Source organism: Squalius cephalus, assembly GCF_949319135.1.
Source record: "Squalius cephalus genome assembly, chromosome: 1".
In the NCBI taxonomy this organism is placed as follows: Eukaryota; Metazoa; Chordata; class Actinopteri; order Cypriniformes; family Leuciscidae; genus Squalius; species Squalius cephalus.
Window position 1 is genome coordinate 8,540,350 of NC_137122.1, and position 72,089 is coordinate 8,612,438.

The 72,089-nt window shown below is 39.3% G+C and overlaps 2 protein-coding genes across 3 annotated transcripts; both read left to right on the forward strand.

Moving 5' to 3' along the window:
- Positions 1-19,876: 19,876 nt before the first annotated feature.
- Positions 19,877-27,376, forward strand: LOC307163829 (uncharacterized protein). Its single transcript, XM_079880069.1, has 3 exons — positions 19,877-20,594; positions 26,848-26,942; positions 27,220-27,376. Exons 1-2 carry the CDS (start codon positions 19,957-19,959, stop codon positions 26,894-26,896), a joined length of 687 nt encoding a protein of 228 aa, XP_079736195.1. The 5' UTR covers positions 19,877-19,956; the 3' UTR covers positions 26,897-26,942; positions 27,220-27,376.
- Positions 27,377-34,302: 6,926 nt separating this feature from the next.
- Positions 34,303-52,776, forward strand: LOC307162828 (uncharacterized protein). Of its 2 annotated transcripts, none has more exons than XM_079878497.1 (5): positions 34,303-34,554; positions 35,536-35,758; positions 37,419-38,730; positions 51,797-51,893; positions 52,171-52,529. In XM_079878497.1, exons 2-4 carry the CDS (start codon positions 35,701-35,703, stop codon positions 51,864-51,866), a joined length of 1,440 nt encoding a protein of 479 aa, XP_079734623.1. In that variant the 5' UTR covers positions 34,303-34,554; positions 35,536-35,700; the 3' UTR covers positions 51,867-51,893; positions 52,171-52,529. The 2 variants fall into 2 exon arrangements, with proteins under 2 accessions (XP_079734623.1, XP_079734624.1); XM_079878498.1 differs by having other exon boundaries at positions 34,314-34,554; positions 51,800-51,893; positions 52,171-52,776.
- Positions 52,777-72,089: the final 19,313 nt, after the last annotated feature.

The following is a 72,089-nucleotide window of genomic DNA, read 5'->3' on the forward strand; positions in this document are numbered from 1 at the left end:
AGTCACTCATCAGCTCTGAAATCACATGAGAGGATCCACACTGGAGAAAAACCTTACAAGTGTTCACACTGCGACAGGAGATTCAGTCAGTCATCAGCTCTGAAATCACATGAGAGGCTCCACACTGGAGAAAAACCTTACAAGTGTTCACACTGCGACAAGAGATTCAGTCAGTCATCAAATCTGAAAACACATGAGAGGATCCACAGCAGAGAGAAGCCGCACACGTGTGATCAGTGTGGAAAGAGTTTCTCTGTTAAAACTCACCTGAAGCGACACATGAAGATCCATTCAGTGGAGAAACCGCTTAAACACAGTCAGAGATCACAGAAGTAGTTTATTTTCATGTGCTGAGCAACAAAGTATATTCTGTGTAAGTTAGACACTGTAGCACAAAGCAGATGGTCAGCTCAGCCATTTGATTAAATTACTGGATCCTAATTTGCAAAAATATCTCTTTTCTTCTTGGACTAGGACACAAAGCTAATGGTGTCTGCCACTTGATTAAATTACTGGATTCTGATTCACAAACACAGCGCTTTTGGTCCTGGGTAAACAAAGAAGCGTCCTTTTGGACTGCTCAGCTGAGGCATGTGACCAGCAAAGGCGCCTCTCTGGCTGAGACCCTCTTGGGATCTCCTCGGGGTCCCCAATGGCATTAGCCTGACTTCGTCAGACTTCGTACTTCCGCTCTATTTCATTTCGCTCCTGTACTCAGTCTGAGATAGCGACCTATCTCTCAGTTTTCCTCCGGCCTGAAAACAGCCGGGCCAATCAACGAACAGAGGGCGAGCTGAGAGCCGTGACGTATAGATGCTGATTGTACCGTGGATGCGTAGATTTACTTCACATAATCTGCAAAAGTCGTTCACAGCCATGTTCACTCCGGTATTTTGCTCGATGGTTTTGTTTTCGCATTTTGGTTCAGGCATGTAAAAGGGCGTGAGTTTAGCTCCTTCAAAACACGGGGCAACTGGGCAGTTCTACGCCAGAGAGAGGTCCACTTCTTCACTACAAACTCCAACCGGAGGTTTTCTTTTGTTTTCTTTTTCTTTTATCTACCTCAGTTTGATACTTTGTCCTTCGTTCAGTGTATTCACGAACGAAACGAATTTAAGACTAATCATTTTTCGTACGTGCTGCCGCTGAGTTATCGCATCATCTACCTCCGCCCGGAAGAAACTTCGGACACGCGGCCTACGCATCATTTCAGACCAGCCGCACGAAAGGGGCCATATCAAAGCAAGTACAGTCTTAATATCGCAATCTGAAAAGAAAATGCTGTTTTAAGGTTGTCTAGAACTCTTTAAAAGCCTTTGGGTCTCATTTGAAGCAACTGTTTGAACAACCCGGTCTCACCCCAAAACGTCATGTACTGACGGGTCTTGACCATACGGCAACATACGACGAAAAGGGTACCCCTAAAACGTCCATATGAGACGAAGACATAAGCGCACCAGCAGCGCTTCCTAGCGGTACCCTAACGCATACCTAAACCTACCCATAACCCGAATCGTCACATATGGACGTTTTAGGGGTACCCTTTTCGTCGTATGTTGCCGTTTGGTCCAGACCCGTCAGTACGTGACGTTTTGGGGTGAGACTGTGTTAGTCCTTGAACTGTTTGGTCCTTAGAAGAACATTCTCTCCCTCTCTCTTAGGGATGTCCCGATACCACTTTTTCACTTCCAATACGATACCGATGCCGCAGCTTTGGCTATTTGCTGATACCGATATCAATCCGATATTTTTATTATATTCTTGAACTAATACTACTAATAATAAAATATATGGAAGCACTTTGCTCAATCAGCCACATTAAAACATTCACTCAAATGGAGAACAAATACTTCTCCAGTATATAGTCCACAGCAATAGTTGATAATGAAAGACTGCCGCCCTTTATTCAAGATATGAGATATGTTTGGTAATTGTACCTGAATGAATTTAAAATGAATTTGCTATATTTCAGATCAAATTAACAGCATTTCCAGCATTGCAATCTCGACATCGCAGCCTGTTCATTTTGCTGCGTTCACACCAAACGTGAATAGAGCGTCAAATTCGCGTCTATCGCATCTAGTTCGATGCTTGAACAGTTTGAATCCATTCTTGCATCCAAAGCGAATAGGATGCACCGCGCGTGTATAATGATAAAAGCGAGCGTTTGAAGCGAAATAGACGCTAAGGCTAAGGCAGGGCTACAGATTAGGTGTTCCTAAAGAACCCGTGCACCGAACCGTGACGCACGTACCGAACGTACGTTCAATACGAATACATATACCGTTCCACCCCTAATAGGTATCGATCATGGGTATCGGATAATTTTTTTTCTCCCCTCCGATATCCGATCTAGCGTTCTGGGCTAGTATCGGCACGATACCAATGCCGTAATTCGGATCGGGACATCCCTACTCTCTCTCTCTCTCTCTGTCTGTCTCCAATATTTCGTATTGCAATCATTTTGTGTTGTTCGTTTTGCTATCCATATTTACTCCTGCGTGATTTAAGTAGTCTATGTAATCCTTAGTTTGTTTTAATAAACTCCATAATCCTTTGGGTTGAATCTGTCTCATTTTTCCATAACTTGAAGTCCCTGGAAATAATGGTTTTAGCTACAAAGCTCTACTTGATAAAGTTCGCTGGACGGACAGATGATAACTGAATTTGAATTACATGAAAACTTGCCCTGATAATTGATATGATTTTACCGACCATTTATGAATAGTTACTACGAGCAATCGTGTTAATTATTCAAGGTGAGGTTTAGCCTATTCCCTATTTGGGATAATTTAATTTGTGTATACATGCGATATATATATATTCATCATCTTATGAATTTGAGTTAGTAATTCCCTAAACAAAGTCATTGTCGCTACAACACACATCACTCTATAGCCAAATCTCCCCTCTCCACCTTTAGCCGGTGTGTGGTGAGCACAGGACTATGGAATGATATTCCGGACATTATTCAAAAGAAATTGCAAATTGTTTTTGCAATTGCGTTTTCAAATTGTAGACGCATAAAATGTAACATAATCCAAACGCAAATGCAAATCGCTACAAATCGCTGCGAAAAGCGTTTGCATTTTCGTTTAAGCGAACGCACAGTGACTGCCAAATTTAAAATGGAAAAGCAAAGTCCGTTTGCAACTGTGTTTCCCATATCTAACGAGTCTTGACCCTGTCATATTTAAATAGCAATTTCAATTACCACGTCTGCTTTTTCACTGTCTCAGCATCGCGTATGTAGCCAGCCAAAACACAAATGCAATCGCAATTCCCTTAGTATTTCCATTTCCGATGCCTTACACGGAAACCTGTCAATCAGTGTCAAGGGTGGGATTTTGCTATGGGGCGTGTTCGTGAGTTGGGACGTGACGTCACTCACAGTCGACGGTCAAGAGGCGATGCAGCAAGTTGACTCTTACTCAGAAGCCATTTCGTTTTGGATAAGTTAAATGAGTTCGTGGCCTTGACCAACAGCAACATCAGTAATGTTGTCTTCGCCAACCTCAGTGAAGTAGCTAACAGGCTTTTTGTGAAGGACAGGACAACTAAAGGACCTGTGCGTACTTTACTGGACATACCACAAGAGATGAGTGTCGGTGCTAGGTCTCACCCCTTCAAATAAGTGCTCTCAATTTGCCAAATTCAATAAAAATGCTGTCTGTTGCTGTTAAACCTGTGGATGTGTGTGTGTGAGAATGTATATATACATTGTCAGAAAAGTAAACAAAACAATGAATACATCATCGCAATTACCAAGTCCATCTCATCTGGCATGTTATTAGAATTATTGATAATGTTTTAGAACTCATCTCTGTTTATATGACACATTAGCTACAGTTTCTGTTTTCATAGACGTTAAATGTAGGTTTTCAATCCTTCATGTTAATCTTCTATGAACAATGTAGATTAATGTAGAATAAACCAATGTATATTTTAGTCAGAATTATTGCTCTTCATCAACTTGAGGTCCTGGAGCTCGTTCTGTAAAGTTGAACAGAGACTCACTCGCTCTCGGGACAAGCATTGAAGGAAAACAATGGAAATACACACATGACTTTCTTACATTTACTGATAAAGATATAACCATTAAATATAAGAATGTGCCTCAAAAGTCATTGAAATTACAATCATTTATTTCAATCTCTGCATTTAATAAACTACTAGTGAGTGTTTTTATCACAGCTTGTAAATGTTTTAAATGAATGTGTATGTGTGAGGTTTGTAATGTATGATTGTATTTCTGTCAAGCTGTTGGTGAAAATAAGAGCTTGTTCTTCAGTGATTTGCCTGGTTAAATAAAGGTTAATAAGTTACACAAAGGGAATACCACATCAGAGTAAACATCACATGCATCTGAACAATGTGTTAAACTTTATGCTTAAGTTTATTTGAAGCGCTGAATATGAATCATTTTCATGTTTAGGAAACCTTGGCTTGTCGTTTCAGCACTAGGTGATTTATGTTAGTTTTGTTTGTTGTGTTGTTGTGGCTTCGACAAAACCTGATAATCTTAAGTTACATGATCACGGTCACTATATTTTTCAACATGTGATTAGCCTTAGTACTTAGTTCAGAGTCTGAAATATTGATTATTCCTCTCATCATGATTGTTAGAAATGAAACTTGTGTGTTTTCAGCAGAACTGCCAGAAAGCATCTGGAAGGAGAGGACGGAGAGAGCGCCAGTGATCCAGAACCTGCAGAATGAAAACATCATGATACTGAAGAACAAAGAGGTTGGTGTTTATTCTTGATTCCTCATTCATTCTTCATGATGAATAACATGCTGATGCTCACCAGATTTACATTGTTTCATGACCAAACTAGTGATTTATAACACAAATCATCTTCATGACATTAAAATAGATCATAATCGTGCACAGCCGTTGTCCACCAGATTTGATGAGATTAAAATGACTATTGAACTCATCAGTGATCTTGACTTTGAGCTTCACTTTTCATTTCACGTTTGTCTCTGATTTGAAATCTCACATGATTTAATGTTTCTTTTAGACCTGATGGACGCGAACGAGAAAGGAAAAATGTGTGTAAATGTAAATCAAGTCTGAAGAATCTCATGAGGATCCGCAGCGGAGAGAAACTTTACATGTGATCAATGCAGGAAGAGTTTCACTCGGGTTTCACGTTCATGTTCAGGAGCTGAAGAAGAGGCTGTAACACTTTCAACAGAGACATGAATGTGATATTAATTTGAACTCATTCATTGTTTTTCAGAGATCTGTCTTATTAGTTTTAATTTTTATTATTTTTTGTACTTCAAGTTATGATTGATTAAACTCATTATAATTTTATCAACAGCTTGTTGTTTTTGTCCAGTTTTATTTTCTGCTGATTCTTCTTGCTTCAGGAATAATTCCATAATTTTCAGTTCTGAAAGCCAAGTATTACGTTTGCTTCAGGGGCTTCCCAGCAAACACAGACCGTTCCCCTAACGTTAGTTTTTGGTTCCTGTCTTTTTATTGTTTTGGGAACTAAATAATAATGTTCTAGGAATGCTCTTTTTATTTTTTTGCAACAATAATATAATGTTCCCAGAAGGTTGCAGGATAGTTAGTTTTAACAACATTGACATTTTTAATATTAACATAGAAATAGTTACCAACTATAGAACGTTCCCCCAATGGTTATTGTTTATATAAATATGTAAACTAACTTTACAATTAAAACGCTACAGATATTTATGTATAATGACCTGTACAGAGCTCTGAAACTAGTTTATGCAGCATTTAATAACATTTAGCAATTAGTTTGATTTAATTAGACTGAAAAGCACAGAAATCATAAATTCTTGGGTTTGTTTATATCTTCATTTACTGCACCGCTGCTCTGCACACACTTCTCCAACACGCGTTGTTGTACACAGTGCAGTGTTTCGGGGATCTACATCAGAACGCTGCCTCGTTATTGGCCAGTTCTGCGTCAGGATCACACGCATTGGCCGACGCTGGTCATGTGAGCAGCACAACGAATGCCGAGTCTGCGTTCTGATGTAGAACAACTTAAACAGCATTGGAGAATGACAGGGAAGAGAAGAAGTTGATGAATAAAGTTATTTTGTTTTTTTTTAGCGCACTAAATGTATTCTAGTCGCTTCATTAACCGCAGTCTGTACGTTTTGCCTCTTTGTCTCCGTCTCTGTTTGAAATCTGCAATTGCAGTTATTTGCGTAATTATCTTTACGAGTGTTGTGCATCAGCACGGATGAATAATGTCTGTGGATTGATGTGGACAGAGTGATGGTCATCCAGGTAAAGAACCCATTGAGAATGGCATGTCAACTCTGTAGGAATTGTAATAATGGCAGTACAAAATGCCTCTCTTTCTCGTCATGACCCCAGTCCATATGTGTCCGCTTGATGTTCGATGTTGGCACTCTGCCACTCACTTCATGCCAGTCGCTCGCTCCCAGACTCACAGATAACAGTGGCCTGAGCTCCTGTATGGTGGGACTAAATTCTTTACAGAAAGTAGTTAGCGCCTCAGCAAATTTCTCACCTGAGTCACTTGGTTTTTCGGGCCATGGCTCGATTTATTTGTTTTTCAGCCCACGGTCTGGTTCCGGTGACGAGACTCTTATCTCATTGCTAAATTTTTTTTTACTGCCCTATACGCTTGTTCCCTTTGCATTCCTTTTCTCTCTCTCCGCTCTGCCTCCCCAACCAGCAATCCTTTTTTTCTTACAATCCACACACACACGTCTCACACAACACCCCTTTTGTTCACTCCCTTCTTCCACCGACTCTTGCACCGCTGTCAGCCTAGTGACACTTAAGGTTCCCTCCTCCTCTTCTGATTGGCTAAGAGAACATTAAGTCTAAACAATAATTCATTTTGATAGATAAGTGGGTATATCGTCGTTAATCAGAATAGTTGTCGCCCAATTCCAAGATTTAAGTCCGTGGTGATCTTCCAGGGTCCGAGAAAGACGTCTTCAAGTCTATATGTTGTATATCACAGAGTTCAAAACCTGCAATGAATATCAAACGCACACACACAACACTGATGAACAACAGTTCTCTTCAAGGCTGAAGAAGGCCTGAGCTCATTATCAGAAGAGCAGTCCACCGGAGCAAGCTGATAAGACATTTCACTCCTCAGAAAGCAGGAACGATAATATCCCCCTTTACTCCCTAGTGAAATGCACATGAGGATGTTCACTTAATGAAAAGCAGATGCAATGGTGTAGAAATTGACCCTCAAACTTATACAAGTCAACTAAGACAGATATATAGAGCAACACATGGGTACAGAGTCTCTCTCGGCGCTCTCTGAATCCCAAGAGAATCATCATCAAAAGGCCCCTTGCATGTGAACACGACCCACGGGCACACATTGATTCTCAGAATAGCAAGATAGAAAGTCAGAATTGCGTGAAATAAAGTTGCAATTGTGTGAAATAAAGTGAGAATTGCAAGATGTAAACTCGCAATTGTGAGATAAAAAGTAGCAATTATCTTTTAAAATGTTTTATTCTGTGGTGGAAACAAGCTTCCATATGACAACATTAAAACATGGATGTAAATTATTTCGTGCAAATTCTATAGCATTCTGACCACTGTAATATTACTTCAGAAAACTGTTCATTAACAATAACGGAAAACATACCCGTGATGTCCGTTAGCAAATAATGCAGTTATAATCCAAGTGTTAATATCCTGCATTTTATAGTAATATTGCCTGAAAACATCAATCCAGAGTGTCAGTCGTTTTCGGCGTGCTCCTGAAGAGCGCTGGGTTTCAAAATGCACATCAGGATTGGTTAGAAAAGAAAAGGCGGTGCTTAAAAGACAAGGGAACACATCGTAGGATCAGCAGGATGACAGACATAAAACAAAACCAAACCAGACAAACAACATCACAACACAGCTACGCAAACACTATTCAGAAGTGTCAGTGATCTTAATGTTTAGTTAAAGACCGTTGTTATTAACCCTTCTTTCTTTTTCTTTTTTTCAAACTCAATTAGATTAAGTATTTCAGAATAATAGGCCTAAGCATGGTGTGGTTGAGAGTGAGGCAGCCAATTGTAATTTCTCAAATGCATTTTGTCATTTGTTTGCTCTACTTTTTCATAATCTTTTTGTTTTGTGAGAGCTCTACCTAATCTTGGATCCATGGCCAATAACGTTTCCATCTCATTATCCCAGTTTTGACATCATTTCCTAATTTTGGACCATTTGGAGTTATTTTTCCTTCTCCAATCTATCTCTAGAAAATGATCAAAACAAGATGGGAGTGACCAGTATCTTTGTTTTGTAAACAAAAATAATAATTCTTTGACATTTTGTGTCTATTTTTTTCTTTGCCAGAGAATAATTCTATCATGCTTTTAGCCCCATAGTTGTTGAAAATAATAGCCCTCACTATATCAAATCCAGCCTCAGTTTGAACTATTTGGTGAGTTGAGCTCCCACTATTTTCTTTTTCTTATAGGCCTGGACTTGTACCTAAAGCAGAGAGGGTTAGTTTAGCAGAGAATATAAGTAATTGCTATGAGTGAATAATCAAGAAGAATAAAGTTAATATAATAATTGACCAAATTTGAAGCAGTCTCTAGAGTGATGATTGAAGTAGCCACACCTGTTCTTCTGCTTTTAGATCAGTGTGTTCTGTCGCTCTGCATGTTTTGTCAGCCTTGTTGTCACTCAAAGGTCGTTGCAGAGTGGAGAACAGGCTCTGTTGTTTCTCTGCCTCTTCTTAGTTTGGGCTTTTGATCGATCCTGCCACAGTTTTGCATCTCAGAATTTCCTCTTTGTCCTCAGGAAAAGTCTCAAGTGAAAGGTAAGACCTTTTCCAGCATTAAATCAGAATTTCTGAGTCTTTTTGAACTTCAGGAGGGGAGCCGAGAACCCCTCACCCGCTTCTCTCTTCTTCTTTCTGCATTCGCCTCTTTGCCCTCTTGTTGCTTCCATTCGTCCGGGTCACAGAAGCCATCTGAAATTTGAACACTCAGAGATCTGCATGAAACAAATTGAACTTTTACTATGAGCTCTTTATCTACATTCCATTTTTTAACCATCGTTTTATTAGTTATTTTATATAAAAAAAATCTCACTGGTTGACCACAGAAGTTCCCCCATTCTATGTTAGTAAAGCAAGTTCTTCGTTGCAAGAAAAAGCAAACTAGTTCTGTTTTTCTATATCAGAAATGATATAACTGATGATCTGAGAATAATACAATTAAATAATGTTCCCTATCATAAAATCAGACTTCAATCTTTCTTCTATTTTTGCATGCTGTTCAAAATCATCTAGAAAGGTGAATAAAATGTTCCTCAACAAACATCAAGGAATTACTCTTATTATTTATTCTCAATCAACAAATCCCATTTACTACAATTCTAAGATTTATGTAAAATAATTATGAAACTTGGTCACTCAGTCTTGCTAAATTCAGCGCACTGCATCAGTTATTTTCTCTTAACACAAACGTATTGATCTGCAATGGAATCATTTATCCACTCTGTCTTCAGGGATAACGAGATACAAATTGTAGACGTCTTCAGATATAATATATAATATATTAAGCATGTGCAATCTTACTTGTATTCATCTATTAATATATATATTATTACATTTATTGATTAAATATATGTCTTATTATTTTAACTTTTTTATACTACAGTATTCTATATGGATAATATCTTGAAACAATTGTTTTCCCTTAGTTATTTTTTTTAATACACACCATTTCATATCCCTTCATTCACAGGTCATACACACATTCTCGGTCCCTTCAAGCAACCAGGGTCACTTATTTTCAACCACAGTCACAGGATCCCACACACACACACACACACACACACCCACCCACACACACACACACACACACACACACACTATTCTGTACTCCCTGTCAGATCTGAACAATACATTAAAATCTCAGAGGTCACTTATTTTCAACCACAGGCACAGTCACAGGACCCCCCCCCCCACACACACACACACACTATGTACTCCCTCTCAGATCAATACATTAAAATCTTCACTCCTCAACACAGTGACACTTTTAACTATCCTATTCCATAGACCTCTGTGATTCACTTCCTCAACACAACAGTTTTTAAAGAGTAATATAAAGTGATGTGTTTATTTCAAAGTGAATTTTTTTTTTTTTTTCAGATTACATGATTTGTCAGTGTATTTTACAGTTCTTTAAAGTAGATAATGCAGAATAGGTGTTCATATTTCACTCTCTTAGTGTTCATGTTGTAACTCTGTGTTGGTGTTGCGAGAGGCAACACCCTTGAAAGTGTCGAACTAACACTTTGAGGGTTGTTCCCATATTTACACATTTGAAGTGTTGAAATTACTGTAAAACTTCAAATAATAGCCGAGTCCCAAATAGACGCCTGTCTCTTTTACACGCCTGGTGTGGCTACAGGTTTGGATAAATAAAGGCCGGTCTCAAATAGAGGCCTGGTCTGTTTTTTTAGTTTCGGGTTGTATTTAATCTTCTAAAACCCGTCAGATCGTCTGTTTAAGCCGGTTCTATGGAGCAGATTGCGCACGCAAGAGAGCCCTGCGCATTTGGGCGGAGCTGTTAGCGCAAGCAAGGCAGGCAGAGAGAGTTAGCGCCGCGCCTATGACAACTCGAGGTATTGCACATCGGCCAGCAATGGCCAGCAATATTGTTATGTTTAAGGATATTATGGAATTAAGATCATGTCTGTACTATGTTATGATTGTACTGTACAATTAAATACAATCATTTCTTAGTCTGCAGTCTGAACGCTTTACCTCAGAGCGTCCGTTAAAGGAGAACTGCGGTCAATTTTAACATTGAGCAAATTTTTTTTGTCAATTTGGAGTGCTGAGAACAATGACAAAAATCGGTGTGCCTACACCGTGTTATCCTCTTTTTAAAATTTGCACCCTGTTGATTTCAATGGGGCAAAATGGATAAAAATGATGTTATTTAAGCCAGCGTAAATACCTGTATTTACATCCTGTTTTCAGTTGAAGTCCAAAGTAGTCGATTGTCGAGTTCACACGCATAGTTTTAGTTACCTATGATCACGCGCGTGAACTCGGCAATCGACTACTTTGGACTTCAACTGAAAACAGGAAGTAAATACAGGTATGTGCGCTGGCTGAATTAACATCACTTTATATCTTTCACATCTACTGCAGTCAGAGTCACCCGTGATCACTCTGAAGGAATCACTCACATGACCTGTGCACTTGTAATGACACATCAAGGATGTTAAGAGGCTTAAAGCTGGTTTAAATATTGCCCCATTGAAGTCAACAGGGTGCAAATTTTAAAAAGAGGATAACACGGTGAAGGCAACACCGATTTTTGTCGTTGTTCTCTGTATTGACAGCACTCCAAATTGACAAAAAAAAAAAAAAAAAAGAGCTCAATGTTAAAATTGACCGGAGTTCTCCTTTAAGTGAATTAATTGAGAATATCAACTGAAAATCGGGGAACATCAGCAATTTTCATTCAACCAGCTGATTTCTGTAAATGAATGTAAAACTAAATGTATATTGCAGCACAGGGGGAAGTCTCAACACTACATTAAAGGCCTGTCTCATATAGACGCCTGTCTCAAATACAAGCCGGTGCAGTTCGGCGATTTGGGAAAATAAAAGCCCGGGCTATTATTTGAAGTTTTACGGTAAGTACATTGGTGTTGATTTCTGGATTTCAAATTTACTGTGTAGTGATTAATATAATTATTATAAGATCAAACTATATATTTAGATTAATTTGGACATTATGCTGCTGTAATCTGTAGTGGTTGAGGAAGATGAGTGTCATTGTTTTGTGTTATTGATGTTTTATCCATGTCATAGTTTGAGAAATTACAGTATTGTCTTTCAATAGAGCAGTTTAACAGGCTTTTATCATGTATCCTGACTCAAATAATGTGTTTCTAACAGCAAACACTCAGAATAAAGTGAGATGATCTGCTGATGATCCTGAATGGCTTGTTGAATGAGTGTTGATAGTCTGAGGCTCATCAATATTAACAGATCTGCTGAAAACACTCTTTATTTCATGACAATAGTTCCTGTTCTCTTTCATAGGTTCACTCAATGCTGCAGATAGCGCAGTGGGATATTCTCTGAATGTGCCGATTGTCTGAAGCCCTATAGAATCACGCCAATTCATTGGCTGATGGCGTCCGCGCAATCTGGCTCCGCCCCGACGCTCTTACGTCGCATCATTACATATTCGCGCGTGCCATCTGCTCCTCAGATTTCTCTGCCTTCAGAACGAAGCGGTCACGTTTGCCCCTCGCTCGTGATTTTTCTGAGCTCGAAATAGGCCTACTTCTGGATTATTCTCGGCGCTTCTGCGACTGTTCAAGCGGAACTCTGTTTCTCCTTACGGTGAAGTTGCCATGGAATACCGATGCTGTACTCCGCCATGTGCTCGTTACATCGCTATCGACGACCCTCACAGTAAGTGTGTCAAATGTTTGGGTTTTCCACATGCGCGCGAGGCAGTCATAGGATCGTCTAAATGCAAATTCTGCGAAAATGTTGTTGCTCAAAACCCTCAAATCGCGGCTCGCGGTTTTTGAGAGGGAATCATTCATCTCCCCCTGTCGCGCTCCCGAGGCCTCTCGAGGATCCGCGACTTGGGGTTCGGATGTAGAGCTTGAGGATGTGAAGTTCGAGCAGACGAGCCCCGCTCTTTCTCTCCCTCCCTCCCCTCGGCATGCATGAGGCAAGCCAGTCGAATTTTCGCACGATTATTTGCGCCCCAGCCCGGGAGCACGCGACGCGGTTTCTTTCGGGTCGGAGGATGTACTTTTTACCGAGGCTTCCGACTCCGAGGATTTCGGGCCTACTCTCGCCGATGAGGTTATCCCGCCGAGAGGCCAGGAAGCGCGGCCTACTGCGGCCTACGCAGAGCTCGTTGACGTACTTTTGCGCGCTATGGAGAAGCTCGCTATTGATTGGCCCGAAGAGCCCCGCGAATCTCAGTCGTCAAAACTCGACGAGAGGCTTCTCAGTGGCCCTAGTTCTAGGCCTCAACGGAGAAAGCTGCCATTTTTCAGTGATCTGCATCACGAGATTTCCAGATCCTGGAAGCAGCCTTTCTCTGCGCGCCTCACTAATGCGGCAGCTGCTGATTTCACCAACCTAGTAGGTTCTGTGGAACAGGGTTATTCCGGCGATTGAGGAGACTTTAGCCGACCATCTTGCTCCGTCGTCTGCGCCGTCTTGGGAGTCACGCCCCCTCCTCCCCTCTAAAGCATGTAGGACTACTTCCTCTCTCATTGGAAAATCCTACATGGCGGCTGGGCAGGCAGGCATGACCCTGCACACTATGGCCATTCTTCTTAATCTCACGGAGATCCGTGACAAGGAGAAGGTTTTCCTCTTGGACGCCCCCATTTCTCAAACAGGGTTGTTTGGTGAGGCGGTCAACACGGTGATTGAGAAATTCCGCTCCTCCAAATCCCAATCGGCCGCGTTCAGACAGTTCATGCCCAGGAGGGCTAGGGAACCTTCTGCTCCCTCCCCTGTTCGACCCAGAGAACGTCCCTCTCATAGACCGGAGTTCTCTTCCAGGAGGAGCGAACCGGTGCATCCCCCACCTACCTCGGTTTGGGGAGCCCGCGGTCGCCCCTTTCCCCGTCAATGGCCTCACAAGCGCCTCCAGTTGAAGCGGTCCGACAAACCGACCGCTCCGGCGGCCCAGAGCCGTTCCTGACTCTCCGGTCGGAAAAAGGAGAGCTCCTCTGCTTCCTCAAGGTTGGGACAGACCGCGCAAGCGTTTCTGCCCACCTCCCAGCTCTCCTTTCCTTGCCCTGTCACCTTCGCCAAGTGCAGGCCATTTTTCACCATCTCTACTCAGCCCGGCGCGGGAGGAAGGAGACGCTTTTTGCTTTCTCCCCTCACCCCCGACACTCTCTTTAACTGCCGGTCGCATCCTCGGAGGCACTTTCCGTTTTCCTCCGGAGCAGGCGGTCCTGGTCACCATGACCCCAACATCGATGCCTCCCTTCACGTGCCAGGACGCCAAGGTCTCTCCTGCACAGTCAACTTCTCTAACCCACGGACGTCAACACGGCACCCTCACTCAGGTATGTCGTCTGCATTAAAACATCCCTCTTCCTCTTTCACATTTCTTTCAGGAATGGGAGTGCTTACCAGGGGTATCGTCTTGGGTTCTTCGCACAGTTCGGTTCGGCTACACTCTTCAGTTTTGCCGCAATCTTTCCTACTGTAGTAGACAGCCCCACTCAGGCTTCTGTACTTCAGCAGGAAATTTCATCCCTCCTTCTCAAAGGAGCAATAGAGGAGGTTCCTTCAGGGGAAACCGAGCGGGGCTTTTACAGCCGTTATTTCCTGGTCCCGAAGAAGGGCGGCGGTTTGCGTCCCATACTGGACCTCCGCCGACTGAACTTCGCCCTTTACAAAGGGAAATTCAAGATGTTGACGCTGAAAGCTATCATATCTCAGATTCGGCCAGGGGATTGGTTTGTGACAGTAGACCTAAAGGATGCTTACTTTCACATCCAGGTTGTACGGCGACACAGGCAGTTCCTCAGGTTCGCCTTTGGAGAAAGAGCGTTCCAGTACAGGGTCCTTCCCTTCGGCCTTGCTCTGGCCCTGAGGACATTCACGAAGTGTATGGATGCAGCTCTGGCCCCATTGCGGCTCCAGGGCATCCGTATTCTAAATTACCTGGACGATTGGCTCATTTTAGCCCAGTTCAGGGAGCTAGTGACCCACCACAGAGACATCGTCCTGAGTCATATCCAGTCTCTCGGTTTGAGGTTGAACTCGGAGAAGAGTGTTCTTGCTCCGGCTCAAAGCACCGTTTTCTTGGGGGTGAACATGGATTCCATTCTCATGCAGGCCCGCTTGGCTCCTGCACGGATTTCCAGTCTGACGACATGCTTGGCCCGTTTTTCGCTAGGCCATCATGTGTCTGTGGGCACTTGCCGCAGGATGCTGGGCCTAATGGCCGCGGCCACCTCCGTGCTCACGCTGGGCCTGCTCCACATGAGACCCTTCATGTGGTGGATGAAGCTCTCAGGGGTTCGGCCCTCCGGGCCAACCCTTCGCCTACTGAAGGAATCGCGCAGTTGCTTTCGAGCCCTGTCAGTTTGGCGGGACCCTCTTTTTCTTCGGAAAGGGGTCAGCATGGGTGCGGTATTTCGTCGCCACATGATTACGATGATGCCTCTCTCACCGGCTGGGGAGCAGTTTTCGAGGGCAGACCAGCGTGTGGGGTCTGGACTGGCTAGACTCTCTCTTGGCACATAAACTGCCTGGAGTTAAGAGCCGTTTTTCTGGCTCTGCATCATTTTCTCCCTCTTCTGGAGGGACACCATGTAATTGTCAGAACAGACAAAATGGCAGTGGTGTCTCATGTGAACCGGCAGGGGGGTTCTCGGTCACGCACCCTAGACAGGCATGCGCGTCACCTTCTCCTGTGGTCTCAGAGCAGATTCCTATCTCTAAGAGCGGTTCATGTCCCAGGGGTTCTGAACCTCGCAGCAGATTTTCTGTCGAGGCAGAAACTCAGATTGGGAGAATGGATGTTGAACCGCCAGACGGTGGCCCTGATCTGGGAGGTTTTCGGAGAAGCAGAAGTGGACCTCTTTGCATCTCAAGAGTCGTCCCAATGCACGCTTTGGTTCTCCCTGAGTCCCCCGGCTCCATTAGGGATAGATGCGTTCGCTCACCCTTGGCCAATGCAGAAACTCTATGCCTTCCCGCCCATCAAACTGATCCAAGCGGTCTTGGCCAGAGTGAGAGAGAGCGGAGTCCGCCTCCTCCTGGTAGCTCTGTTCTGGCCGTCTCAGCCATGGTTTTCGGAGCTAATTCCTCTGCTGGAATCTTCCCCCTGGAAGATCCCGGTCAGGGAAGACCTGCTGTCCCAGCTGCAGGGAGGGATATGGCATCCTCGCCCATGTGGAAGCTGTATGTTTGGCCGATCAGAGGCCGTTAGCATTAAGTTCTAATCTCCCAACTGACGTTCAGGAGACCATTGCGAGTGCTAGAGCCCCTTCTACAAGGAGGCTATATTCTTCCAAATGGAAGGTTTTTGAGACATGGTGCTTAGCACATGATAGGAGCCCAGTTAACTGCCCTGTTGGTTCAGTACTGGAGTTCCTGCAGGAGAAGTTTGCTTCTGGAGCAGCTGCTACCACTCTCAGAGTTTATGTCGCAGCTATTGCAGCACATAGGGAATCGGACAAGATTCACCTGGGGAAACTAAGGTTAGTTTCGGCCTTCATGCGTGGGGTTAAGCGCCTGAAACCGGCTCGCTCCCCTAGAGTTCCCTCATGGGACCTTTCTGTTGTCCTGGAGGGTTTGACGAAGACCCCCTTTGATCCCTTGGAGTCAGCTCCGGAGCGGATTCTGACTCTCAAGGTTTCTCTTTTGTTGGCTTTGTCCTCATTAAAGCGGGTAGGAGACTTACAAGCTCTTTCTATTAGCGAGTCTTGCTTGGACTTTGCTCCTGGCTTGGTCAAGGTTTCCTTGAGGCCGAGACCAGGGTATGTCCCCAAAGTTCTTTCCACAACTTTCCGCTCGCAGGTGGTTAACCTTAACGCTTTCCACCCTCCTCCATTTTCTTCTGAGGAAGATAGGAAACTTAACTTGCTCTGCCCATTTCGTTCTCTTAAGATATATGTAGACCGCTCAGGTGGTTGGAGGAAATCTAACCAGATTCTGGTTTGCTTCGGTGCTGGCCACCGTGGGCTTGCTGCATCAAAGCAGAGGATTTCTCACTGGGTCACAGAAGCTATCTCGTTGGCTTACGAGGTGTGTGGCTTGCCTTCACCTCTTAGCATTAGAGCACATTCCACCAGAAGTGTGGCATCTTCTCAAGCTCTTTCTAGAGGAGCACTTTTGGAGGACATTTGTGTTGCGGCAGGCTGGTCCTCTCCGCACACTTTTGTAAGGTTCTATAATTTGGATCTTGACATGACCCCGGTTTCCCAGGTTCTTTCTGTTTGAACTCATCTTGGTCGTTGTCTCATTTATGTACCAATCATGGTAAGTGCTCTGGCTTGGCGAGTTTGGTAGTCCGTTCCCACTGCGCTATCCGCAGCGTTGAGTGAACCTATGAAAGAGAACGTCTCTGGTTACTTACGTAACCTATGTTCTCTGAATAGGGAACGAGACGCTGCGTTAGCTGCCAAGCTCCTCGCGCTGTTGACAGTTTTCTTTTCGGCAGAGAAATCTGAGGAGCAGATGGCGCACGCGAATATGTAATGATGCGATGTAAGAGCGTCGGGGCGGAGCCAGATTGCGCGGGCGCCATCAGCCAATGAATTGGCGTGATTCTATAGGGCTTCAGACAATCGGCACATTCAGAGAATATCCCACTGCGCTATCCGCAGCGTCTCGTTTTCTATTCAGAGAACATAGGTTACGTAAGTAACCAGAGACGTTTTCACCTCATTTATGATGTCTTCAGATCTCCTGTAAATGGACACTTAAAGCTCATTTCATTGGTGTCAACAGACTGAGGGTATTTGATCGTTACTATATGTTGCCTATGTTTATTTCTGTTGTGGTAGAAATTGTATATGTTCTGTGTGTTTGCATTTTCTTATATTCATAGAAACTTAGAAAACATGATGGTAATAAAATGCACGGGATTGCGTGTGAAGTCCCATGATTCTCTGCTACATGAATATAACAGTGAATTGTTATTAACCCTAATGCATGTTTGATAAATAATGTAACAACAATGTGTTCGTTATAACTGAGACATGTTTTCATTTATCCTAGAGAAATAACCTTGGGGTGAGTCAGGACAATAATGAAGGAAGGATGCCCTCCTCTCGCGGTCATTTGATACATGTTTGTCTCTTATTCAGTAATATAAAATTGTTTGCCACCACACTGTTTATGCTTTCAACTGTTTTTCTTACCATTATTTATATTTTGGGAAAATTGACATTATTATATTCTGTAGTCCATGAACATAAAACAAACTCAGTAACTTATATATTTTTGATTTTGGCAGATCAACTCACACTACAATTCATCATCAGTGAAGCTCCTCCCACTGTAATTCATCATCAGTGAAGCTCCTCCCACAGCGGTCACATCATCCGTGAAGCTCCTCCCACTGTAATTCCCCAATAAATGCTGTAAATTCCCATCAGCTACAAGTGAAGACGAGCATCAGAGCATCAGGAAGAGCTGAAATCTGCAAAGACTGAGTTTATTAAAGAGGACAGTGAGAACATGAGTGATCCAGAACCCTGCAGAATGAAACACACTGAAGATCCTGAAGAACAAAGAGGTTGGTTTTTATTCTTCATTCATTCATTTAGGGCTGGGCGATATGGAGCAAAAAATATATCTCGATATACGATATATATCTCGATATCTTTACAGGAAAAATAACCCCCAAAAACTACTGCAAAAACAAATATGCCAAATACCACAAAGTATTTTTTTATTGAAGTGCAAATAGGTAGGCAGTTCATGGAACAAAGTGCTTCTGCGACATTAAAAAAACAAAAATAATAATTTAACTGTAAAATAAAGGAATAAATAATACATATTGCACTATTTTTAATAAACCTGCATATAAATATCATTACTAATTTTGGCAAATAAATTTGGGGAAGATTGATGGCCGGTCAGGCACATCAATCTTCCCCAAATTTATTTGCCAAAATTAAACTCGGGGGACTTGGTTGAATGAGACAACACGCGAAGGAGGCGGAGGTGGGCACAGCACAGAGAAGGCAAACAAACAAATTGGTGAAATCAGAATTTAATTACAAACAATATATCGATATATACGATATGTCAAAATCCATATCGTGTTTAAAAAATATCTCGATATATTTTAAATGTCAAGATATTGCCCACCCCTACATTCATTCATGTTAGAAACATTCAAGCACTTCATCACTTTTAGATAAACAGTTTAACTATGAAATGGTACAGAATGTTCTGGGTTTTTCTTCAACAAATGGTCAGTAAAGGGAGGTTTGAGAAAATTTTATATTGATTATCAACGTACTATTTTAACTGATAAATAATCAATTTATCAAATTATCATAATATTTAAAACAGTTGTCTACTTTCTACTATTACTTTAGGGCTCACTTTCATGCCCTTTCAATTTATATTTCTTTCAATGAATTATTTTTGATGTAGTGAATTTTATTTAATTCATTTTTCTTTGATTTCAGACCTGATGGAAGAGAGCGAGATGAGTGAAGAACTGAGTGAAGTGGAGGAGGAACATCATGTCAAACCTGGAGAAAAACCTCTGAGTCGCTCAAAGACTAAAAAGACATTTTTAAAGAAAAGAAGAGCTAAGAAATCTTTCACCTGCACTCAGTGTGGAAACAGTTTCGCACGCAAATATGGTCTTGAGCGCCACTTGAGAATTCACACAGGAGAGAAACCGTTCTCGTGTGATCAGTGTGGAAAGAGATTCTCAAACACATATCATCTTAATGTTCACATGAGAATCCACACTGGAGAGAAGCCGTTTAAGTGTGATCAGTGTGGGAAAGATTTCATTCAATCTTCATCCCTTAATGTTCACATGAGGATCCACACCGGAGAGAAGCCGTTCTCATGTGATCAATGCGGCAAAACATTTCTTAGGGCATCAGAGCTGAAGAGACACCTGACAGTTCATACGAAGGAGAAGCCGCATTCATGTTCTGTGTGTGGAAAGAGTTTTTCACGGCGTCAATCTTTACATAAACATGAGAAAATTCACACTGGTGTGAGAGAGTACATGTGCTTTGAGTGTGAGAAGACTTTTACTGAAGCGAACAGTTTAAAACTGCACCAGAGAATTCACACTGGAGAAAAACATTACAAGTGTTCACACTGTGACAAGAGATTTAGTCGATCAACAGATCTGAAATCACATGAGATGATCCACACTGGAGAGAAACCGCATACGTGTGATCAGTGTGGACAGAGTTTTGCTCTTAAAAGTCCACTGAAGCTACACATGATGATCCACACTGGAGAGAAACCGTTTAATTGTGATAAATGTGGGAAAGATTTCAGACGATCATCATCCCTTAAAGAACACATGAGGATCCACACCGGAGAGAAGCCGTTCTCATGTGATCAATGCGGCAAAACATTTATCTGTGTATCAGACCTGAAGAAACACCTGACAGTTCATACGAAGGAGAAGCCGCATTCATGTTCTGTGTGTGGAAAGAGTTTTTCACTGCGGCAATATTTACATAAACATGAGAAAACTCACACTGGTGTGAGAGAGTACATGTGCTTTGAGTGTGAGAAGACTTTTATTACAGCGAACAGTTTAAAAAAGCACCAGAGAATTCACACTGAAGAAAAACCTTACATGTGTTCACACTGTGACAAGAGATTCATTGAATCATCATCTCTGAAAACACATGAGAGGATCCACACTGGAGAAAAACCTTACAAGTGTTCACACTGTGACAAGAGATTCAGTGTGTCATCAAATCTGAAAACACATGAGAGGATCCACAGCAGAGAGAAGCCGCACACGTGTGATCAGTGTGGGAAGAGTTTCTCTTTTCAAACTCACCTGAAGCGACACATGAAGATCCATGCAGTGGAGAAACCACATCACTGCAGTCTGAGATCACGGTAAGTAGTTTATGTTCATGTGCTGAGCAACAAAGTCTCTTCTGTGTAAGTTAGACACACATCACCCTATAGCCAAATCTCTCCTCTCCACCTATAGCCTGTGTGTGTGTGGTGAGCACAGGACACTTTATTGATTGATTGATATCTATTGACTTTCGCTCTCTGACAGTAGGTGGCGCTCATGTAAATGGAAATTCATTATAATCCATTATAAAGCTTGGAAGAGCCAGGACATTTTTTTTAATATAACTGAAAGTATTTGTCTAAAAGAAGAATGTCACACACACCTAGATTGACTTGAGAGTGAGTAAATCATGGGCACTGACTTGGAAACCAGGAGAAACATTGTGCCATGAACGAACAAGTTCATGAAGTTTGAAGTAATATGGCTTTTAAGTCCACAAATCACCAATATTCCCTGTGGATTTAATGTAGTAATGCTCAGTGTAACCATGGTATTGTGGCAGAAATAGTCAAATGTTTTTACATTAATCATTTAAGGGTTCATACATTCTTTTGAGAGTAAAATTCAAGCACTAATCAAGGACTTTCAAGCCATTCACACTTTTTCCAGCTCTACATTTTTTTAAATATTATTCAGTTTTAATGTTATTTTTAATATGATGACCAAAACCATGATTTGTTCATCCTTAAAAGATTGTTAAACTAAACACTGATTGTTAAACCATTTGTAAAACTAAATGTTTCAAAGTGTAGGAAAACAGTAGACCGAAGGTTTAAAACTACAGTTATACTTAAAGGAGAACTCTGGTCAATTTTAACATTGAGCTCGTTTTTGTGTAAATTTGGATTGCTGTCAATACAGAGAACAACGACAAAAATCGGTGTTGCCTACACCGTGTTATCCTCTTTTTAAAATTTGCACCCTGTTGACTTCAATGGGGCAAGTCTTAAACCTGCTTTTAGCCTCTTAACATCCTTGATGTGTCATTACAAGTGCACAGGTCATGTGAGTGATTCCTTCAGAGTGAACACGGGTGAGTCTGACTGCAGTAGATGTGAAAGATATGAATAAAAGTGATGTTAATTCAGCCAGCGCACATACCTGTATTTACTTCCTGTTTTTGGTTGAAGTCCAAAGTAGTCGATTGTCGAGTTCATGCGCAAAGGTTTAGTTACCTATTATCACGCTCGTGAACTCGACAATCGACTACTGTGGACTTCGACCAAAAACAGGATGTAAATACAGGAATGAGCGCTGGCTGAATTAACATCACTTGTATTCATATCTTTCACATCTACTGCAGTCAGATTCACTCGTGTTCACTCTGAAGGAATCACTCACATTAGCTGTGCACTTGTAATGACACATCAAGGATGTTAAGAGGCTAAAAGCAGGTTTAAAACTTGCCCCATTGAAGTCAACAGGGTGCAAATTATAAAAAGAGGATAACACGGTGTAGGCAACACCGATTTTTGTCGTTGTTTTCTGTACTGACAGCACTCCAAATTTACAAAGAAATGAGCTCAATGTTAAAATTGACCGGAGTTCTCCTTTAAGAGTAAAGAGAATGGAATATTCGCGGGAATATATATATATATATATATATATATATATATATATATATATATATATATATATATATATATTAGGGGTGGCTCGATACCACTTTTTTATGTCCGATACCGATACCGATACCACACAATTGAGTATCTGTCGATACCGATACCGATACAATACCATATATTTTTTTCTTAATTAAGCTGTTAATAACACATTTGTCAGGAGGATGCACTGTGCTTAACCTAGCCATCTAAAAAGCATCATGCTCAAACAGTGCAATAAATGTTCTACTTTCCTAAAGGAAGAAATAAGTAGCCCACAACATGACTCAGTTGTGCAATACTGCTGCTTAAATTTTATTAAAACAATTTTTAAACAGAACTTGTAGCAGCATTTTTAATTATTTAGCACCATTCAATTGATGAAATTTAAAGTGCAACTGTGCAAATAAAACAAAAATTATAATTCCAGTGCCAAAAACTGGATGTAACACAAAACTCTTATATAGTCATAATAATAGGGCTGTACCCGACTATTTGAATATTCGCTCGGTAGGTTGGTATTCGATTTGAGAATTTGACATTCGAATATTCGGGTTTTTTTTTTTTTTGCACACCTGGCATCCCCCTCGAAATGGTTCTCATTCGCGCTTGAATATGTTCAACACTATAAAATCTGACGAAATATAGATAGACACACGAGACACGTTCAGAATGAATAAACTTTTAATAAACTACAGAACAACGCGAGTGGGAAGCGGCGCGCCTCACGCTGGCAGGGCTTATATGCTCCGAGAACTATTTTACAACTATTTTATAAAGCCTAGCCATTTTTAATAGGATGGACAGTTGAAGGAACCCAACCTCGTTATTAGATGCTTCTTGGCCAGTTGGCCTACTAAAGTGTTCCTGCAACGGGAGTATTCTCTGGCTAGAGCGCAGAACAGCGGAGTTTGTAAGGACAGAAGTGCATGCCTGCGAGCTTGTATTTTGGGTTAAGCTGCGTTGCTTTGACATTGTGGAAAATAGAATAATAGAAACAAAATGTATTAAGCTTTTTACCCCTTATTATCAATCTAAATTAATCTCGTTTTTAATTTAACTTAATTTCGTTTTTCTTTATTTAAATTCGTTTTTTTCTTTAATTAAATTTTGTTTTTCTTTATTTAAATTTCGTTTTTTACTTTATTTAAATTTCGTTTTTTATGAATTTAAATCTACCCTTTACTGTGTCAGTAATTTGTTAGTCAGAAAAAATATTAGACTACCTTATTAAGTATTGCTTAAGTTAACAGACCTGTGTGTGTGTGTGTTACGTGCGAGTGTATTTACTTTGTGTTGTTCATGGGGAAGATGCGTTTTATATCACTATTGCAGTAATCCGTTCTCGGAGCATAAGCCGTGCCCGCGTGAGGCGCGCCGCTTCCTGCTCGCGCTGTGTAGTTTATTAATTATGAACGTATCGCGTCTTATTTGAAATAACTCCACACAGCTGACATGATAACTTAATTGCTGAGAGGGCTTACCTCACTCACCTCTAGCTACCGTTCACGTGATGCCAGTGTTGCCAAGTCCGCGGTCTCTCCCACCCCGAAACGCGATTGGCTATTTTTAAGAAGCAATTGGACGGGATTTGTATGTGAAAATCTGGTAACCCTGCGTGACGCGTGTTGCTCATCTCTCTTTACGGCATGTCTCTCAGGTGTTGTTAAGCATTTGTATGACAATTTAGGACTAAGGGACGCGATCGTATCGGATCGGGTTATACTCCCGCGATTCATGCAATATCCGATCCAGTGATTTTGGCCAGTATCGGACTAATACCGATACCGAATATCGGATCGGCGCACCCCTAATATATATATATATTAGTGTTGCACGATTAATCGTATCGCAATCGCGATGTGAAGCCTACGTGATTATATGACGCAAAATGCTGCGATTTTATATTAAAGCTACACTGTGTGATTTTTACCCCCATCTAGCGGTGAAATTGTATATGACTACCCAATGAATTTTAGTTTCTGTTCCTCTCAATTCCGAGGGCGTTTTTACTCCTACGGTGGCCGTATTATTCCAAGATTAACATGGCTTCCAGTTATCACTTCGTCCATGACAATAATAAACAATACGTCTAAAATGAATAAAACTACAGGACAGATGTCAGGAGGTAAACGTCACCCTTGGAATCGGCTATCCCAGCATAATCAGATTAGGCTAACGTTACAATGTGTACAAAGTAAAAGCAATTAAAAATAACTAAAACGTTCAGTGTCCTTTTTTATATATAGCTTAAAAAATTGCGCCTTTAAAACTATTCATTACCTGTGATCCGTCGCAGCACAGATTTATGTTACAAGGTAAACAATACTTTTTCACCATTGACGCGAGGATGAAGTTATACTAGAGGTCGTTCTGGCGTTATGCACAACCATGCTATTGGTTAGACAAGCAACTATAAAACTTCGAATTTACACAAATGAATTACAACAGGCTGAATTACCTGTCGAGAAGAAAGCAGGCAACCTCGGCGTCCGTTTTAAAATCTTTTCTCCTCATGAGCTCTTTCCATCTGGGAAAAGTTACTCCAATATTGACTATGGTCTTGCTGATTTGTCTGTCGCGTTGACGTTTTAATTCTCTCTTTCAAATGTGAGTACGCACGCACACACACACACACACCACACTATCTTTCAAATCTGCCGGCACTCGCGAGCTCGCGAGTAATCTCCCCCTCGCATTCGTCACGGTGTCACTGAGTGAAAAACGCAAAAGGCGAAGCTTGAATTTACAGGTATGTCCCTCTTTGGCTAATGTAGTTTCAAGATGGAGGGGCAACATGGCGACCGGCATACGAACCCCTCACCCGTATGTACTTTCAATGGCAGATTATAAACTTAAGAGAATACTTTATTACTTGAAAGAAGTAAATATACATTAATGAGCACATATATTTTTGAAAGAACTAAGTGTTTTTTGCTAAGAATCAACTAAAAAAGTTACACAGTGTAGCTTTAAATAAACAAATTAGCACTGTTAACGCAATTAACGCAGCATCTGTTCATTTTTGGCATTCTTTGGCTAGTGTTACATGATCCTGCTCTCTTATTCATGCAAATGCTTTTAAACCATTCATGCGCGATAAGACAAAAAAGAACGCGCTGTCAGTGAATGTCCTCCTGATACACACTCACACACATGATCCACAGATAGACGCGCGCCAGAATGAAGTTCCCTTTCGCGGTAGAACGAACACACATGTAGGCTATGCCAAAATGAACGCGCTGCCTGTGAATGTCCTGATGTGATACACAGAAAGACTTGCGCTAATATTGTGTGTGCGCACAAAACAGCACGCCAGAATACAGTTCTCTTTCGAGCTTGAACGAACAATAACACACACAATTATGCCAATATGTCTTTTTGGCGAGTATCTTCATAACATAAGAGTAGTCTTATGATGAACGTGAAGAGTTGTGACTCGTGAGAGAATGAGGCGCGTATGAGATCCACGTCTCTGTCAACAGCGGCTGGTCTTAAAGGGACAGTACACAGTAGCCACTAATTATATCTGTCACTAAAGTTAATCAAAGAACAAAGGGAACAGAGAAAAACACTTGCTCTTGACTAAATAACTTTTTTCTTTAGGCAGATGATCTGTGTTTCGCATATCGCAATCGCAATATTTACCTCTATTATCGCAATATGACATTTTTCCCCAAATCGTGCAGCCCTAATATATATATATATATATATATATTCCAGTGAATATTCCATTCTCTTTACTCTTAAGTATAACACATAAATATTTTTTATATACATTGTCAGAAAAGTAAACAAAACAATGAAAACATCTTCGCAATTGCCAAGTCCATCTCATCTGGCATGTTATTAGAATTATTGATAATGTTTTAGAACTCATATCTGTTTATATGACACATTAGCTACAGTTTCTGTTTTCATAGACATTAAATGTAGGTTTTAAATCCTTCATGTTAATCTTCTATGAACAATGTAGATTAATGTACAATAAACCAATGTGTATTTTAGTCAGAATTATTGCTCTTCATCAACTTGAGGTCCTGGAGCTCGTTCTGTAAAGTTGAACAGAGACTCGCTCGCTCTCGGGACAAGCATTGAAGGAAAACAATGGAAATACACACATGACTTTCTTACATTTACTGATAAAGATATAACTATTAAATATAAGAAAGTCATTGAAAATTACAATCATTTATTTCAATCTCTGCATTTAATAAACTACCAGGGATTGTTTTTATCACAGCTTGTAAATGTTTTAAATGAATGTGTATGTGTGTGTTTTGTAATGTATGATTTTTTTCTGTCAAGCTGTTACCGTGTTACCGTGTTATAAAAAACAAGAGCTTGTTCTTCAGTGATTTGCCTGGTTAAATAAAGGTTAATAAGTTACACAAAGGGAATACCACATCAGAGTAAACATCACATGCATCTGAACGACGTGTTAAACTGTATGCTTAAGAGTTTATTTGAAGTGCTGAATATGAAGCATTTTCATGTTTAGGAAAACTTGGCTCGTATTGTTTCAGCACTAGGTGATTTATGTTAGTTTTGTTTGTTGTGTTGTTGTGGCTTCGACAAAAACTGATAATCTTAAGTTACATGATCACGGTCACTTAGTTCAGAGTCTGAAATATTGATTATTCCTCTCTAATCATGTCTGTAAGAAATGAAACTTGTTTGTTTTTAGCAGAACTGCCAGAAAGCATCTGGAAGGAGAGGACAGAGAGATCCAGTGATCCAGAACCTGCAGAATGAAACATCAAGAGACTGAAGAACAAAGAGGTTGGTGTTTATTCTTGATTCCTCATTCATTCTTCTTGATGAATAACATGCTGATGCTCACCAGATTTACATTGTTTCATGACCAAACTAGTGACTTAAAACACAAATCATCTTCATGACATTAAAATAGATCATAATCGTGCACAGCCGTTGTTGACCAGATTTGATGGGATTAAAATGACTATTGAACTCATCAGTGATCTTGACTTTGAGCTTCACTTTTCATTTCACGTTTGTCTCTCATTTGAAATCTCACATGATTTAATGTTTCTTTTAGACCTGATGGACGCGAACGAGAAAGGAAAAATAAGTGTAAATGTAAATCAAGTCTGAAGATTCACATGAGGATCCGCAGCGGAGAGAAACTTTACATGTGATCAATGCGGGAAGAGTTTCACTCGGGTTTCACTTTCATGTTCAGGAGCTGAAGAAGAGGCCGTAACACTTTCAACAGAGACATGAATGTGATATTAATTTGAACTCATTCATTTTTTTTCAGAGATCTGTCTTATTAGTTTTAATTTTTATTATTTTTTGTACTTCAAGTTATGATTGATTAAACTCATTATAATTTTATCAACAGCTTGTTGTTTTTGTCCAGTTTTATTGTCTGCTGATTCTTCTTGCTTCAGGAATAATTCCATAATTTTCAGTTCTGAAAGCCAAGTATTACGTTTGCTTCAGGGGCTTCACAGCAAACACAGAACGTTCCCCTAACATTAGTTTTTGGTTCCTGTCTTTTTATTGTTTTGGGAACTAAATAATATAATTCTAGGAATGCTCTTTTTATTAATTTTTTTGCAACAATAATATAAAGTTCCCAGAAGGTTGCAGGATAGTTATTTTTAACAACATTGACATTTTTAATATTAACATAGAAATAGTTACCAACTATAGAACGTTCCCCAATGGTTATTATTTATAAAAATATGTAAACTAACTTTCCAATTAAAACGCTGCAGATGTTTTTGGATAATGACCTGTACAGAGCTCTGAAACTAGTTTATGCAGCATTTAATAAAATTTAGCAATTAGTTAAATCCAAGCGCATTATATTGTGAATGTGAAAAGCAGAAATAATACATTCTTGGGTTTGTTTATATCTTCATTTACTGCACCTCTGCACACGCTTCTCCAACACGTGTTGTACACAGTGCAGTGTTTCCGGGATCTACGTCAGAACGCTGCCTCGTTATTGGCCAGCTACATGTTTGAATTCCGTCTCCGTCTCGTCTCTGACACGCTCCTCAGGGTGGTCCTGGTTCAGGGGTGGGCGCAGTCCGGCTTGGCCCATCCCGCCCTGTGACACATGCGTCAGGATCACTCGATCACACTAAAAAATATTATAGCAGAGAATGTCTAATATGGCGAGAAGTTTCACTCTCAGTACACTTCCGGCTTCTGAACTGGTTGCAGTTCCTCTCTGATTCCATATGAGGGCGCTCACAGGACGAGTGCAGAATGAATGGAGGTCTATGGCGCTATACCAATAAAAATCCACTTTTCTCAGGATATAATTTTTTGTCTAGTAATTTGAATGTTGTATTCGAAAGGAGATGCAAATAAATTACACATTTCTGGGTGTTAGATTTTTTTGAGTCACTTATTTGCTTTAAAAAGTCTTTTAAAGTGTCAATGACGTCATACACATGTACGACCAGAGATACTGCTTCACGGCAATCCTTCACTCACTCTGGTGCGTTCGCGCTCTGCACTTTCTTTTCACTCGAAGCATCGACAACACAGCTGACACAGGTAAACACACGTGCTAGAAGAGTTTTTGTTTTGTTTGTTTCTGGTCCCGCTGCGGATGACACGATGCCATCAAGCGGTATCTCTGGTCGTAATCAGTCCTTCACTGACCAATCAGCGTTCATTAGCAGAATGCTAGCGTGTTATGGGCAACAACAACTCAGCCTGTAAGAAATCGAAAGGACATAAGTACTCGTTCATTCAACTTTCGACCTAAAACCCACGTTGAACTTGCAAAATCTACAATCAGATCTGAGATTTCTCAACGGCAATCGGGTGAAAGAGACAAATATAGCCTAGCCCTAGACTCCCATTCATTCTGCACTCATGACGATCGCCCCCAGTGGAACTCTGGTGGATCTACAACCACAATTCGGTACAATAGAGCTTAATAGGGAGTGGGCAGGCTCTCCATAGACGGGCTCTGATTATAGTTTCTTCATAAACCGCAGTCTGTAAGTTTCGCCTCTTTGTCGCCATCTCCGTTTGAAATCTGCTATTGCAGTTATATGTGGAATTATCTTTATATGCGTTGTGCATCAGCACGGCTCCTGAGCACAGATATATAATATCTTGAAGTGTATGTGTGAGCTGTCAGTCAATGCACCAGTGTGGACATTCACTGTACTTCAGAATTACAGATACGACCTTCAGGAATTATTTCCAAAATAAGGAAAATGTCATCTGAACAAGTAACATGTCAGCCACTTTTGTTCTGATCAACTGATGATTAAATCTTACGAATTTAAAGTTAGCTCAGATCACGTCAAACCATGTAAATTATTATTGTTATACTTTGTTCTCAAATTGTTAATGTTATCAACACTATGTGACTATATATATTTAAGGCTATAAATGATCTGCCACCTGCAGCAACCTCACACGCAAAATAGCCTACTAGCCGGGACTCCTTCTTTATGTGTACAGACTTGACGTAATGACGCAGAGACGAACCGCGGCAAGCTCGTATTTCCCGTGGAAACCTACCAGTACCATTTAAATTAGAACCCATTAAAAGCTTACCGCTGTGAATCAGGCTACGGTAAGGAGATGACAATGTTGAAGAGGTGGGTCTAAAAGACAATTTTCATCTGAGATTCAGACCCAGACAACAACCTAGTGCTACCAGATGTGGGCCGGATCACTCAGTCACTCACACACTAACTCAAACACCTTTTCAGTGTTTTCAAGGATGCGGAGTGGGTGGGCCGTGTCATCCACGGCAGTAGGGGGTGATACTGCGAACACAGAGACAAACCTCGGTTGGTATGAGGTTTGCCTTGAGCCAGGCTGAGGAAGCTGTAAGTTTCATTGTGACACTAATGGCGCTTTTCCATTACCAGTACCAGCTCAACTCGACTCGGCTCGCTTTTTGCTCCGTTTTCCATTGCAGATAGATACCTGGTCGTCATTTTTGTTGTTGTTTTTGCTGTTTTTCATTCAGGATACTTGTCTGGCGTGTGCAATGATGACGAAGTGAATAGAGTGCACCTCTGCAGAAAGACCCCTCCAGAAAAAGTTTCCAACTAACATATATACACACTTCCTTGTACCAAATATGGTAATGCATTCTGTAGATTATTTTGAGGAATATTTTGTACCATGTGACTTTATTGAAATAGCATTCTCTGTTGCATCAGCCTTCCTTTAAGCCCCCAAAAGTCAGACCAAAGTCACTCGCAGAGTAAATAATAGTGTACAAATGCAGCTAAATTACTTATTTTCTAAATAATATAATCCTAACTATAATGATTCTCCTTTTGATAATGACATAGCACTGGTCCAGCTCTCCTCTTCTGTGACTTTCTCTGATTACATTAAGCCTGTGTGTCTGGCGGCGACTGGTAGTGTGTTTTCTGCAGGTACAGAGAGCTGGGGCACTGGATGGAGAAAAGCTACAGTCTGAAGGTGAGTGAACATTCTTGAATCCTTGCTGTAAAAAATAGCCAAATTCTGACAGTAACATACCATTTTCCATTAAAACTGTGATACACCATAGAAAACAATGCAATCTGGGTAATATTTAATTTTCAAGAAAATAGCAGGAATATACTCATGTACGGCAAATATGTGAAGCAAATATACAGCGTTCACACTCAGAGGCTGTGTTTCAAATCACACCCTATACCCTAATTCAATATTTCCTACATTAGTTCACTTATGTAGTCCACTTGAATGAAAAAAGTAAGTGAATTTAGAGAATAGGGACCTATACTGCAGCCAGCCACCAGGGGGCGATCAAAACATCTTAGCCTTATTATCCAGGACGTGTGTCGGACTAGAAATAGTCCTCAGATGCCATATCCGTAATTTATAGCAAAACATCTAGCATTAATTCGATCTCAAACAGATTCATTAAAAGTAGTTATTACTCCACCACGTGCATGACATCATTAACCAACGTAGTTGAACGACCACTTTGCATAGATTACAGTAAAGAACTACACAATTAACAGTGAATTATATTGCCAGTATTTACCATTAGTTTATTAATTGCAGCACATGGCTGTAATTTTTGCACTCATTCTGGAGAGAGAGTGGAAAAGGGTGATGGGTTTACCAGGGTCTACCCACTCTCAGTACCCATTCCTAGTCTGAGAACACACGAGGGCATGATCCATGATGCAGAACTGGCCTCTGTAAATAACCCAGTCAATGGTGTTAAAGGACCAAGGCTTTTGACCACATTACAGTGTTTTAACATGGCAGAAAGTTTTGTTCCAGACTATTTACATAGTGTACTTCTTGGAGTAGTGCGCCAAATAACAGGCTTGTGGTTTGACAACAAAGTGCCAGAAGTAAACGTCAAAAATCCAAGTGTCTTGAAAGAGATAGACAAACGTTTGAAACCAGTCCGGCCACCTAGCGAGATAACCCGTCTGCCACGATCTGTAAAAGAACGGCAAAAATGGAAAGGAAGTGAGTGGAGAACATTTCTTCTAATCTCTCCGTTTGTACTGATGGGTTTAATCCCAACACAGTATTTCCACCACTGGATGCTACTAGCCTTTGCCGTTTATCTGCTAACTAGTTCACATATTTCACATGTGAACATCGACAAGGCTCACATGGCTCTTTGTGAGTTTATACACCGAGTCTCTGTATGGAAAGCAAGAAGTGTCTTACCCAGCAAACACAGAACGTTGGCGCAACGTAGCCAACCTTCTAACAACGTTTTAACAACATAACCAAAAGGTTCCTATAACTACGTTGTGTGGTGCAGGTTGTTACAGCGTTGTCACAACGTTGACATTGAACCACCGTTCAGGGCCATTGCTTACGGTACGTTCAGAACTACGGTACGTTCCCCCATCTATGTAAAGCGCTTTGAGGTCTCAGAAAAAGCGTTATATAAATGTAACAAATTATTCACACGGGGCGTCAGCGTCAACGCTTGACGGAAGGCGTGGCTGAAGTTTGGCACTGACGCCATGGTCATAGCAGCGTCAGCCAATGAAATTTAAAATGTATCCTCAGTTTGCTGCTCTTGAACAGGATGAACGTGATTGGCTGCCGCCTGGCTACTGTATTTGCATAGAGCGATCCTATTGGCTGACGATTCCGTCTGCGGCGCTTCACTGGCGTTGCTCGCGGCAGAAGTTGAAAAATTCTCAACTTCTGCCGCGAGCAACGCCAGTGAAGCACCGCCGACGGATCCACAATTCTTTTCGGCAACGTTTGACGTCACCCATTCAAAGTCAATGGGAAGCGTTGACGCTGACGCCCCGTGTGAACGTACCGTAAAGGTTGTGCCTAGGGTGTCTGGACAACCACTGGACTACATAATGTACTCGTCACTGCCCTGAAGCGCGAAAATCAGCCTTTTAAATTCCAACCACCTGTTGGGCTCATTAGTTCTCGTTCATCATCGAGCAAGGATACGTGAGTATTGTGTTTAGCCTACAACTTTAATTTCTAATGTGATTAATGTAGCATCGCTCGCACTGTTTAGTTTTTCGTTTGATCTTTCCGCTATTTAGTCTCATTCGTTTCTTTGCTCCTCTGGATTTGTGGATGTTTCCCGGTGACACCTGCTTTCGGCTACTGTCTGCCATACAGACCCGGTTTTGTTCATTAAATGTTCTGATCTGCCTTTGCTTTTTATGTTTTATTTATTATACTTAAAATAAATTTGTATATTCGTTTATTTCGTTTTTTTTTCTTTTTTCACAAATGTATGACTTTTGGAAGTGCAATTTGATTATATGCAGTTTTACTAAAGTTGAATTAACGAAACCTTCTGTCATTTTTACTCTTCAAAGTGTAGGCTACACTTGCAGGTGTTGATAGCCCCATTAAATAATAATATAGATAAAAAATATAAACGATAAAAAGTATATAATTATCTAACTAAATGCACCATATAAAAATATTGTAAGAACGTCGTCTCTCAGTTGCTGAATGTCGCGCAACAACGTTGCTACAGCCCTGTCACGTCTTACATTTCTACGTTGCTACAATGTTGCGAGCACGTAGACAGCGACGTTGCCATAGCAGAAATGCAACGTGCCAGAGACGTTGCCACAACGTAAATGTGTTTGTTGGGTTACAACATTCATCTCCTCACCCACTTAGCTGAGAGTGTCAGAAGACATGGACCTTTGTCATTAACATCAACATTCGTCTTTGAAGAACATAATGGTAGACTGCTTAAACTTTTCAATGGAACACAATGTTGTTAATAAATTATTTTTTTTTCTATTAAATTTAGTAAAACTGCATTGTGTATGCTTACCCATCTATTAATTAGAATAACTCAATATAAATGTACTATATTTCTTGTATTAACTGCATGTTTTAATCTCAGAATGTGACAAATGAAATGTATATGTGTATAAAACATCCAAAATGCAATACAATTAAACATGAATTGAAAATCATGTGTACTCGCTTAATTACAATAATTAATAACGAGATTAACAAATAATCATAATCAGATTTATTGTGACAATATCTCAATGTAAAATGTAAGGAAGAGAAAATTTATGCTTTGGGAAAATATTTTTTATCGTTGAATCCTTAGTACAAATATAATAAAAAATATTGTGTATGTTTACCCATGAATTTTGAAAACTCCATATAAACGTACACAAACCATTTGCATATTTTATGCGTTGGCTATATCCTAATTTGTGTGTTGTGGCTGATGTATTGATTTTATTTGAAAAATGTAATTGTCAGCAAGTGTCCACAAAGTCACCAAGTCTCATGCCATTTAGATTAAGACAACTTTTATTATAGTAGGCCTATTATTATTATTATTATTATTTAAGATAGAAGGGTTAATTTTGCATAGCAGTGGTCCATAGCTTTTGCTTGCTGTACAGTAGTAGCCTACTGTTACCACAGCTGCAGTAATGTAGTATGAGTGTTAGGTTTATACATGCATTTCAGTACTTCATTATGTTGGAAAACTACAGTTGTACTTCATTTGACTGCAGATGTACTAACATGTAGCCTACTGTAGTTTTACTGCTGTCGTACTTCAATGTACTGCAGTTGTACTGTCATTATTACTGTAAATCTATGGCTGTGCTTAACTATACTGCAGTTGTTTTTTGTAAGGGTTCACTCTCCAGTCCAGCGGGCGGCGGTAAGTCATGCGTTTGTTTTCAAGATGAGTTTACAGCTTGATCTCTGGTGTTATACATCGTGCTACTGGCTTCATACAAACTTGTAATGTACTTTTAGACCAGAAAGATTTTGAATCGGGTGAATACATGCCTGTCATATTCCCATCCGAGCAGGAATATGTGGAGTTGCTGTAACTGAACTGAGAAGATCGTGTTGTTAAAAGAGGAGACTGAGGAGGACTCAAGTGAACCAGAACCCTGGAGAATAAAACACAAGGAACAAGCAGGTTGGTGTAGGGGACAAAAACTGCACTCAACTAAAAGTACATGTACTTATAGAAATATTTACTCAAAGTAAAAGTAATAATCTTAATAGTTACTTGAGTAAGTGTAAAAAAGTATCCAATGAAAAAACTACTCAAGTAGCGAGTTAAGCCTCTTGAGTGCCATCTGAAATTTTCTTCTAAAACAAGCATTTTTATCAGTAGTTTAGCATTAGCATTGTCTTTCAGTAGAGTTTTTTTACAGGCTTTTGTCATGTATCCTGACTCAAATAATATGTTTCTAACAGCAAACACTCAGAATAAAGTGAGATGATCTGCTGATGATCCTGAATGGCTTGTTGAATGAGTGTTGATAGTCTGAGGCTCATCAATATTAACAGATCTGCTGAAAACACTCTTTATTTCATGACAATAGTTCCTGTTTTCACCTCATTTATTATGCTGATGTCTTCAGATCTCCTGTAAATTGACACTTAAAGCTCATTTCATTGGTGTCAACAGACTGAGGGTATATGATGTTTATTATATAACCTAAACCTATGTTTATTTCTGTTGTGGTAGAAATTGTATATGTTCTGTGTGTTTGCATTTTCTTATATACATAGAAACTTAGAAAACATGATGGTAATAAAATGCACAGGGATTGCATGTGAAGTCCCATGATTCTCTGCTACATGGATATAACAGTGAACTGTGTAACAATGTGTTATCTATAACTGAGACATAGCCTATCTTCATTTAGCCTAGACAAATAACCTTGGGGGAGTCAGGACAGTAATGAAGGAAGGATGCCCTCCTCTCGTGGTCATTTGATACATGTTTGTCTCTCATTCAGTAATAGAAAATTGCTTGCCACCACACTGTTTATGCTTTCAACTGTTTTTCTTACCATTATTTACATTTGGGAGAATTGACATTATTATATTCTGTAATCAATGAACATAAAACAAACTCAGTAACTTATATATTTTTTTATTTTGGTAGATCAACTCCTCCCACATCAGTCACATGGTCAGTGAAGCTCCTCCCACATCAATTCTCCAATAAATGCTGTAAATTCCCATCAGCTACAAGTGAAGACGAGCATCAGAGCATTAGGAAGAGCTGAAATCTGCAAAGACTGAGTTTATTAAAGAGGACAGTGAGAACATGAGTGATCCAGAACCCTGCAGAATGAAACACACTGAAGATCCTGAAGAACAAAGAGGTTGGTGTTTATTCTTCATTCATTCATTCATGATGCTGAAGAACGTTCATCTTAGAAATAATCACTTTTAGATATGCAGTTAAACTGTGAAATGGCTGCAAAAGTTTCTGTTTTTTTTTTTTTAACAAATGGTCAGTAACAGGATGTTTCATATTGATTGTCAACATCAGGTCAAACTAAATTTAAATATTTTAACAGTTGCATTTTATATATATTTTATATATGGTTTACAATTTGTAACAATGTTACTAGAATTTTGACCTGAATTTTGTGTGTATTTTTACATAACTTGTATACTGTGGTAGATGTTTTCCCTATTTCGCACCTGACCTAAGTCTACCTGGGTCTCGTCTACAATCAACGTCCCCAAACGTCTTCAGTCAACGTTAGTTTCTATGGGTCGCGACTACAGTCGACGTCCCCTATCTCTATCTTGTTCCCCTAACTAACTTTCTGCGCAGTGTAAAAGTTTATAAGATTAATACCGTTCCAAATTATCCTACATCCTATCCAGGATATATGGATAATCCCGCGGTAACTAAAGAGCCTAACCTTTAGTCGTACTTTTAAGAGTTAGGTGATCAGTCTCTACGAATTCGTATTTTATTATAAAGATAATAAGGATTATAAATATAATAAATGTCCCCTTCGTAGTTTAAGTCTACCTTTTTAGGTACTCTTCAACCGTGTTCGCTATACAACAATAACCCTGTTGTAAGCTAGGCTATTAATCAATCAGACAGTGCATACTGATTATTCACATATCAGAAATCATGCTCACCCTCTGTAGGTTTTCCCCCGGTTGGGATCCTTCTGATCCAGGGAAGAAAAGTGAAAACGTACTCAAGAATTCCAAGTTCCAGTCAGATGATTGTAATAAATGTTTAACAATATTTATTAAAAGAATCAAAATGAAAAGAATACTTGTTACAGAATATAATAGAGTACTTAGCTAACAGAGTAATATTAGCTAGGCTTTAACTTCTTGCATCCGGGAACTGCTGGCGTCCCGGACTGGAGATTGCAAGGATGAGCCATGAGTCTTGTCCAATTCTCTTCTTTTATATCCCGAATTGAGGTGCCTTCATCATATTTACTGTAAGGCACACATGATTTGAATCACATGTACAACTGCTGATCCCAGCTAGTGTAGTCTATTTCTGTACCCTGACTGTCCAGTCAGTGGCGGTTCCTCCGAAGATACAATAGTTCCTTTGTATGTGTGGACAACGACCCTTGTCACTGCTCTCTCATGTGACTTGAGAGAGGCAGAGATGGACAATGAACTCTTTATTTGCAACATTATTTTTAGACTGTCATATGCTTTAGCAACCCAGAGAGTGCATCTGCAGCTACAGGTTTCTTATTGTGACCCTTTCTGCGTTGACGTCGAGTTTGAGGTGTAGTTGAAGTGAATGAAATGTCGCTCACAGGTGGAGCTTAGTCACCTGGCATTACAGCAGCAATAATAACCGACACACTTCAGACAGTGTCTTTTAAATGCTTTAATCACGGCCGGGAGAGTACTCGACCAGTTCTCAGAGAATCTCCCCCAAGAAGAAGCTTTAATCACGGCCGGAGGATCTCAGACAAATTTCAGAGAGAATCCCACCAGAAAACTTTAGAAAATTTGAAAATTAGAGTTTTTCTTTAATTTCAGATCTGATGGAAGAGAGCGAGGAGAGTGAAGAACTGAGTGAAGTGAAGGAGGAACATCATGTCAAACCTGGAGAAAAACCTCTGAGTCGCTCAAAGACTAAAAAGAAATTTTTAAAGAAAAGAAGAGCCAAGAAATCTTTCACCTGCACTCAGTGTGGAAAGAGTCTCACACGCAAAGATGGTCTTGAGCGCCACATGAGAGTTCACACTGGAGAGAAACCGTACTCGTGTGATCAGTGTGGAAAGAGTTTCTCAAACTCATATCATCTTGATGTTCACATGAGAGTTCACACTGGAGAGAAGCCGTTTAAGTGTGATAAATGTGGGAAAGATTTCAGTCAATCATCATCCCTTAATGTTCACATGAGGGTCCACACTGGAGAGAAGCCGTTCACATGTGATCAATGCGGCAAAACATTTGTCTTTGCATCAAACCTGAAGAATCACCTGACAGTTCATACGAAGGAGAAGCCGCATTCATGTTCTGTGTGTGGAAAGAGTTTTTCACAGCTGAGTAATTTACATGCACATGAGAAAATTCACACTGGTGTGAGAGAGTACATGTGCTTTGAGTGTGAGAAGACTTTTACTGAAGCGAACAGTTTAAAACTGCACCAGAGAATTCACACTGGAGAAAAACCTTACAAGTGTTCACACTGTGACAAGAGATTCAGTCAGTCATCATCTCTGAAAGCACATGAGATGATCCACACTGGAGAGAAGCCGCACACGTGTGATCAGTGTGGACAGAGTTTTGCTCTTAAAAGTCAACTGAAGCTACACATGATGATCCACACTGGAGAGAAACCGTTTAATTGTGATAAATGTGGGACAGATTTCAGACGATCTTCACACCTTAAAGAACACATGAGGATCCACACCGGAGAGAAGCCGTTCTCATGTGATCAGTGTGGCAAAACATTTGTCTTTGCATCAGCCCTGAAGACACACCTGGCAGTTCATACGAAGGAGAAGCCGCATTCATGTTCTGTGTGTGGAAAGAGTTTTTCACTGCGGCAATATTTACATAAACATGAGAAAATTCACACTGGTGTAAAAGAGTACATGTGCTTTGAGTGTGAGAAGACTTTTACTACAGGGAGAGATTTAAAACAGCACCAGAGAATTCACACTGGAGAAAAACCTTACAAGTGTTCACACTGTGACAAGAGATTCAGTGGCTCCTCAAATCTGAAAAAACATGAGAGGATCCACACTGGAGAAAAACCGCATACGTGTGATGAAACTCACCTGAGGCGACACATGAAGATCCATGCAGTGAAGAAACCACATCACCTCAGTCTGAGATCACGGTAAGTAGTTTATTTTCATGTGCTGAGCAACAAAGTCTCTTCTGTGTAAGTTAGACACACATCACCCTATAGCCAAATCTCTCCTCTCCACCTATAGCTGGTGTGTGGTGAGCACAGGACACTTTATTGATTGATTGATATCTATTGACTTTCGCTCTCTGACAGTAGGTGGCGCTAGGGGTGGGAATCTCTAGGCACCTCAAGATTCGATTCGATTACGATTCAAAGGGTAACAAATATCAATTATTAATGATTTTTTCATTTTTTTTACTTACTTGGTACTTTTAAAGCAAAGTATTTATGATGACCCATAACAAACTTACTTCCAAAATATTAATTTTATTAATAAAACAAATGGAAGTGATTTGGCAAGTCAACTGTAAGGTTACATTTGCCAGCATATGTCCCAACATTGCAAAGAACCAACAGGAAAAAAATGTGTGCCTGTACTAGCAGCGTACTTGTAGTAAATTAATACAAACTTCAGCATATTCTGAATCTCTAGCATTTAATAATAGACTTCTAACCAAGCAATATAATCCTTCAGACAAAAAAACAATTTGCTGTAGCAAAATCACAAACAGTTTACGTTCAAAAATATAGAATTATGTACCAGCAGCTCTCATACAAACATAATGCTTGTGGACATACGCATATAATAATATAGAGTTATGACTTAAAATGTTTGCTGTATACCACAATCAAAAACTGCTTATACAAAAACAGTGAATGAACATCTGCAGAGAGCACAGTCAAAATGTAACTTTTTGTGACTGGCATTGCACATTGCAGGGCAGTATAACGTACGTATAACAGATCCGTTTACAGTATATTGATGTGAAAACTAAACAATACAGAAAGCAGCTCTCGTACAAAAAATACTAAATAGGTAACAATGAAATTGATAATTTTCCATACGTTAGCTTTTAAAGAAGAGGGTGACGTTTGAATTTGGCGCTCAGCTATCAAGCGTCTGTTATAGAGCTGGTAAGTCCCGCCCCTTCCGGTAATCGCCCTGGACCTCTAGGTTGAAAAATCGTCAATACAAGTGAATGGGAGAAAATAATTATTTTCTGGTCCCGTTTGAATTTTGCCATGAATGTGAACATATGTTGTCTGTGAATTTTTTATATAACTTTTCGTGTAAAGAATGCTACAATTTAGCGGGTAGAAGTTTGATACGGTTAGACTTTGTGTGAAAGCACTTTGTGGACTACAACTCTTCGCTGCTTTCGACGCGTTTGAAACGTCAACACCACTAGCACATGGACACTAGCTCACGGATCCCGCTAAACATGGCTGTGTCTTTGGTGCACTTCACCGCCTTCTTTCAGGGAGAGGACAAAATCGTTGAGGTTGGCGAAAACCACGGGTAAGTCAACTTTATGGGGTGACGTCACATAGGCGACATGTAGTCTTTCTCGTTATGTCTTTTCCACAACTGCTAGCCAAAGAATCATACCATATACTGTCAAACTCGTAACATGAAAAGTTATATAAAAAATTCACAGACAACATATGTTCACATTCATGGCACAATTCAAACGGGACCAGAAAATAATTATTTTCTCCCACTCACTTGCATTGACGATTTTTCAACCTAGAGGTCCACTTGGGGTTTTACGGATGGGCGGGACTTACCAGCTCTATGTGCGCGCAGAGCCCGTGCGCGCGAGTCGCGACTCTGTTATGTGCGCGTCTCTGTTGTGCACGCCAAAGACTGTCCGCGCACTGCACGTCCGCTTTAGAGTTCCGCCTTTTGCGTTCCGTCAATATTACGGTATTAGGATTTATTTTATTTTTTTTAGAAAATCGATTTTTGACATTTGGTGGATCGATTCAGAATCGTCCACGTCCGCATCGCGATGCATCTAAGAATCGATTTTTTCCCCCACCCCTGAGTGGCGCTCATTTAAAAGCAGAAATAAAGCACTATACAGGGCTCTAGACTGCAAGTAATTGGAAATTCATTATAATTCATTATAAAGCTTGGAAGAGCCAGGACATTTTTTTTATTATTATAACTCCGATAGTATTTGTCTAAAAGAAGAATGTCATACACACTTAGGATGAGTTGAGAGTGAGTAAATCATGGGCACTGACTTGGAAACCAGGAGAAACATTGTGCCATGAACGAACAAGTTCATGAAGTTTGAAGTAATATGGCTTTTAAGTCCACAAATCACCAATATTCCCTATGGATTTAATGTAGTAATGCTCAGTGTAACCATGGTATTGTGGCAGAAATAGTCAAATATTTTTACATTATTCATTTCAGGGTTCGTGCATCCTTTTGAGAGTAAAATTCAAGCACTAATCAAGGACTTTCAAGCCATTCACACTTTTTCCAGCTCTTCATTTTTTTTTTATATTATCCAGTTTTAATGTTATTTTTAATGTGATGACCAAAACCGTGATTTGTTCATCCTTAAAAGACTGTTAAACTAAACATTGATTGTTAAACAATTTGTAAAACTAAATGTTTCAAAGTGTAGGAAAACAGTAGACCGAAGATTTAAAACTACAGTTATACTTAAGAGTAAAGAGAATGAAATATTCGTTGGAATATATATATATATAGTGCTGCACGATTAATCGTATCGCAATCGCGATGTCAAGCCTACGTGATTATATGACGCAAAATGCTGCGATTTTATATTAAATAAACAAATTAGCGCTGTTAACGCAATTAACGCAGCATCTGTTCATTTTTGGCATTCTTTGGCTAGTGTTACATGATCCTGCTCTCTTATTCATGCAAATGCTTTTAAACCATTCATGCGCGATAAGACAAAAAAGAATGCGCTGTCAGTGAATGTCCTCCTGACACACACACACACACGACCCACAGATAGACGCGCGCCAGTATGAATTTCTGTAATAGTTCTATAATATAGTTCTAGTAATATGGCAAGCCAAGAGGCTCAGAAATACGCCATAGATTAATCGCGTTTAAAGCCAAACGCGCACAAACAAAATCCAATTCTTATGCTCATATATGAGGAGTTATTAAACAAGGAAAAGAATCCAGGTCGTATTGGCATGACTCGGCACATTTCCATCTAAGTGCTGAATAACACAAAATATTGATATAACCCATAGAATGCCTATGACTTTGTATGTTTTAAATGGGCCTATTTGAAAAAAATGAGACGAATGTATTTTTTGCTATTTCTAAAAAATGTGGCAGGTTTGTTGGCAGGTCTATAAGCTTCTCCTTCCAGAATTAAATACTAGTGTTCCAATTTTTGTAGGCTAATTCAATTAGTCTTTTATTCATATTACATTGATTATATATTCATTAAATAACACTATTACATTTCGTTATATCCAATATATTTTTGTAAAATGAAGATTCAAATATTTTGCCCTTTCGGTGCTAGATCATTGACAGGGGGAGCTGCGCAAAACTTGGCCACTAAATATTTAATATTCAATTATTTTAATGATCAAAATGAAAGTTTTATTAAATTGAACAAGCGCAACATTCAGCATTCAGCGCAATAAAATATTCTAAAAGATGTAGGCTATTATTAATAAGAATGTTATATCAACATAATATCTCGTTATTTCGACATATGTGTGCATGCAACAAGCAAGATGTGCATTTGTAAATCCGGTGACGCGTGCATTGATTTTTATAAATAAACTAGTGTTTTCTGACAGTGTCAGCTGCAAAGATGAAGTTGACGATCGCCATCTCCGTAGTGAACGCGCCTATAGAGAGAAATGCACATAATGGATTACATAATCAGAGAGTAGCCTTTTTCTTTCTTTTTTAATTTTTTTTAATTATTTCGTTTAAAGACATTTCTAGTTTTTTGTATTTGATGTATTTCTCATGTCATTGAGGCATACACTGAGTTTCGTTAAGTAGCATGAGATGCGCTCCAGTTAACGTGCAATGTGTGACCGCGCGGGCGCCTCCATGATTATATTGTCCGTTATATTTGCTTCTTATTCATTAAACCCAGGCAATTGGTTGATGAAAAAAGTATTAAAATTAAGATACAATTTATACAAAACGAAATTCACTTTAAAGCCACACCGTGTAACTTTTCAACCTTCATAATATATTTCCAAGACCCTTGTGATGGTACATCGACTTACAATAGGTTGAATGACAGGTCTGCCACAGCCTGACGGGGTCTGTATCGCTTTTACTGGCACTATGTAACTTCGGGGTTCGGGTAGTAACCAGCGCACAAAAAGAACTACAAAATTCGTCTGCTTTACGGCATACGTCACTTCCCCCACCACTTCCTCAAATTCGGACGTGAGCGTTTATATACTGTCTATGGACGTGAGATGCCAACCAAGGTTATAATCGTTAACGAAAACTAACGAAAAAACGAAAACTAGGTGGGAAAAAACATTGTCGTTAACTGAAATAAAAATAAAAACGAGGCATTACAAAAAAACGATAACTAACTAAAACTGTAATGTGTGTTTGGCAAAACTAACTAAAATAAAATAAAAATATAGAGTAAATGTCCTTCGTTCAGCTGCATTTCCTTTCCCTGCTCTCCCTCTGTCTCTGTCACTCATGCGTCTCTCACATGGCGCGTGCGCACACACACACACACACACACACACACAGCCCCTCCCCTCCGTGCACACCGCTTCTCCATGAGAACGAGTGTTCGTTCGACGTTGAAAGCAAGTTCGCTAAAGGTTAGTAGGCTATCTCTATCTCGTGAACACCTTACAATCACACATTAAAAAGTGGTATCAAAATATTTTAAAATCTGAATATAATTTTGTCAGTGTGCTAATGTCGACCCGAGAAGCGATTGCGCCTTTTTTAGAAAGTTAACTAGTCGCAAGTTTGAGGTAAAGTGCACTTTTTGGTTGCGGTTGTCGATGTCAAAACACTATATAAGCTTTGATTCAAATATTAAATAATGTTATGTCATTTTTTTACTTTTACACGTAATGTTTGCTGCTTCAATCCAGATGAGTAGGCTATTGACTGTAGGGAAAGTGGGGTGAGTTGTGCCAGTTTTTACTCAAAGTGACTTTAAAGTGAGGCCATGGCAGTAATTCCTTCAACTTAACGATGTACATATATTTCAGGATGTGGTGCATCCCTGAGAACAATAACTTTGGATCTGAAATAAATTGTTTCAGAAATATAGCTTTTGGGGAAAAAGTGGTCTCATGGCACAACTTGCCCCTGATGCGGGGGAAGTTGTGCCTTTAGGGGAATACATTGGGGTAAATTGTGCCAGTGATTTCTGAAGTAAAACAGAACATTTTAATGTTATGAACTGTAATGCTATTTGAAAGCAAGACAAATTCAATACAAAATTACTCATTTAAGGTTTATTTAGATATTGTCACCCTGGAATACCATAGCATGCGTTTTTCCTACTATGGTCAATTGCATAGGGATTTTGTATTGAACATAACTCTGGATCACAGTGTCATAGAGACAAGGGGGCGGGCTCATTTTACTCAGATGACCAATCAGTCTCTCAGGATCATTGTGAAGCTATCAAGCTATGCCCTAGCAACCATTTAGAGCACCATAGCAACACAATATATGATATTTGTGACTCATTTCAGGCAAAAAGGCTTTGGCAATAGATGCCTGTTGACATAGCGCTTTCTGTCAATTATGTAACATATAAGAATAAAGTGACTAGGCTAATTTCTAAACATACTATTGTGACATAGGCCACTTAAAAACGGAATAAAACTTCACTTTAATAACATAGTGCAAACTCAAAACTGAAAACAGTGTTAGCTAAATTAAACAAATAGCAGGCAGGCCTAAGTCAAACAATGATGAGGCATGCCCATCTCCTCACTTCTCAAGATTATCCCCTGTGAGTATGTAGGTCTAGGTGGTCTGGATCTGGCACAACTTAACCCAGGCCCTTTGGCACAAATCACCCCAGACCCACAAGTTTGATAAACTAGCATGATCCAGCAGTTAAGAGCTAACATCATGCTAACTGTATAGACTCATTGTGTAGCCTACTAAAGCACTAAAACGTGTGAAATGTTTTCAAACTTGTCTATAATTGTTCAGACACTACAATCAAAAAACCTTAATCATAGAAATTTTACTTTGAAAGGGAAAAAACAGTTTTTTGCACTAAAATGTGCTTAACTCTCATGCCATGTGTCTCTCTTCTTTGGAGGATGAGTAAAAGTGATTGCTTTTCAAAATTATGTGGTCACATGACCAATTTCTTCTATGGTATTCCAGAAACAAGGGGTGGAACTACTTCCCCCCCTGGCATAAATCACTCCACTCTCCCCATAGGGTAAATTTAGTATAGGGTGTGCAAATTGTACAGCTGTGGTATTTGTATAGGGTGTGAATTCTGTATAGAAGATGTATAGATTTTTGGTACAGCGTGTGGATTTTGTAAGAGGTAAAGGAATTTCAATGGGGTGTGAATTTTTTTCTAAAATTGTATTATGTTTTTATTATTACACAATACTTTTTCTGACTTTTTTGAATCTTGCCCCTGACAAATAACCCAAATTACAAAAAAAGACTAAAACTAACACTAAAACTAATAAAAACTAAACTAAAACTAAGCATTTTCAAAAAATAAAAAATAAACTAAACTAGCAAACCCACTTTAAAAACTAATTAAAACTAATTGTAAAACTAAATAATAAAACTGAATTTGAAAACAAAAAGTCAAAACGAAATAAAAATTTAAACTAATGAAAAATGCAAAACTATAATAACACTGATGCCAACCAGCATTTGTTTTCGGCTTTCGTGCGTATGTTTTTGTCATGGGGGCTGTTGTGTTTAGACCTGGCCACTTCATGCGTTTTCTCAGATCGGATAGCTATCCGATCTTGAAAAATCCAGGTCAAAAAACGCTTTCAAGAGGGATTTCAATCCGATCGCTCAAACCACTTCATGAGGAGATCTGAGACGCATTCCAGACGAAACTGAACAAGTGTAAATGCATCTGGTTGCTGAAACCACATATGTAAATTGTACTCCTCCCAAAAATGCTAAAAAATAAATAATACAAAAACCGTGTGAGAGCGTGTTATAGGCTATATGTTATAGCCAGATATGACGACGCGCTGGAACACGCATCACCGCAGATGAGAAGCTGAGCATCAATTCATCAAGCCAACGTGCAAACCATCGCAAATCAAAGTGAAAGTAAGTCGCAGATGCTTAAAGGAGCATTTCACCCGTGGGAACATTGATCTTTATTGAAAGTGGGTCATATATGTAGTCGAAATGTATTCAAATTTTCTAATTTGTTGCCTTTTTGACCGAGTTATGACAGAAAGTAACTTTAGGGCGCATTTGTATGGAAAACCACAACTCCCACAATGCAACACATTTGCACAGCTCCACAAGCCACTACCATTAATCCAGAACACCGCCTATGAGAAATCCGCCTATCAGAGAAAGCACTAGGCTAGCTACCGCTTGAGTTTGAAATTCATTTCACATAAAAAAATTACTTGTTTGGCGAACTCATTATTGAATTATTCCTTGTTACTATTTATTTTGAAATGGTGAACTATATGGTGATTTGCGACAGTGCAAGTATTCCACAGTGACTCTAGGGGTCGCTGTTTGACAAAAACACAAATTCTCCACAGTGTGGCTTTAAAGAAAGGCTTTCTACAAAAAACTTAAAGGTATAGCGGAGGATTTTCTTTTTCCGGGTGGGTAGTGTAAACTATTGGTCCACCTAAGTGTCAATCATTCTGGTGATATGTTTACGTAAGGCCGTCGTACGTGCTCGTCCCTTAGTTTTCGCTTTCTGCGCATGCGCACTTTCAGGTGTTTATGTGTGGTGAGGGTGGTGAGCTAGAGCTAAGCCATTCATTGAAGCTCGCCGTTTCACCGGGTCCTTTGAAAATGTCTGAGGGTCGCAAGAGAAAAAGTTTGTACGAACTGTATGAGAAGAAGAGAAAGGCCTCAGAAGAGAGAAACAAGATCAGAGTGTTTTTGAGAGATTGTTTCACACGATGGCGTGCGCTGAAAACACAGGTTGGGCTTCCCACTGATGCCTCAGTCGCGAAGTTTCTACTCGACAGGTAAAGTTTGGCATGCTATTTGGAGAAAAAGTGCAAATCTTCTTTTGGAAAGTAATCTTGTATGAGCGATGCCGACAGCAACTTGTAAACAGAGCGTGCACGAGGTCAGGAGAACCTCGCATACGTTTAATAGGCGTTCCCTCTCGGGAGCAGGTAGAGTGTTGTGCATGTGCATTTTTTCAAAAAGTGGAGAGGGCGGTTATTATCTAAAATTCGGAAAGATCCTCCGCTATACCTTTAATGAAGTGGTCAAAATCATGTCTGAACCACTCCATGTCTCATATTGCGCATCCTATCTTACTCGTGCTGTTCACTTTTCATAAATCAACATAAATGGAAATAAATAACATTATAATATTTTAACAAATATGAAACTAAATGCGCTTATTTAATGGCTACAGTATAGTATGCCTACAGACTCTCTATTTGTACAAATTGCTGCACATTCATTTAATTCTGAATTTTGCACACACAAGTTGAAAGGCATTTGTTCAAATCAAGTTCACGGATAATTGTGCGTGCATTTATTAATCATTATGATACTAATAAAGTGGGCTATGCTATGTACAAAAAAAATCAGATGAGCCCAGAACGCAATTACACGTTAAGTATTTCCCCCCCATAGAAAACCATTATAAGAACGCTTAATGTGCACATTAATTTAAGCCATGGCTTAATGCAGATTAGAATGTCCCCTTATTATGTCGAAATAACGAGATATTATGTAGATATTACTGCTGTGTCCACCATGGTCTCCACATTCTTGATCAGCGGAAATGATTTTTGCTTGTTTGGGATCTGACTGGCCAGCGTAACTTTGCTGTCTTTTTGACATTTTTCCCCTGAGTGAAACGATTGAGGCTAACAGCAATCTCAAGCAGGGGAGCGCGGGGCACAACGTAACACAGGGCTAGTTGTAACACACTTGTTTTAAATACTTCCACACATGCTAGGATGACGAAACTTAGTGTATTTACTAGTTGCCATATCAACACTATATAGAGAAAAAATTGCGCCAAAATTATAATTTTTTTTGGAAGATATCCATAGACATTTATTAAACCATAGCAAAAGGACATTTCTTAAGTTAATTCTTCATCTCAATTTTTTGTGTTTATTTAAAATTAGACAAATCTGATATTATTTGAATCTCCAATATGTTATTTAACAGTTGAGATAGTTCTTGAATGCTTCGCTAACTAGCTGAAGTCAAGTCGTGTTCCGGTTCAAATTAACCCTCTGCGGTCTGAGGTGTTTTCTGGGCCCTGGAGGTGTTCTGACATGCTCTGACATTTGTGCTTATTTCTGTTACTTGTGACATTTTCATGGCTAAAGTCTAATTACACTGTATTCAGCACAAACTCTGCTACAATAATATATCAGCAGAATGTGTGTAAAAGTTTGTTGTTTTGAGATAATGACATTTATGCGTGCGTGGTTTGTGAAAATACCAAAAAAAAAATTCTCACTGAAATAAGGTCATGAAACCCATACTGATTATTTCTTCACAAGACTTTTGAAAATTGTATGACGTAGCCTAGAATATTTGCTCTAAAACTACGTGAAAATCACCCCGACTGCTCATTCAGATAAGACAATATATTGATTAAAAAATTGTACGAGTTTTGTGTGAGAAAGCTTTATGCGGGAGCTCATTAATATGTAAGCTTTTCACACCTGAGAAAGACAAAGACCCTCCCCTAACGGCCCTATTAGGAGCTATCAGGCCCTGTCATTCTGAGCAACCTTGCACAAAGAATGAGGAGATTTAAAAAAGAATGGCTTTTAGATTTTTGGGATTTATTTACAACACAACATAATCCAAAGATACAAAACAAATGACAAAAAAGCACTCATAGAAAACAATTATCCAAAGACAGAGACCTTTGTGCCATTCCTAAAAACATTGTACATACCTTTCGTTTCCAAGGTGTTTGATTTTCACTTTACCATGTTCATGTTCAGAGAATCTGGGCCCTGAAAAAAAAAAAAAGTGAACATACTGATATCAAGAGAAACTATAGGCCTGCACGATTATGGGAATAAATTTTAGATTTTTCTGGTTAAAATTGCTTTTTAAAATTCACAAAATACACACATACACACACACACACACACATAAATGTTTCCAACAATATATAATATAATGAACACCAGGTTTGTTGTGCCTTGTAGGCATTGGCTATGCGCAGTGCAATAATAACAATAACCTATAGCAGCCTATAAATCTTCCAGAATATTTCAGTAACAACTAAGCTAGAGAAAAATATATTGATTATCATGTTACTTCAAATGTTTCCATTCGTTATGATGATATGAAATGAGATAATAGTAAAAACATGAAGCCGTTTGGTGCTTTTCAAACGCGATCGCGATCCAAAATATGATACATTCAAACGCGATCACGCTCAAATACAAAACATTATGGTTAACATATACGTATCTACATTTGAGCAGATATCCACAAACACAGTCACAGTAAACATGGGTCTAAATATTATAATATTCACCATATATCTAGCAACAGTTCAACTGCAATGTGAAATTTATGCAACAATAACAAACTAATATGTAAGAATTTCTTACCTTAAATCTTTCTTGTCTTCAAATCGCGTTCTTCTTCTTCTGAGGTAATTCGAATGTAAGCTCACAGTGCGCCTTTCAAACTCGACGAAAAGCAGAGATTTGTGAAGTGTTTTGTTGTTGAGGTAATGAGCGCGTTCGCGTTCCATGTGGAGATTTGCATGTCAATCTCTTTTGCGCGAGTGGGCGTGTTCAAATTAAAAAATTATTAGGAAGCGTTTGAGAAGCTGGACATCTTGTTGGTTTTATCCAAATTACTTAAACAGAGAATATTTGTTTTCAGTTTGAATCCGATCATTTAAAAGTACACACTTAAATGTTTATAAAGGTATATGGCTCATAAATGTGTGACAAGTATTCGCTGAGTTTTGTTTCAGTTTATAGACGTGCTCAAGAAAAAAAAGTTCACCGCGACGGAGAGACAGAACGCAGACCCTGTTTATTTTCTTTATTTTACAAAAGCACAATGTTTTGATTTGATTGTAAGTGGACACATACAAAAGTAAAAATATCACAGATTATTTTTTTATATTTCTTTTTTCTGTATGACCATAAATGACGGAGTAATTTAAGTTTATAGTGCTACAATGTGGAAAAAATCCGGCAAAACGCGCCGGTGCGTTTGCCGACCTCAGAGGGTTAAGCCCTGTGTGACACCCTTTTAAAATGTGAAAATCCTATTAATTTAGCTTTATTGATTTGAATGTTATTTAATATTTACTTTAATTTCAGTTTATTATTTAGCTTGGATTATTTTAATACATCAAATTAATAATTCCTTGGGAGCATACGAATTGGATTACCACAAATGATCTGTGCTGAATTCATCTGGTCTGACTCAGCTCATCATTGATTGGGAGAGAACAGTTCAAACTTACTGGCTGTGGAAATCAGTGGGCGTGTCTCATTATACTATAAGCAAAACGCCGTAAAATAGCGTGCGCTCTGTGCAACCAAAACAGCTTTTTTTACGGCGTCATATGACGGCGTTTGGATTTAAACGCGATTAATCTATGGCGTATTTCTGAGCCTCTTGGCTTGCCATACATACACATGACCCACAGATAGACGCGCGCCAGTATGAAGTTCTCTTTCGCGGTAGAACGAACACACATGTATGCCAAAATGAATGCGCTGCCTGTGAGTGTCCTGATGTGACACACAGAAAGACTCGTGCTAATATCGTGCGTGCGCACAAAACAGCATTCCAGAATACAGTTCTATTTCGAGCTTGAACTAACAATAACACACACAATTATGCCAAAATGTCTTTTTGGCGAGTATCTTCATAACATAAGAGTAGTCTTATGATGAACGTGAAGAGTTGTGACTCGTGAGAGAATGAGGCGCGTGTGAGATCCGTGTCTCTGACAGCAGCGGCTGCTCTTAAAGGGACAGTACACAGTATCAACTAATTATATCTGTCGCTAAAGTTAATCAAAGAGCAACATATTCCATCAAATATTCCATTCTCTTTACTCTTAAGTATAACACATAAATATTTTTTATATACATTGTCAGAAAAGTAAACAAAACAATGAAAACCTCATCGCAATTACCAAGTCCATCTCATCTGGCATGTTATTAGAATTATTGATAATGTTTTCGAACTCATCTCTGTTTATAATGACACATTAGTTACAGTTTTAGTTTTCATAGACGATAAATGTAGGTTTTAAATCCTTCATGTTAATCTTCTATGAACAATGTAGATTAATGTAGAATAAACCAATGTATATTTTAGTCAGAATTATTGCTCTTCATCAACTTGAGGTCCTGGAGCTCGTTCTGTAAAGTTGAACAGAGACTCACTCGCTCTCGGGACAAGCATTGAAGGAAAATGGAAATACACACATGGCTTTCTTACATTTACTGATAAAGATATAACTATTAAATATAAGAAAGTCATTGAAATTACAATCATTTATTTCAATCTCTGCATTTAATAAACTACCAGGGATTGTTTTTATCACAGCTTGTAAATGTTTTAAATGAATGTGTATGTGTGTGTTTTGTAATGTATGATTTTTTTCTGTCAAGCTGTTACCGTGTTATAAAAAACAAGAGCTTGTTCTTCAGTGATTTGCCTGGTTAAATAAAGGTTAATAAGTTACACAAAGGGAATACCACATCAGAGTAAACATCACATGCACCTGAACGACGTGTTAAACTGTATGCTTAAGAGTTTATTTGAAGCGCTGAATATGAAGCATTTTCATGTTTAGGAAACCTTGGCTTGTGTCGTTTCAGCACTAGGTGATTTATGTTAGTTTTGTTTGTTGTGTTGTTGTGGCTTCGACAAAACCTGATAATCTTAAGTTACATGATCACGGTCACTATATTTTTCAACATGTGATTAGCCTTAGTACTTAGTTCAGTGTCTGAAATATTGATTATTCCTCTCTCATCATGTCTGTAAGAAATGAAACTTGTTTGTTTTTAGCAGAACTGCCAGAAAGCATCTGGAAGGAGAGGACGGAGAGAGCGCCAGTGATCCAGAACCTGCAGAATGAAACATCATGATACTGAAGAACAAAGAGGTTGGTGTTTATTCTTGATTCCTCATTCATTCTTCATGATGAAGAACATGCTGATGCTCACCAGATTTACATTGTTTCATGACCAAACTAGTGTTTTATAACACAAATCATCTTCATGACATTAAAATAGATCATAATCGTGTACAGCAGTTGTTGACCAGATTTGATGAGATTAAAATGACTGTCAAACTCATCAGTGATCTTGACTTTGAGCTTCACTTTTCATTTCACGTTTGTCTCTCATTTGAAATCTCACTTGATTTAATGTTTCTTTTAGACCTGATGGACGCGAACGAGAAAGGAAAAATGTGTGTAAATGTAAATCAAGTCTGAAGAAGGATCCGCAGCGGAGAGAAACTTTACATGTGATCAATGCGGGAAGAGTTTCACTCGGGCCTTCGTTCTGAAATCACTTCTGCCTTCTCATTCAGAAGAAGAGCACCAGAAAAATTACACCGGAAAAACACTTTCATGTTCAGGAGCTGAAGAAGAGGCCGTAACACTTTAAACAGAGACATGAAACTGATATTAATTTGAACTCATTCATTGTTTTTCAGAGATCTGTCTTATTAGTTTTAATTTTTATTATTTTTTGTACTTCAAGTTATGATTGATTAAACTCATTATAATTTTATCAACAGCTTGTTGTTTTTGTCCAGTTTTATTTTCTGCTGATTCTTCTTGCTTCAGGAATAACTCCATAATTTTCAGTTCTGAAAGCCAAGTATTACGTTTGCTTCAGGGGCTTCCCAGCAAACACAGACCGTTCCCCTAACGTTAGTTTTTGGTTCCTGTCTTTTTATTGTTTTGGGAACTAAATAATATAATTCTAGGAATGCTCTTTTTATTTATTTTTTTGCAACAATAATATAATGTTCCCAGAAGGTTGCAGGATAGTTATTTTTAACAACATAGGCATTTTTAATATTAACATAGAAATAGTTACCAAATATAGAACGTTCCCCAATGGTTATTGTTTATATAAATATGTAAACTAACTTTCCAATTAAAACGCTGCAGATGGTTTTGTATAATGACCTGTACAGAGCTCTAAAACTAGTTTATGCAGCATTTAATACAATTTAGCAATTAGTTAAATCCAAGCGCATTACATTGTGAATGTGAAAAGCACAGAAATCATAAATTCTTGGGTTTGTTTATATCTTCATTTACTGCGCCGCTGCTTTGCACACACTTCTCCAACACGTGTTGTACACAGTGCAGTGATTCCGGGATCTACGTCAGAACGCTGCCTCGTTATTGGCCAGCTCATGCGTCTGGATCACACTAAAAAATATTATAGTCGCTTCATAAACCGCAGTCTGTAAGTTTCGCCTCTTTGTCGCTATCTCCGTTTGGAATCTGCTATTGCAGTTATATGTGGAATTATCTTTACATGTGTTGTGCATCAGCATGGCTCCTGAGCACGGATGAATAATGTCTTGAGGTGTATGTGTGAGCTGTCAGTCAATGCACCAGTGTGGATATTCACTGTACTTCAGAAATACAGATACGACCTCCAGGAATTATTTCCAAAACAAGAAGGAAAATGTCATCTGAACAAGTAACATGTCAGCCACTTATGTTCTGATCAACTGGTGATTAAATCTTATGATCACAAAGTTAGCTCAGATCACGTCAAACCGTGTAAATTATTATTGTTATACTTTGTTCTCAAATTGTTAATGTTATCAACACTACGTGACTATATGTATTTAAGGCTATAAATGATCGGCCACCTGCAGCATCCTCACACGCAGAATAGCCTACTAGCCGGGACTCCTTCTTTATGTGTACAGATGTGACGTAATGACGCAGAGACGATACGCGGCAAACTTGTATTTCTCGTGGAAACCCACAAGTACCACTCACATTAGAACCCGTTAAAAGCTCACCTCTGTGAATCAGGCTACGGTAAGGAGATGAAAATGTTGTAGAGGTGGGTCTAAAAGACAATTTTCACCTGAGATTCAGACCCAGACAACAACCTAGTGCTACCAGATATGGGCCGGATCACTCACTCACTCACTCACTTACACACTCACTCACACACCTTTTCAGTGTTTTCAAGGATGCGGAGTGGGTGGGCTGTATCATCCACGGCAGTAAGGGGGTGATACTGCGAACACAGAGACAATCCTCGGTTGGTATGCGGGTTGCCTTGAGCCAGGCTGAGGAAGCTGTAAGTTTCATTGTGACACAAAGAGTAGTTTGCTTACCACCAATGTTTTAAATGTAATAACTTGTTGGACTTTTTTTTCATAGATATTGCACCAGTACTACCAGACAATGTCCCACAGTGTTTAGGAAGAGAAAGGCTGCAACCGTTTTTTTCTTTCTTGTTCTGGTCATGCGGTCCACAGTGTCTCCCAGGACATGAACCACCTTCATTCGATGTGCATACCTACACAGATACATGTGCACATATCTGAGTGTATACACTCAGTTACATCTTGTCAATCACAGTCATTTCACGATTAACATTTCCAACAGGTATAGACTGGGCATGTCAACCAGCCAGGGTGTGCGTAGGGCGGTTGGGGTGGACGCCAAACTTTTATCAGCATACCAACTGGACTTAATCAAATTTATACTTGGCCCGTATCGCCGGTGCGGTCCTTGATGAGGACTTGGTGGAGGCAGCCGAGCTCTTATCCTCTATAGCTGGGTATGTCTCTTCATTTATCAAGGACATAACACAAACTATTTGTACATTATATTACTATAAATGTTGTATTCCTCACTTATACAGGACTTGTTCGGACAAGGGGACAGCAGCAGTTGCTGAAACCAGCACCCGGCAGTCTTTCTGACAGTTTTTGGAGGTGTTTCCTGTCTCACTGCAGGGCCAGCCTCCATCTAAGAGGCAGCGCAGTGAATCTGGCTTTTCTGGAGACAGAGCGTTCTATGATAAGTGGCAGCTTTCACAATATGCTCCAAGGAAAGACTATCTTCTCGGCAATTCTCCAAATCTATCAATACAGCATTGGCACCCATTAATTCTACATTGATTCACTGTGACAAATGACTTGCATGAATAAAGTCTTGACCACTATTTCAAGGACAATTAGGAAGAAAACAAATAAAAAGCTTTTATGTAACTCTCTGGGCGTGGGCCTGGTTCCTCCAGACCTCCTCCGCTTGAAACTTTAGAGCTGCGGCTTCCTGCTCCAGGTCGAGGTTGCTCCTTTCACTGAGCTGTGCCTGGGCGACGAGATTGTGAGCTAGGCTCCCGATGATCCTGGCGAATTCTTTGTGGGTGTAGCTCTGGATCGGGTCGTGTGTCATCAGCTTGTCCAGGTTGGCATCCAGCTGCTCTTGGCTCAGGTGCTGCAGGTCACTTCCAGCCATGTCACTAGGTGATCCCAGGGGATTGCGGGACTGGATGAACGGGACATACTGGCTCACTGTAGGCGAGAGAAACACAGCACACACACACAGAGACCAATGCAAGTTCGTTCTAAGTCTAACGAGCTATGTTAACACGGGCTATGCCGTCTATGAGAATTTGGGCTAACTGATGCAGACGGTGCCAATTAACTTGGGTCAACGAAGGACCTGAAATAGAGATTCTGACAGGCAGTAGCCTAGCGGGTCACATGGTGACACCGGCTGCTTTGTTGTCACTCTATGGTTTAGCTTCCTTGGTGGCTTTAACAGGTTACTGTCTCTAACTGAAATAAAAGAAACAAATCACAACAGAACAAAAGGATAGAAAACGTCAAGGTAAAACAAAACACTAGTGATGACCAGGTCTGAAATTAAATAACACAGAATAGTAACACAGTACGTGTTAGGGAGAATAAGGAGGCCTAAACCTGCTACCTCTCGTAAGAGTTTCTGATAGGGTCAACAGCGCGTGGGGCTATTGGGGTAGGAAACCTAGGAAGAGGGTGTGGCTTAGAGAGGAAAAGTGGGCCAAACACCTAAAATATACCCGGGGGAATATCTAATATTCTGTGGCTTATAATAAGTGAATGGGTTTTATCAATTTTAGTGTTCTATTTGCAGCGCGTTTCTGTATTTGGTTGTGTTGTGAGTATTTGGAGCACACATGTGTTGTGAAACTGATGAAGATGTTTTCTTAATTTGCAGGTGTTTTTCTATTTGCATGTGTTTTCTTCAGTTGCAGCGCGTTGAGCTCTCTCGGCCACCATAGCTTTGTGCCTTAGTGAGTGAGTGAGTTCGCGTTGCGCGACTCGTCTCACAATTCGAAACGCGCATGCACAAAATTATTAATAACCATATACACATAGATTGAAACTGAATTGCTCACAAAACAAAGTTTGAAATGCTGCCTAAAATATCTCCACCATTAATGTAGCAAATTAGCTCTATGAAATATTAATAATCAATAATAACTGGTTATAATTGATTATGAATATTTGGATCAGTTAATATAGTTAACTTACTGTCATAAATTAATATTACAATCAATTAGCCTGTTTGTCCCATGAACACTCAGGATTAATTGTTTATTAACTCTAAGAAATGTACATTTCCGGGGCATGGGAAATGTCTTTCTTAATTTACAGTACTACTAAGAGCAGTAGCCAAAATCTAAATGATTAGTGACTCCAGTTATGAGCTTGAGACACGGACAACTTTACGTGTGACATGAACAAGATTTTATTAACTAGACTAAACACTTAAACTACTCTAACATACACACACATACATGCATACAGTTTACCAAGGGAAAGAGAGCTGAAGCAGAATACCGGAAAGCAAGAAGTTATAGCATTGTTTGAAATTCAGCAGATCAACAGCCTTGGGCAAACCATCAGTTTAGTTATAACACGCCCTTCTTTAAAGGGGTAATGATACTTAATGTATCAAATAATGAGACTAAGTTTGATACTTGCATGTCTCGCCCATTTGAATTAAACTGTCCTGATGCAATTTGTTGAGGCTCCAGTTGATCTGTGCTGATGTTGTCTTGATGAGAGAGAACCAGTGGTAGTCAGAGGATATTTGGTGAATGGAAAGACAAGGCCGCCGCCTGGCACAAACTTGGTGGGTCTTTAGAGGCTTCTAGTTCAACATCATCTTCACGTCAGCATTCCAGTACAGGAGTAAGAGAGAGCTAAAAGCTGATCTTGGGTTTTTTAAGTGTGAAGAAGTAACACCTTCTGGAGGTGCAAGAGCCAATGAGAGGATTTTCCTTTGGAGGGAAATTCTTTTACGACCCTTGTCTTTGAACATGTAATCTGATTGGATGTTTAACACAAGAATCTTTAAGATGCTTATAATACTAATGCGTCACAAAGTTAGCAGAATGTAATGTAGATTTACGAATCGGAGACGAAGATTGGATTTTTTAGATACCAAACATGCCACACAAATTATTTGGTTAACCATAATATGCAAAGTCTGAAACATTAACCCAATAGAGTTTACAAGAATCCAAAAGACAACCACATAAAAAGAAAATCATGAGGTGGGAAAATTAGATACATGTTTACACATTTATCAAGTGGTTATATATAGAATATAGAGGATTATACTACAGGGCGGTTGAATGCTTGAATCTGATTGGTTGAAGAACGTTCTAAGGTGTGCATTATTTTCAGGGAAACGCACGGCTAAAGTAGTTCCAGGCAGGTCTTGACCGCATTACAGTTCCAAATCACTTCGCGTAGTTAACTGTAATAACGGAAAATAGGATACAATTCATAACAATAAAAAGCATTTAGCCCCATGCGCTTCATCTACAATTTTCAATGTCTAGCTTCACAATCAATAGAAACATGCAGTTTAATTTTAATAAATAAAGTATACAGTCCCATCTATAATCAATAGAAAATTAAACTGAATATAGGCTAAATAAATGGATAGTCCTGCAGTACGGATTTTTATTGCAGATAATAACAAATAAATAATTATTTATAGGCCCACTTGTTAAAAGGGCTTTGTGTTTCATTTATTTGGCTAGTCTACTGTCATCTGTCAATAATAGAAAAAAAAAGAATGAACAAATGAATTAAAACGAATTGAATTAATAAATAAATAAATAATAATATTGACGCACATGCTTTTCTGTCTCATTATTGCAACATCTCTCTCTCTAATAACTGCATTAATAACTGGGGACACACTTTAAGGCCGGTTATGAATGTAATTTGATACTTATGACTGATCATGTCCAAACGCGTGTTCAGCGCGTTCAGTCTGTGTTCAAAGTCGGTGTTTAAAATCTGCTGCAGTCGATAAAAACAGTCAGACAATGTGTCAGCTAGTCGTGTGTCCCCAGCATTAGTCTGCTATCAGTGGCTCAAACCTCCGTTACTAACTCTAAAATGACGTTTTAGAATTAGCAATGGAGGCATGGGATTAGATGCGTAAGACATTAGTCCTACATACAAGAGCGTTTTAATGACAAAAACTTTACAAACGTCTTGAAATACATAATCTGAACAATGTTTCGAGGTGTGGTAACTGTAGTATAAGCGGAATAATTGACTTCAGGCCGTTGAATTATTAGAAAAATAATGCACACCTGAGGTGGTAATGCGGTCACGACGCTGTCGTCAATTATTCCTTACTTAACAGGGTTTTTATTTCTCTTCCTCTGCAAGAATTTAAGTGAGAGTCACAGCTCTCTGGACATTCCTTTCGATCGTAAAATCAGTTTCAGTGTGTGTCCTGTAATAAGACACCGCGTCCTGCCAGTGTGTTAGCCTCATTTGGGATGTTAGACTTTTGGGGGATGTTTCACAGGCATTTGTTGGGAAAGTGAGTTTGCTGGATTATTCATTAAATAAATTAATAATTTGTGTGTGTCTGATTGGTCCAGACGCTACAATTTTTTGTTGTTGTTAAATATAAATTTAATTGGTGTGTGCCTAAAAAGCTGATAATTTGAATCGGGTGTTTTTGATCAGAGAGAGAAAAGAACCAGGTTTGGGAAACACTAAGATAGTTTATTATCACTCAAGTTTTTTTCAGATGTTTTCCCTAATTGGAGTGTGTTTTATCTGCTGTAGAGTCTGAGTCATCTTTGACTGAACTTCACACAATGATTGAGCGGCTAAAGAACAACAGAAGCCCTCACAGCCAAGTCGAGGAGTCAGTGATACGTACAGCACCTCATCGTGCTGCATGGATTCGATCCTCTGGTACAAAAACTGTTGAGGAAATAAACAGAGAATATCCCAGATTTTACGATTTTCCTGGAATGGTGAGTATAATTACTTGCATTTTAGGGAATTCACTGAAGGGTTGTCTTGGCCTGTAGTAGAAATCCTACATTATTTAGAAAAGTAAAATGCTTCAATTTAAATGTTTTTGTTTAGATATCACAGGACTTTGGAGTTTTATTCCCTGACAATGCAAACCGCCTTTATGAGTTTTGGGCTCCTGTCTTCATTGACCGGATTTTACTTTTTGCACTTGAGACTTGATTTGATCCATTGATTTTTGAAAACTGTAAGCATTCTTTCTGTAAACTTGTCATTCAAGATGTTTGTGGTGAAGTTGCCTTTAAAACCCTTCCGGCTGTCCTGCCATCATCGCCACACCGCACAGATGGGAAAATGGTCCGTCCAACTTATGCTGAAATAAAGCGCAGCTTCATTGACATTAAACCAGTAAGTTTAAGCAACACTGTAACATCAGCTGTTAACTCATTTATATTTTTGGTATAATTTTTTTTGACAAAAAGTTAATGCTTTGGATAAAAGCGTCTGCTAAATGATTAAATGTAATGTATTCACAAAACAAATTATTAGTATGTTTTGCCTCATTTGCAAAACAATCTGCAGTTAAATGTTCTGAAAGCACTAAGTACGTAAGTACGTAATTACTTAAAATCCAAAAAAGCACTGTATAGGCCAATTAAATTGCATTGCTCTGTATACATATACTCTTTCTTTCAATGATTCTGCTTATCCACAGGTGTCATGACTAACCATGAGTTAACCTACTTTAATTATACGGTTAGTTCACCCAAAAATGAAAATTCAGTCATTAATTCCTCACCCTCAATTTTATTTATGGGTGAACTAACCCTTTAACTACAATACTGCTTCACTATTACTTTTACACAGTAAACGCTGCTGAATTTTTCTGCGATTCATTTGTAAATAAATATATTGTGTCCATGGAATGTTCGTCACTATACCAACTAAAGTATGTTTATCTTTTAAGGTTGGAACTAATATGGTGCATTACCTAATTAGCCAGGATCCACACATCTTGTCGGTGTTGCGAGAGGCAACACTCTTGAAAGTGTCGAACTAACACTTTGAGGGTTGTTCCCATATTTACACTTTTAAAGTGTTGAAATTACCGTAAAACTTCAAATAATAGCCGAGTCCCAAATAGACGCCTGTCTCTTTTACACGCCTGGTGTGGCTACTCGAGGTATTGCACACCGGACGCGCATTTTGTCAGTTTATGGCCAGCAATATTGTTATGTTTAAGGATATTATGGAATTAAGATCATGTCTGTACTATGTTATGATTGTACTGTACAATTAAATACAATCGTTGCTTAGTCTGCAGTCTGAACGCTTTACCTCATAGCGTCTGTTAAGTGAATGAATTGAGAATATCAACTGAAAATCCGATAACATCAGCAATTTTCATTCAAGCAGCTGATTTCTGTAAATGAATGTAAAACTAAATGTATATTGCAGCACAGGGGGAAGTCTCAACTAGAGGTCTTCACGGGTGCCCGAACCCGAAAGAGACCCGTAATGTGCTAAACCGAACCGACCCGGACCCGTCTATTATTTTAAAAGCTGGACCCGGACCCGTGCAGATCCGAGAAATGCCTAACCGGACCCGACCCGGACCCGTCTATTATTTGAAAGCTGGACCCGAAACCGCCGGGGAGACACAGACCCGACTGGACCCGATTGTCACATATCCCACCTTAAACTGCTATTACAAGTCACTAAACCTGTTGCTAAAAATACAACTTTTTGTCTTGCCTAATTTAAGGAGCCGTAGTAGCGTAGTCTCCTCTCCCTTCCTTGTAATGTTAACGTTACCTGACTGGCTGTGATCATGCATTACAATCCTCCGACAAGAAAGTTATTCATGTTATTCCTCTCGTTATTCCAAGTCCAAGCTTAATCCACTCATTATTTCAGCTTCAAAAGTCCACTTGATGTCACGGTGACGGATGACAAATGCAACTTTGCACATGTAACTTACATTCTGACTCGAGTTAACTCGCATAATAACTTTGACTGTTTGCCCTTTTGAACTAACGTTATAATAACGATTGCTCGTTCAGTGCCATGGCCGCTGACGTTATTTATTTGCCATCATCTCCGTGCTCTCTGCTCTGCATCGAGTCTGAATCTGACCACTAAAACTTTAAGATTAAACAAGACGGTTAATTTATATTGTAAAATCTAAAGCGCGGTTTGGCGGTCCCTCACTGAAGCTCTGGTAACTGGTTGCCATAGAAACATGACACGCGCTTGAGACTGCACATGCGCGCTAGCTGGATCAACCTAAAATATTCTTTTTAACACAATTTATTTTGAGTGTCCTAATTTTACAAGTTGCAAGTTGCAAAAAAACACAAGCAGTGTCTAATCACGGCCGGGTTTTCTCCGAGTCTGATCTAATGACTCCGATCGCACGGGTATTACACACAATGTTAAACAGACCCGGGACCCGAAGTAATAAATTCGGACCTGACCCGGACCCGGCTAATCATTTAAAATATAGACCCGTACGGGTCCCGGGTCGGGTCCCGGGTCGACGGGTCTCGGGTTCACTGTGAAGACCTCTAGTCTCAACACTAAATTAAAGGCCTGTCTCATATAGACGCCTGTCTCAAATACAAGCCGGTGCAGTTCGGCGATTTGGGAAAATAAAAGCCCGGGCTATTATTTGAAGTTTTACGGTAAGTACATTGGTGTTGATTTCCGGATTTCAAATTTACTGTGTAGTGATTAATGTAATTATTATAAGATCAAACTATATATTTAGATTAATTTGGACATTATGCTGCTGTAATCTGTAGTGGTTGAGGAAGATGAGTGTCATTGTTTTGTGTTATTGATGTTTTATCCATGTCATATTTTGAGAAATTACAGTATTGTCTTTCAATAGAGCAGTTTTACAGGCTTTTGTCATGTATCCTGACTCAAATAATGTGTTTCTAACAGCAGACACTCAGAATAAAGTGAGATGATCTGCTGATGATCCTGAATGGCTTGTTGAATAAGTGTTGATAGTCTGAGGCTCATCAATATTAACAGATCTGCTGAAAACACTCTTTATTTCATGACAATAGTTCCTGTTTTCACCTCATTTATTATGCTGATGTCTTCAGATCTCCTGTAAATTGACACTTAAAGCTCATTTCATTGGTGTCAGCAGACTGAGGGGATTTGATGGCTACTATATGTACATTTATTTCTGTGTTTATGATGTTTAACAGTTTTTCTTACCATTATTCATATTTGGAAGAATTTAAATTAGTTATATTCTTTTATTTATTTCTAGATACCTGTATTTTAATGAAGAAACAGAATAATGTTAGGATTAGCAATATAAATAATGAATGGATTGTTATTTCTCACAGGGTTATTCGCTTGAGCTTGTGTTTCTGGTGTCCCACTTTCACATGCGTATGAATGGAAGTCAGTGGAAGGAAAAGTCTAGTGTGAACGGCCATTAATAATTCAAAACGTTTTTAGTAAAATAAATATAAATCTCAAAGTTGGTGTCAAAATATGGCAACAATGGGATTTGTCCCTGGATTCAGATTCGATAATGTTTTAAAAATAATAATTGGAAGAAAAATGTCCCTCATTCAAGGAAATTTTCAAGGACATATAATCAATTTATAAAAATGCATTCTGCAAATGATCATAATAGCCATTTATTTGTTGCATAGAAGTGTCAGTTAGTATAAAAACAAACTCAGTAACTGATATATTTTAGATTTTGGGCAGATCAGTGAAGCTCCTCCCACATCAGTCACATGGTTAGTGAAGCTCCTCCCACATCAGTCACATGGTTAGTGAAGCTCCTCCCACATCAGTCACATGGTTAGTGAAGCTCCTCCCACATCAACTCTCCAATAAATGCTGTAAATTCCCATCAGCTACAAGTGAAGACGAGCATCAGAGCATCAGGAAGAGCTGAAATCTGCAAAGACTGAGTTTATTAAAGAGGACAGTGAGAACATGAGTGATCCAGAACCCTGCAGAATGAAACACACTGAAGATCCTGAAGAACAAAGAGGTTGGTGTTTATTCTTCATTCATTCATGATGCTGAAGAACATTCATGTTAGAAACATTCAAGCACTTCATCACATTTAGATAAACAGTTCAACTATGAAATGGTACAGAATGTTCTTGGTTTTTCTTCAACAAATGGTCAGTAAAGGGAGGTTTGAGAAATTTATCAGCAAATTATCATAATATTTAAAACAGTTGTCTACTTTCTACTATTACTTTAGGGCTCACTTTCATGTCCTTTCAATTTATATTTCTTTCAGTGTATTATTTTGATGTACTGAATTTTATTTACTTCCTTTTTCTTTCTTTTATGTCAGACCTGATGGAAGAGAGCGAGGAGAGTGAAGAACTGAGTGAAATGGAGGAGGAACATCATGTCAAACCTGGAGAAAAACCTCTGAGTCGCTCAAAGACTAAAAAGACATTTTTAAAGAAAAGAAGAGCCAAGAAATCTTTCACCTGCACTCAGTGTGGAAAGGGTTTCACACGCAAAGATGGTCTTGATGTTCACATGAGAGTTCACACCGGAGAGAAGCCGTTCTCATGTGATCAATGCGGCAAAACATTTATCTGTGTATCATACGAAGGAGAAGCCGTATTCATGTTCTGTGTGTGGAAAGAGTTTTTCACTGCGTCGAACTTTACGTAGACACGAGAAAACTCACACTGATGTGAGAGAGTACATGTGCTTTGAGTGTGAGAAGACTTTTACTACAGCAAACAGTTTAAAACTGCACCAGAGAATTCACACTGGAGAAAAACCTTACAAGTGTTCACACTGTGACAAGAGATTCAGTCAGTCATCAGCTCTGAGATCACATGAGAGGATCCACACTGGAGGGAAACCGTACACGTGTGATCAGTGTGGACAGAGTTTTGCTGTTAAAAGTACACTGAAGATACACATGAGAGTTCACACTGGAGAGAAACCGTTTAAGTGTGATAAATGTGGGAAAGATTTCAGTCTATCTTCACACCTTAAAGGACACACGAGGATCCACACCGGAGAGAAGCCGTTCTCATGTGATCAGTGCGGCAAAACATTTATCTGTGTATCAGACCTGAAGACACACCTGACAGTTCATACGAAGGAGAAGCCGCATTCATGTTCTGTGTGTGGAAAGAGTTTTTCACGGTGGCAATATTTACATAGACATAAGAAAACTCACACTGGTGTGAGATGTGCTTTGAGTGTGAGAAGACTTTTACTACAGCAAAACAAACAGTTTAAAACAGCACCAGAGAATTCACACTGGAGAAAAACCTTACAAGTGTTCACACTGTGACAAGAGATTCAGTAACTCATCACATCTGAAAACACATGAGAGGATCCACACTAGTGTAACGACTGAGTGCGAATCAAACACAAATGAAGCTTCCAGGTGTTTTGTTCAAACATAACTCCACACAGGACTCAACATTCCAGAACTTAAATCACCAATCCAGAGCCATAAAATCAGGCGCCAGCCAGTCTACGCTAACCAACGAAAACCCCCAGCTAAGAACTTTATGGCCATGCGGGCTTCAAAGAGATGAGCCCAACTAAAGGAAGAACGTGTCAATGTTAGATTGGTTCCAAAGACTGATTGGTTCAGAGATGGCTAAAGCTCTGTGCTCGATCAAGATAACAGCAGAGAAGCTGCTGGACTCCACACAGACACAAAGCAGACCCCAGTCTCCTTAACCCCCTGAGGTCGACAATCGCGCCGGTGCGATAGGCTCACTTTTTTTCAGTTCAGTTCAAAAGAAATTAATTTTGCTCTGTGGACTTTGATATTAAAGGGATACTTCACCTCTGGGAAGATGAATGTGTATTTAAAATAGGTCATTTAAGTAGAAGAAATGTGAAGAAATTTTTTAATTTGGAGCTTTCTAGACTGAGAAAAGCCAGAAAATGTATTTTTGGCTTATGTGGATGAAAGACAACAACTCCCAGAATGCACTTGCTTCGCTGCCTTAGGAGGCCACGCCTACCGGTAAGAGTGCGCAGTTGTAAACAACAAAGCTAGCCTACGTGATGAGTTTGCGAGGGATTTAGAGATCGTACAAAATGTCCGGGATTCGGCTTTTGCGTTCTACAGTGGCCATTCATCATGTTTACTGTGGCGAGCAGGACGAGGCTGAGGGGCGCGGGAGAACGGCGCGAGGCCGGTGTTACTGATGTTACTGAGACGCGCCGGGTCTCGCATCTCTCACGGAGGAGCGGGAATTTTTCTTAGCAATGGTAAAACGCACATCAACCGATCACTTGTTTAGCGTTCATGTAAACACTACATTCACATTCACCAATTCGGAATGAATTCAGTTAGATTGAAAGGTGTGCATGTAAACAATGAATGGCGACCGCAGAAAGCAAAAGCTGAATCCCGGACATTTTGAACGATCTCGCCCGCCGGACAAGTCCGGGAAAAGGAGGATGGTTACTTACTCAGCTTTCTCCTACTATTCAGCTTTCTCCACAGAACAAGAGCCTGCTAGCTTAGCTTCCAAAGAAAGAGGCTGACAGTGACACTGTGTACATTCTGTGAGTGAGATCCCACCCTCTATGGGCGGGTTGAAAACATGCGGAACAACGCCATCTACTGGCTGTAGTCTTTAGCCTCTGTCCAGAAAATCCTCCGGTGACGCAAAATGACGATTTTTGCGTCATCGGAGGATTTTTTCCAGACAAAAAATACATAAATCTCTTGTCTCAGGGGGATATGAGGGTGGAAAGCATGGTAATTCGAAAATACTACAGGTTTTCTACTAATACAAAGCTTAATGCTAAATCCTGAAGTAACCCTTTAAGCAAGTTACAAGCAAGTTTCATACATCAATCGATTCTGTTAAATGTGTATTATTTTTGTGTATACTCACAAATTTTAGATTTTTATTTTTAAGTATTTAAAAAAAAAAAAAAAAATTTAGGATACTATGCATCCTGATAAAGTTCCTTTGGCCTTTGGAATTAAAATAGCCCCACATCATCACATAGCCTTCACCATACCTAGAGATTGGCATGGTTTTATTTCAGTTAGCCTAATAGCTATTTTTTTGCATTGAGAGATGATTTTATGGAAAGTACCCCATGCCAATCTCTAGGTATGGTGAAGGCTATGTGATGATGTGGGGCTATTTTAATTCCAAAGGCCAAGGGAACTTTATCAGGATGCATAGTATCCTAAAATAAAAATCTGCCTGCCTCTATGGGAATTTAACATAGGGTGTCCAAACTTATGCACCATGTATGTTAAGGAAGAACATTTATTTATTTACGATATATTATTCATTCACAAAGAAAATTGGTGTCCTTAAAGGTTGGATTTTTTCTATTTTTTTTTAAATTAAGGCATTAAGTTCATTTTCCAAAAGATGATTTTTTATTCCTCTTTTTAGTCAACTTTAGCATGGGTGTCTAAACTTATGCATAGCACTGTATATACAGAAAGCGATTAAAGAACAATCCCTTTCCAATCGCCCAAGCTGTCAATCATACAGCGCGAGTTTATCTGGACACTTGCCAAACCTCGTTATGAAATCAATGACGCTGTTACACTGCACAACGAAGCTCTTACTGTATTTATATACCTCATGTTTGCATTGGTGAAATCATTAGTGAGAGTGCAGAAACTGCGTTGCAGTGATAAGATCTTCATTCACGCGATCAACAGGCTGTCATCTGCTCAATGCTCACTGCAACCTTTTATGTGATGGGAATAGATCAAAATACTTAACTTCTCACGAGTCGTTAATCCAGATAGCTGTAATAGTAAAAACGTATAATAGCTGTAATAGTAAAAGTTTTCCAGATAGTTCCACATGTAATGCTAGATATTTCATATGCAAGCATGTCAGCCAATCACAGCAGAGGGCGTTTACACTGAAGTCTCACAACAGCCAATCACAGCAGAGGGCGTTTACACTGAAGTCTCACAGCAGACACGCCCCTTCAAACAGAGTGTTCAAACCAGGGAATGAAATCAGGCTAGGAAATATGCCTTTTATTTCTAAATTATAAAAAATTTTGATCTAAAAAACATACTAACATTATAAGGGCACCCCTGGAAACATTATAAAATAATAAAATAATCCATGGAATGGGACCTTTAACAAAGAAATGGTCCCTTAAACTATAGATTTTAATGACCCTTATGTGTTTTAACATGTTGAAGACCTATCTCAAACACAAAACAGTTCCCTATTTAATTTCTGGAAGCAATGGGCAAGCAATGTAAATAGTAAATAGGTAAGCTGCATTCAAATTAGAGTTCTCAAAGGGTCGGGTCGGACCTCAGGCTTATTCTTTTCCGCTCAGTGAAAAAAAATATATATAATTTTTATTAATCATTGCTGCTGTTCACCGTAAAGTCTGGCTGCTGTGTGCAACGTGCATTATGGAGAGGGGCCGACCTGACGCCGCTGCGTGCACGCCTTTAGCCTGGAGAAGAAGATGGAGTTGGTGAAAAGTAAACTTGCCACAGGTGAATTCACTGTCGCTACTACAGCCTATTTATATATTTAAAGTTTATTGTTTCAGTTGTTTGTATTGTTTAAAGCCGTGAACATTAAAGGTTGATTTGAATTCCCGTCTGCTGGTCATGATAATACGTGTATGAGAAAAAAAATCCGACGCGGCGTCGGGCCGCGGGCCGGGTTCAGGGCAGGCAGATAATTCATGTTGATGTGTCGGGTTACATCAGGTCCGGGCTTTAAAAGCCACGGGCCGGGTCAGGTCGGGTTGTAATTTTCAGGCCCGTTGAGAACTCCAATTCAAATATCAAATACAGACACTAAAGAATACATGAAAAGAACAAATCAGTAATCACACTGGTAACTTCTATAACAAAATAAAATCTTCAGAGAAGTAATTCAACTCATTTGATATTTAGAAGGAAAAATATTGATTAATACCTTGATTATAATCACTCATTACATATATATTGAAGCAGCAGTGGATTTCAATCCACCCCCTTCAGTGGCCTCTTTCCTCTCTGCTAGAGCTTAGAGAGTAAGGAGATCACAGATAAGCTTGATTTATGATAAGAAGGGAAGAGAACGCCATCTCCTAAATAGGCTTTATGCCCAGCTCCACTACTTCCTGAACTTCAGCCAGCTCCTTTGTTTCCTGTCTGCCATTATTGGACAAACTGATTAATCCAGGTGTGTCTGATTATTGTTACTGAGGTCAGGCACACCTGGATTAATCAGTTTGTCCAATAATGGCAGACAGGAAACAAAGGAGCTGGCTGAAGTTCAGGAAGTAGTGGAGCTGGGCATAAAGCCTATTAAGCCAGTGTCTCATGTGGAATCAGAGTGGAACTGCAACCAGTTCAGAAGCCGGAAGTAACCAGAGAGTGAAACTTCTCGCCTTATTAGACATTCTCTGGCAACACTGTTTCCCTCATTGAGAGTTTCAGTGTCGAGTCTTCTGAGGTGAGGAGAGCAGTTCACGCTATTTCTCATATTTACACTCCATCACACACACTTTATACAGTTTGATTAAGCGACAGGCTCATTTCTGTATTGTTTTCATCGATCACAGCGATACTTGTGCGTCTTTTCTGGCGTCTTCCTTCTGAAATAAACATTTAGTGCAGCAGCAGCGAGCATGAGGAGAATATGTTGAGTTCATTCAGACCTGAGCGAGTTTGTGTTCGTTTGTGGGATTGACTCGATGTTTGCAGTGAGAACTGTTACTGAATGTCAAGAGTTAGGGACTGTTCGTTTTTTATTTAAGGGGTCACCGGAGGAGTTTTGAGATATGTTGTCAAAAAAGACATGACCCTCCCTTCGCCAGCAATAAATTTTTCTATGACCCTCCAAAATGATGGTGAAAAAAGGCATGAACCCTCCCCGATAATTTATTGATTAGTCTACTTACTTCTGTACTGGTTTGCGCTTGGCAAAGATGTTCAGATAGCCATTGTTTTTTTGTTTTTTGTTGTTTTAAACCCATAACGTTAAACTCTTGCTTTCTCATCTTACTAGGGCTGTAACGATCGACCAAACCTACGATTCAGTTCGTATCACGATTTTAGATTTGAAAAAAATCATGTTTTCGGTGCTGATGCGGTGTGACTCGTTCAACATGTGGGTGGCGCTGCCAATAAAAGCTGTCACAAAGAACCGGCAAAAGTAATGATTATTAATATGTCAAATATAGCAAGGAGACATTTAAATTGTTTATTAATAAACAAGTGTTTTCTGTGTCGACTGCAAATATGAAGTTGACGATGCGTCGCGATCTTCTCAGAACGCGCCAGAGAGAAATGCACATTTCATAAGCATAAAGCAGTCTGTTTTCCTTCGTTTTGAATTGTTCTGTTTAAAAGTAGACATTTCAAGCTCTCTATTTTCTCAGGTCTGTGAGGCAAGTATACCTTACGCTGAGTTTCGGTTCATTTATGAGACAAGAGTCCAGTTCACTCGCCCGCGCCTCCGTGTCATGATTATCTATTTTCTATTACTTCTCATTTATTAAATCCAGATGGAACACTGATTAAAATTAAGATACAATTAATAAAAAAACGAAATTCACTTTAAAGAAAGGCTTTGTGCTTTCTGTTTGAGGTCTCTGTGAAATTTTTAAAGTCGATTTCAGAGCAGTCATGTCCGTAATGGAGAACTGTCACGCCCGTAACATTTTTTTTTTTTTTTTTCACATAGGCCTAAATGCCAACACGAAAAATAAAATAAAAATAATATAATATTTTATGTTCTGTGGAGGCCGATCTTTATTAATCCGGTGGGTATATATCTTTTGGTTTGCACAGTGTAATTTATAGAATTACTAAAAAATATTTTGCCACAAAAGTTAAAGATTTTTTGTGTCACGTCACATGTGTATTTCCCTCATATTAAATATAAAACGCATGTGTAGACTGATATTTTTCTAATGTCTTGACTCCTTTCAGACTTTTCAAAATATTGGTATTAAATGCATTTTCTGAGAATTTATATTTCAAGTTTTGTCTGCAAATGTCACGTCCATAACACTGGAATCGCCCAATTTTAACGAATTTATCCTCAACTAGTTTTTGTGGTGTAGGTCTACGTATTTTATTATGTTAACTTAAATAATACTAATAGTAATTTAAAGATGTGGTAGCCCTACATCTTACACATCGTGGAAACAAAATAAGAATGGAAAATAAAATACAGCGCACATTCTATCAGCTGCGGTTCTGGCGCCTCAGTCCCAATATACGTTCACATCACATGTTAATGCAGCGGTTACACTCACAGGACACTGTGCACTTATTCACAAAAGTGAATAACACTGTGCACAATCACAAAAGTTCATTATCGTGCTTTAAAGCTTTGCCGGGTAAACATTTCATTGGCGTTCTGTTCTGACATGATGCACTTTTTCTAAGCGCGAACTGAAGTGCGCACTGTCAAACAGCGCCAAACTGGATTTTTGTTGGGTCAGACCCATCTGATATCGAAGGGGGGCTGATAACGCGAGATCAACATGGAGCTAAATGGAAAAAAATAGCACCAAACAAGCCACTTTGAAATGTTGCTGTTTTCATGAATATAAAAGTTGGGTGACCCTCCCCCTAGTTGGATGACCCTCCCCTCAACAAAGAATAAAAAGACATGACCCTCCCCTATTTTCCTCTGGTGGCCCCTTCCATAAATACCGAACGGTCCCTTAGTTGTATTCTTTTATTTATTTCTAGATACCTGTATTTTAATGAAGAAACAGAATAATGTTAGGATTAGCAATATAAATAATGAATGGATTGTTATTTCTCACAGGGTTATTCACTTGAGCTTGTGTTTCTGGTGTCCCACTTTCACATGCGTATGAATGGAAGTCGGTGCAAGGAAAAGTCTAGTGTGAACGGCCATTAATAATTCAAAACGTTTTTAGTAAAATAAATATCAATCGCAAAGTTGGTGTCAACATATGGCAACAATGGGATTTGTCCCTGGATTCAGATTCGATAATGTTTTAAAAAATAATAATTGGAAGATAAATTTAAGTTTAAATTTAAAGGACATATAATCCATTTATAAAAATGCATTCTGCAAATGATCATAATAGCCATTTATCTGTTGCATAGAAGTGTCATTTAGTATAAAAAACAAACTCAGTAACTGATATATTTTAGATTTTGGGCAGATCAGTGAAGCTCCTCCCACATCAGTCACATGGTTAGTGAAGCTCCTCCCACAGCAATTATCCAATAAATGCTGTAAATTCCCATCAGCTACAAGTGAAGACGATCATCATAGCATCAGGAAGAGCTGAAATCTGCAAAGACTGAGTTTATTAAAGAGGGCAGTGAGAACATGAGTGATCCAGAACCCTGCAGAATGAAACACACTGAAGATCCTGAAGAACAAAGAGGTTGGTGTTTATTCTTCATTCATTCATTTAGGGCTGGGCGATATGGAGCAAAAAATATATCTACGATATATATACGATATATATCTCGATATCTTTACAGGAAAAATAACCCCCCAATAACTACTGCAAAAACAAATATGCCAAATACCACAAAGTATTTTTTTATTGAAGTGCAAATAGGTAGGCAGTTCATGGAACAAAGTGCTTCTGCGACATTAAAAAAAACAATCCCTGTATACAAAAATAATAATTTAACTGTAAAATAAAGGAATACATAATACATATTGCACTATTTTTAATAAACCTGCATATAAATATCATTACTAAATTTGGCAAATAAATTTGGGGAAGATTGGGCGGGGGAAGATTGATGTGCCTGACCGGCCTCGGGGGACGTGAATGAGACAACACGTGAAGGAGGCGGAGGTGGGCACAGCACAGAGAAGGCAAACAAACAAACTGGCGAAATCAGAATTTAATACAAACAATATATCGATATATACGATATGTCAAAATCCATATCGTGTTTAAAAAATATCTCGATATATTTTAAAGGGGTCATGACATGGTTTTTTCTTTTCTTTTATTATGTTCCCTTAGGTGCAATTATAGTATTACTATAGTTTTTTGGACAAAAAACGTT

Excerpts from the sequence above, each read along its gene's own strand:
- LOC307163829 (XM_079880069.1), top strand. The coding sequence starts at position 19,957 with ATGATGATCCACACTGGAGAGAAACCGTTTAATTGTGATAAATGTGGG. Across the intron at positions 20,595-26,847 it reads CACTGCAGTCTGAGATCACG|CAGAACTGCCAGAAAGCATC; the intron begins GTAAGTAGTTTA and ends GTTTGTTTTTAG.
- LOC307162828 (XM_079878497.1), top strand. The coding sequence starts at position 35,701 with ATGAGTGATCCAGAACCCTGCAGAATGAAACACACTGAAGATCCTGAA. Across the intron at positions 35,759-37,418 it reads AGATCCTGAAGAACAAAGAG|ATCTGATGGAAGAGAGCGAG; the intron begins GTTGGTGTTTAT and ends CTTTAATTTCAG. Across the intron at positions 38,731-51,796 it reads CACCTCAGTCTGAGATCACG|CAGAACTGCCAGAAAGCATC; the intron begins GTAAGTAGTTTA and ends GTTTGTTTTTAG.